Genomic DNA, 72,089 nt, shown 5'->3' with positions numbered 1-72,089 from the left:
TAATTGTGAAGAAAGCTTTCAGGAGCTTAAGAGAAGGTTAACTAGTGCACCTATTTCAGTGTTACCTGACCCTAGTGAAACCTTTTTAGTGTATTGTGATGCATCTAAGATGGGTTTAGGAGGAGTGCTTATGTAGAAGGGGAAGGTAGTAGCCTATGCATCTTGACAATTGAAAATCCATGAACAGAACTAACCTACCCATGACCTAGAGTTAGTTATAGTAGTTCTTTTTTTGAAGTTATAGAGGCATTATCTATTTGGATCTAGATTTGAGGTGTTTAGCGACCATAAAAGCCTTAAGTACCTTTTTTTTACCAAAATGAACTCAACGTGAGACAAATGAGGTGGTTAGAATTTCTTAAGGACTATGAATTTGAACTTAGCTATCACCCTGGTAAGGCCAATGTAATGGTTGATGCCCTGAGTAGGAAATCCTTTTAGGTGTCTGCTTTAATGGTTAGAGAGCTCAGTTTGTTAGAAGAGATTAGAGATCTTAGTTTGAATTTTGAGTTAACCTCTAAAAGTATTAAACTAGGAACCTTGAGAGTGACAAATGGCTTGATAGATGAGAATAGAGAGGAAGGTAGATCCTTTTTTGTTAAGTCAAGTAGAGAAGTTGAACCAAGGGGAAGAAAGTGAGTTTAGAGTGGGTGTGGATGGAGTGTTGAGGCTTAGGGACAAGCTGTGTTTTCCTTGTATACCTGAGCTTAAGAAGACGATCCTTGAGGAAGGTCATAGGAGTAGCCTTAGTATATCCACCCATGAGCCACTAAAATGTGCCAAGATCTTAAGAAGATGTTTTGGTGGGCTAAGATGAAGAATGAGATAGAAGAGTTTGTCTATGCTTGCTTAGTTTGTCAAAAGTCTAAGGTAGAACACCAGAAACCTTAACGAAAATTAAGTCTAAGGTAGAACACCAGAAACTTTCACGAAAATTACAACCTTTAGACATAGCTATGTGGAAGTGGGATAGTATCTCCATGGACTTTGTGGTTAAGTTACCTAGAACCACAAAGAATCTAGAATCTATTTGAGTTATAATGTATAGACTAACAAAGTCTGTCCATTTTATCCCTATCAACATTAGATACCCTTTGGAGAGGTTAACCAAGTTGTACATAGGTGATATTGTGAGTTTGCTTGGAGTTCATACTAGCTAGTATAGTTTCTGATAGAGACACGAGGTTTACTTCGAGATTTTGGGAGAGCTTGCATAAGGCTTTAGGCACCAAGCTTAGGTTGAGTTTAATATATCACCCTCAAACAGATGGCCATACTGAGAGAACCATACAATCTTTAGAAGACTTGTTAAGGGCATGTGTCTTAAAATATGCATGTAATTAGGATAGTTACCTACCTTTGATAGAGTTTACCTACAATAATAGTTACCATTCTAGTATTGGGATGGTATCCTATGAAGCACTCTATGGTAGGAGATGTAGAACACCCTTATGTTGGGTAGAACCAAAGGAGAATTCCATGTTAAGATCTAAGGTAATTCAGCAAACTACTAAGAATGTGAGACTAATCCAGGATAAAATGAGAGCATCCCAGAGTAGGTAAAAGAGCTACCATGATAAGAGAAGGAAAAATCTTGAGTTTAAAGAGGGAGACCATATATTCCTTAAAGTAACTCCTAGGACTAGAGTCAGTAGAGCACTTAAATCTCGCAAGCATACTCCACGATTCAATATGGGCCCTACCAAATCCTTAAGAGGATTGGAGATATAGCTTATCAAATTGTTTTGCATCCATCTTTTTCAAATCTTCATAGTGTCTTTCATGTTTCCCAACTTAGAAAATACATTCATGACTCATCTCATATTGTTGAATATGACAACATTCAATTGAAGGATAACCTCACTTGTGAAACTATTCCTTTGAAGATCGAGGATAAGTGGGTGAAGCAACTAAGAGGTAAGGAAATTCCTTTATTAGTCAAGGTTGTTTGGGAAGGAAATGTTGAAGAAAGTGCTACATAGAAATTAGAAAGTCAGATGCAGGAAGCGTATTTATTTCTATTTGCTTCAGATAATTTCAGGGACGAAATTCTTAAAAAGAGAGAATTGTAACACTCAATTTTTCATAAAGTATAATATAAAGATTTTATTAATATTTTAGGTATTTTTATTTATTAAGAAGAGCTGATTAATAATTATTTTATTAATTATTAGCTATATTTTGTGATAATTAAATATGTTGATTTTAGTAATTATTTATAATTATTTTTATATGAATATATTATGAAGTTTTATAATTAAAGGTTATATTATTTAATTAATTATTAATTGATGGAAGAGATATTTGGATAACTATGCTAACATTTATTAACTAAAGGGTTAAAGAGATATTAAGTTTTTAAAAGAAAAAGAATTGATTAGATTTTCTTTTTTTACATTTTTATGCTTCTTTTCACGCGAGATAAGGGGAGTGAGAAACCTCGTTTTGAGTGTAAAAATGTATGTTGGATAGTGTTGTTGATCTCCAATTCTATTTCTATTTTAAGCCTATGTGTGAGAAATTTTCTCTAAATGTATATGTTTTTATCTATGTGTCTCTTTAAATGTTCTAATTTGTGTTATAACAACAACTAAGAAAATCCCAATCGAAGAACAACAACTAAGACTGAACAACAACTAAGACGAGAAATCGAAGAAAATGGTCCTTGCAATCAATACACAAAGCTCAGAAAATCCCAATCCAATTTAAACATCGCTTCCATACTTTTGAAAAATATCTGTACTAAAAAATTGAGGCACGCATGTTGGACAATCAGAATTTTCCGAAGGGTGGATGATCCCTCTCCTTGCCTTGTGAAGGAATTCGGTTGAGAGATACCTCCAAAGAAAATGCATTCCGAAGGCCCTTATTTATGCTACAATTGTATGCATGGTATTTAGCTTTTAAATATAAAACTTATTTGGTAGCAAAGTCGCACCCAAACTGGCATATATCAGAACTAAGAGGTAGATTTCTGTATAAAAAGGAAATATATTAATTGCTCACTCAAACTGGTGCATATATTTTTGAAGAACAAGGGGCACAAGCTTTTTATAAACGCTTTCAGTTGGGTGAAAACCGTCCCAAAACACATAATCCAAAACGTTGGCACACGTGGCATCCAAATGGTTGCATGTCAATGCAACCTCTATTTTGCCCGTGCCACAACACCCTTTGTCCCCGACTTCATAACCTGCAGATGGACAAAGAAATACTTAGAAAAAGTTGAGATCGTTTATTTATTCATTGAGAATCGTAAGAATTAATGTTATAGAATTAGACTCGGTCTTCTTGAATAAATTTTTAAATTTGAATAATGTAAATAAAGAAAAATGTAGTTGAAAAAAAAATTAATAATAGTATGATTACCAAACTATGGTAAGCAACAAAAAGAATTGGAAAGATTTTGACATACATGAAACAAAAGGGAAGTTTTGGTAAATTAAGGTAATTTTGTCTTGCAACTTGTTTCATACACGATTTCTTAAACAAAAGCTCTATCAAGTATTAGAAATTTCTATCAGAGGGAAAGTGAAATCTGCAATTACCATATTTTTGGTGGTTTACAATGATGTCAAGTAAAGGGTTGTAAACATCGAAGTAAACAATCCTGCTGTTTGGAAGGTTCTGATTAAGGGAATCTATCTCCTTGGACAGTTTGTCGTTAAATAGCACCATTGCATTGTTGTACTTTTCTACACATTTTCTTGTAATTCCACCAGCCAATGTTCTGTGATACGGCACACACCCAATTGGCGGTGCACTGAATATTGCAATCCTCCGTGCTCCTAGATCATATATTTCCTTTCAATTGCATTGAAAGAGAAGAAAAATATACCATGTCAGATCATTAAATAACAAAGAGCACTATGGAAAATTATGTCAATTTATTTAAATATTTTGCTTTCTATATGTTAAAATTATGGATTTGTGCTTATAGTTAGTGTTTGATGTAAGAATTATTTTTTATTTATATATATTATTTTGTTCAATTCTTAATTTGACTTGTAATATCCAACTTTTTATATTAAAAAAGATTTAATTCCACTTTTTGTCACCCAAGTTTCATGATTTTGCAATTTTGTATTCTAATTTTGAATTTGTACATTATGCTAATTAACTTTCAAACTTTTTGTACATTTTATTATCTTATTATCTAATTGTTTGTCTTAACCAGTTGTTTATTGATATGATATATTGATGATTGACGACATTCATAAATCATATCATTGATTTATGTCAATAGTCAACACATCATGTGAGAATTAATATATCACGTTAAGAGATAATATGTCATGTCAATAATTAATTAATGACATCAAAGATTTATTAAAATAAAACAAAATGCACAAAATTTTAAAAAATTTATCACAAACTTTGCAAAATAATGAAATATGAATGACAAAAAATGCAATTAAACCAAAATATAATAAAAAAATAATATGAAAGTTATGCATACCTTGAAGAAATTAGAAGCTGAGTTAACCACAAGTTCAGAGTAAGCAGGAACATCATATTGCAATTCTCTGATATGGGACAAAAAGTATGTGTTGGAAAAGTCATTGCTGCCTAAAACCACAAGGAAAAGACTGTTGCCGAGAATGAAGTTTGTTCTGTTGTCTCCAACGAGTCCTTTAAGCTTCACTATGTATTCTTTGAACATGTCTAGTTGACCCGATAGTGGTATAGCTGTCTGGTTATAAATGAGTAATTAACAGAGTTAGAAGAGGAGGAATGGTGAAAAGTGAAAATCTTTGGGAGAGGAAAATGTGTACCGCAAGTTTTGATGTCAAAGGATCGTATCCAGCACCACCGGATGCAAAACACACACCCGTGGGTAATTCACTAAGTTGGAGATTTGGATCCAAATATGCTGGTAGAAACTCTTTTATGCCCAATTCCCCCGCTGATACCATAAAGAAAACAACAAAACATAATTCAGAATATGGCCTTTAGCCAAGAAATGACTTTTAATTTATGCAAAACTTTAAAATAAAATAAAAAAATAACTAAAATCACGCAATTATGCATCCAAAATGAAAGTTCAACTAAAACATACTTCAAAGGACGCTAATTGTCTTGTAAAAATTAAAAGTACCTTAACTGTACCTATATATAAATAAGATAATTAATAATCTATGCACAGCCAATAAAAAGAAATGTATACTATCATTTAAGTATAAATCATCATGTGTTTTTATAGTGATTGGAGAATCTAGAATTCTTAGTTGGTGATAGCAATTTATTTAAAAATTTATTATATATATATAAAGAAAATTAGAGATTCATTTACTCTAAAAAAGACATATACGAGGCAAATTTTTTTATGCTTAGAAATCTTGGTTATTGAAAATTATAAATATTGAGATTTATGATTTCTAAGAATTGTAAAAATTTGTTTAATTGGTTATAAATATTTATAAAAATGTTTTTAAATGTTACATAAAAACTAAATATTTTTTCTATATTAAATATGTAAATAAAGATAACATTTTTATTGTATTAAATTTTTATTTTTACATTAGAAAAATTAGTTCTCACCTTTCCTATGAAAATAATTTTTGGAAAATCTATCCAAAAATTATTCTCTAGAAACAATGTTTCCTAGTAATGTTATTTTTTTAAAATAAGAAACTAAATGTGAGAAACAAACATCTAATGTTAGATTTTCAGAAAAATGAAAACTTTCTGTATATCAATTGTCCCCTTAGGGAATAAAAATCTTGATAAATTTATTGCACTTAATAATTTATGTTTTACTTTAACGATAAAATGGTTAAATTAAAAATTCTTAACGTATAGATCAAGTTTACAATTTTTTTAAAAAAATTTAAAAATTATATTATGCATTTAAAACTTTTAATTTAACAAATAATTATTAAAGCATTTTATACATCAATTTGAATTAATAAAATAGAATATTAAATGATTTTTAATTTTTTTAAAATATACAAATTTAATATATGCATAAAAAATTTAATTTAACAATTGAATTATTAAAATTTAATCAAATTCAAACAAATTATTAAATAAGGTAAACTACAAATATCTATTCTTGAAACAAGTAAAACACCCTTCATATACATATACATATATAGAGAGAAATAAAGAAAAAGTTATGCATTAACTTATAAGATATTTTTACATTTTCAATCATAAATTATTGTGTACATGGTAAGTTTGCTAATGTTAATTACGATGGATAACTAAAAAAATCATTAATAATAACTTTTTATTCATCAATGATGTAAAAATATTATATCTATTAGTGTATAGTCATTCGACATTTAAGAGATTAATCTTTCACTTTTATCTGTCAATAACCGGTTCCCCAAAAAAAAGTAAAGAAGCAAGAAATTGGGAGGCATAGAGCAATATCAAACCTATAATGTCTGATGGAACCTTTCCATTGGAAAATCGGCCAGTAGGGATGTTTCCGGGAAAGTCTTTGCCATAAGGTTGGAAATTGCAGCGAGCTGATGTTAGGGAGTTGTTGTTGTTGTTTCCAGTATCCATTATCGAATCTCCAAACACCAACACTGCTGGAATCACAACATTTGCTGCTACTTTCACAGCACCCTCTATTTTGCTAGAAACAACTATTAATAATAGTAATGTCAAAAGGATCAGAAGAGAGTTAGAAATTGAAGCCAGATGAGAAGAAAGGAGCTTCATAGAAAGATGTATGTATTTTTGGCTATTGCTTTCTTCTGCTTTCTCTGAGAGTAATGAGCAAAGTAATGACAAACCTATTTGTGCTTCCACAAAATCATCCATCTAACTATACCAAACTATCTTTTCTCATTTACTGTAACAGTAAGAATTAATTGCAAGTAACGTCCTCCCTTAAAGACATCAATTGTGACAATCTTTTAATATATTTATATTTTTGTTGTTTTTTGATTCAGTAATCATGTAATTAATATGAAATATTATGAAATTTTTAATAATTAATTTTTATTAAGAACTTAACTCCTTTTTAATGGAGTTTTCCTAATTGTATATATTCTTTTTATTCATGATAATCGAATCTAAAATTTTATTTAACTAAAAGGATTAATTGAATCCAATTTTGATAAACAGCTTCTTAGTAAATGTATATTTTAATTTTATCATGCAATTTTGATACATCCAATTGCCAAACAAATTATCTAATGGAATTTTTTTAGGCCTTTGATATGAATTTTTATATGTAAAGACGTAAGATCAACTTCTAGATTAAAATTTAAAAGCGAAGATAAATAAATTTCTTTATTAAATAGCGATTTAAAAGTTAAACTCCTAGCAAAATAATGGGGAAAGGTCAAGTTACATACTTCGAGAGTAATTTTTAATAGTAATATTTTAAAAACAGTCATGTTATCAATTAGTCAAGATATTAGATTAATGAGTGGAAGATCGAATCAAAAAGTCACTAATTAAATTACATAACTCACATTCTATTAATTTTTAAGAAAAATATTTATATTATATATATTTCATGACTATAAATTTAATAAAATTCATATCATGTTTTAAAGTAGTCTCTAAAAATATGTAATTAATTGATATAATACTAACAGAGATACCAAATTATATACTAATTAAACTGCATAAATTAATATATAATTTTAAATTAAGAACATATTATATAAATTATTTTATTCAATTGTATAATTGATGACGAATCTAGAAATTTTAGGTAGTGGGAACAATACTTATGCATAAATTTATAATAATAAACATATAATTTTACATTTTTTTGGAATATAAATGTACATTACAATTTCTCCCTACAAGATCTCATAAATTCTAAAAATATTGAATTATTTTCTCATTTTTCAACACCTTCCAAATTATTTTTCTTTATATAAATAACTAAATAATTATTTAATCATTTATTTCTTACATTAAAAATTTATTTTTATAAAAAAGTATAATATTGACTTGGATAAGTCATCACATCTTGACCAAGTTTATTTAACTTAATTATAATTAACATGATATTATATATATATATATATATATACATATATATATATATATATATATATATATATATGAGGAAAGATCTGTTTATTCTAAGAGTAAATTTACATAGATTTACTCTGTTTAATAATCATAATCTACATCAAATTTCAACGATCCAACTGTTGAAATTAAATTTCTTAATGCATATATCAAGTCTGCAAATTTTTAAAAAATTTAAAAATTATTTGATACTTCATTTTATTAATTTAAAATTGATGGATAATCATAAAATTATTTTATACATTGATTTGAATTCATGAAATGAACTATCAAATGATTTTCAATTTTTTTTAAAAATTTACATATTTGATATATGTATTAAAAACTTTAAATTCAACGGTTAGATCGTTGAAATTTGATATAGAACATTAGTTATTGAATAGAGTAAACCTAGGTAAACTTATTCCTAAAGTAAACGGATCTTTTCTATATATATATATATATAAGTTTGCTAATTTGCACCTACTTGCTTTTTTTAGAAGAAGTAAGTTAACAAGATATTGGGTACATTTTAAAAAGAATTATAATTGTAACTTGCTAATAATCTCTTTCTAAAAATGAAGTGTGTATATGTTAGCAATCCACAATTATTTGATAACTTACATTCATTTATTTTTTTTTAGGAAGAGTAAGTTAACAAACTACACATAAGTACATTTTTTTAAAAAAATCTTAGAAGAATGGATTTGGGATTAATTAACCCTACAAAAGCAATTTGTAAGGTGAGGGTTGTCCCTCATTTATATACTCTTTAATTGTCTTATCTTTAGTTAATGGGTGACTTGAACTTTTTTCAATGCACTTCTTTATGTCTGATACTATTGGACTTGGTACGTAGATAAATGATGGGAGGTCTTTTTACACTACAAGAAAATTACATATTAGCGAGGGACTATTCCCTCGCTATTTCCTCTCTAATCTCTCGCTAATCAGTTTTGCGACGGAATAGTGATGAAATTGCGAGAGACCATTCCCTCGCTAAATACAGGTAGCTAATTAGCGAGGGATTTAATCCGTCGCCAATCCCTCGCAAAATCTGTCGCCAATCCCTCGCTAAGGTCCTCGCTAATTTTATTAAGGATGCTTACTATTTGCTCGCTAATTTGCGATCAAGCTTCCCCGCTAATCCCTCGCAAAATCTGTCGCCAATCCCTCGCTAAGGTCCTCGCTAATTATATTAAGGATGCTTACTATTTGCTCGCTAATTTGCGATCAAGCTTCCCCGCTAATCCCTCGCTAATGTTCCCTCACAAACCCCTCTCCATTCCATTGCTACATTTCTTAGCTAAGGCCTTGCAATTCCCTCGCTGAATATCCCTGGCAGACCCTTCTCTATTCCCTCGCAATATTTCCCTAGCAATTCTTTTGCTATTCCCTCGCAATATTTCCCTAGCAATTTTCTCGCTATTCCCTCGCAATATTTCCCTAGCAATTCTCTCGCTATTCCCTCGCAATATTTCCCTTGCAATTCTCTCACTATTCCCTCGCAATATCTAATATGATTAAAATTCTTCCATGCCTCTGCATCAGCAGGATGTGTCATAATTGATTCATCTTGACGCACTCCATCTATATGCCAACGCATATATTTTGATGTATTTTTAGACATAAAGAGGCGTTGTAGTCTTGGAATAATAGGGAAATATCTCAACATTGAGTAAGGCACATCCTTGTTTTTTGTAGATACCTTAGGTTTAAATCGTGGTTCTTTACACACCAGACAAACATTCTTATCACTATTTTCTTTGTAATACAACATGCAATGATTACGACATGCATGTATCTTCTCGTATCCTAATCCCATCTCATGAACCATTCTTTTTGACTTGTATAAATTTTCAGGCAACCTTTCTGATTCTGGAAGCATACTCTTGATTATGGAAATCATTCGATCATAACAACTCACACTCATGTTAAACTCTGACTTCAAGTTTAGAAGTTGTGTTACAGCTGACAATTTTGTATGCTTCTTGCAACCATTCCATAAAGGTTCATCCGCATCCCTTAACAAATTAAAAAACTTTGCAACTGAAGGATTTGGATCCTCTTCTACATCTTCTACTTCAGGATTTAATGTACCATTAGCAGCATCCATAACCATATCCACATAGGGATTTTTGTTCTGATTAACAAATGTTGATGCACAATCCCTCCATGTCTCCTCACCGTGAAGGGTCCAATTCATATAACCATCGACAAATCCATGGTGATACAAATGTTTTTCCACATTAAATGTAGTATCCCAATATCGATTCCTACATTTTGCGCATAGACAAGGAATGCGCCCTGATACATCGGCAATTTTCGAGTCTCTTGTAGCAACTCGAATGAAACCATGAACCCCTTGTCTGAATTCTTCATTTACAATGCCGAAGCAATCAACTCTTCGCAACATCCAACTTCGATCGGGTCTCATGATTACTTGTCACAACATCACCGTGTATCTCAAATCATAAAAATATAGCAATGTGAAGCCTAATTGTAGTCTCCTGATTACTTCTCCTCACGTCAAACCTTAGATAATTTTGGGAACGGTGGTGAACAGTACCTACCGAGCAGAAATAGATAGTCCCAAATGCAAAAAAAGAAAGGGTTCAGGTGAAGAGAGATACACATAGTCAATGAAACTCCGAGCAGAAATTTTCTCATTAAAAAAGATTGAAGCATAAATAAGCACAACAAATTACGAAAATTGGAGATGTGGATGGACATGTGCATTATGGAGTTGCAGATTCTTTTGAAATTATTCAAAAGCAAGGTGCGTGTATGGGTTGCTAAAATTCTCAAGGTTGGCCATGGTTTATTCAAGATCAAAGGAATGGCCACAAAAAGATTATATGAACATAGATACAATTGGTGCAATGTGTGCTAGACCTGAATATTGTAGTGAGGTGTCCTTCATTTCCTTCTTTCTCTCACTACTCTTCATTCAATTATTTTATTTTATAGTCTCTCCCTCTCTCTTTTCTCATGGTGAGGTCATTAAGCACTCACTATTTAGTGGTTTTGAATAATTCTGAAAAGGAAAAATGGACTTTGGATCTGCTAATTTTCACAATCTTCTTATATATCTTTTTTCTTTGTTTAGATGATGTTGTCTCCTTTTGGGTTCCTACATGTGTATCTCTACACAGAGTGAGAACAAGATGAATTTTCTTGCGATTAATCATGATGCCAAAAGAGAGGCTTAGAAGCAAAAAACTATTCGATCTGGATCCTTCTGGGTATTAATTTATATTAGAACAACATCATGATTTTGATAGATTAGTTTATAAGCTAATTAGTAAAGGCATGATTACTATATGATGCATTTAATCTTATTGGTATGTGTATGCAGCCAAAATATTAAAATAGAAAGAAAAAAAAAAGGCAAGTTAGAAAGAATGGGAGAGTTTTTGTTGCCTACCTTTATTTTTTATTTTTATAAAAAGATGTCAAATACATAAATACTTTTTCAAAGAGAATCTGAATTATTTGCCACGTTTTAGGAAAACTAGTTTGGCTTCTAACAGTTACATTAGTCCAAACTTTTACTGTATTTAAATGTTATTTGAATTAAACATGAAATATATATATATATATATATATATATATATATATATATATATATATATATATATATATATGCTTTATAGTGCAAACTAATTGAAACATATTCCTAGACTAGCTAGTAGGTATAATGCGTTTGAGAAGAAAAAAAAATCAAGTCTTAAATAAGAAGACTTAAAACGTACGCAAAATTAAACAATATTATATATGTAGTACACATGTTATGCAGAAAATATGGTTTTACATTTCTTTTATCATTGGATGGTTACTGTTACTAGTTACTACAGTACTAATCAATTATTTGATTAAATTAGTGTGGTTCTTAGAATATGTGAATTCTTATATATAAACTAAATAGAAAACATGTGATGTGATGACAATACAAATTAGTTTTATATATCCTGTTAACTAACTACAAACTTTATGTTAGATTTTTAAATAATAAATAAATTAATAATAATATCTAATTGGTTGAAAAAGTAAAACTTTATATTTTATAACACTATGACATGCTGATAATCATCATATACTCATACATCATATAGAAATTTTTTCAAGTATAATACGACTAAACATTTTGATAGAATCATGCTTGCGCAATAACTACTCTCATATTTTTTTAAAAAAAAATATAGGTAATCACTATTTTAAAGGTACCTGGCTATTTTATAAAAAACTCCATTTGTATTGTATCTATTCATTTTTTTTTCTTTTGAATTGTTACATATTACCTAACACAAACACAAACAACAAGTTGGAATATTTGACAAATTACATAAATGAGAATAGATTTATTTTTAAAAAAAATATAAATAGAATCAATAATTTATGTGTTTTGTAAAAAAATGACAAAAGGTTTTTCAGGTTGTGAAAAATATATTTGAGAACCTCCTTGAGTAATGATGACCGGTTGAAAAATTTGAGATAAAAAAGAGTAATAATGAGGGATTCATTCACATTGCTTAGCTTGAGGTGTGAGAAATAGTGTTACTTGCAGTAACACTGGTGGATGCAGAAGAACTAGAACTCTGAGTAGAACTCTGAGGTTGGCACTACATTGGCATTTTGTTTAGTGGATTGATTCAAATTTCAAACCAATTCAATGGATTTGTAATTTGTTTTTCTTAACCTGTTTGTGTTTGCTTCATGTGCTAGGAATTAAACACCTTTCTCAGGAAATGTAGATGCAGCCAAATATGGGTTGTCGAAATTGATCAACCTCAGATACATAGATATGTGAGGACAGGACAGAAAAAACTTAGTTCTGGAAGAGGCCTTTAATGATATTGGTGAATTATTCATAAACTCTTGGTAGCTGGCACCCTTATATATGCATTGATTTTCTTCCCAGAGTTGATAGGAAATCATAGAATAATACTTGAGATCCCCAAAGCTAATATGGCATCATATTCGGTAATGAAAAATAAAATAACAAAATTGTGGCAAGCAAAAATAATACTAACTTATTACAATTAAATTCCATGGGTTTTATCCTGTGGTCACGACTCACCACTTCAGTAACCAGTGGTTCAGTGGAAGACTAATCGTCATAAGACGTAAGTTTTGGAACAAGTTTTTAAAACAAGATTTAAATTAATAAAAATGTTAATAATTCACTTTTAAATATATTATTTATTATTAACAAAATTTTAGTATAATTTAAAAAATAATGTAAATCTTATTCTTTATATCATAATTTATTAAATATTAGATAATTTTTAATAATTTTTAAAATTAATATTAGATAATATTTAATAATTCTAAAAATATCTTTAAATATTCAATAATTAAAAAATATTAGATAATATTAATTAATTTGCAAGGCTTTTGTTCTCTAAATTTGCGAGGGATTAGAGACAATATTTTTCCCTCACTAATTTGCGAAGGATTTGCGAGGGATTTGCGAAGAATATACTTATAACTCATTAGCAAGGGATTTGCGAGGAGATAAAGGTTGGTCGCAAAATGTTCCTATTTAGCGAGGGATATAAATCCAAGCTATTTCGTCGTTAAATTCCCTCGCTAATCCGCAAAATTCTTGTAGTAATTTGCGAGGGATTAGCGAAAAAAAATTTCCCTCCCTAATTTGCGAAGGATTTGCGAGGAATTTGCGAGGGATAAACTTATAACTCATTAGCGAGGAATTTGCGACAAGAAAACTCCCTCGCAAGATGAAATTTTTTTTTTTATTTTGGCTCATAATTTGGAGAGGGATTTGCAAGGCATTTGTGAGGGACTAAGTTTCTCGCTAAAGAAGCACTAACTTTAGCGAAGGATTTGCGAGGAGACAAAGGTTGGTCGCAAAATAGCGAGGGAATTTAGCTAGAGATATAAATCCAAGCTATTTGCTCGCTAATTAGCGAGGGATTAGAGAGGAATTATATCCCTCGCTAAATTCTCTCGCTAATCTGCAAAATTCTTGTAGTGTTAATGATTTAGAATAGATGAGACTAGGGTTTTTCCCAATACACACTCACACCCAACACTAGTAGGCTTAGTGCGTATATCAAATGGTGGGTGACCTATTTATAGTGGATTTAGAAAGCTTTATACCATTTAAGAATAATAGGTTTACGTCTAACTTAATCCTAGCTACAAAATCAACTTATAAAATAAGAATTGTCCTCCATTTATATACTTTTTAATTGTCTTATTTCTAGTTGATGTAGAACTTGAATTTTTTCTAATAAAAATATAATTCAAGAGATAATATATTGATTTTAATTTTTTTTACAACGTAAAAACACAAAAAAAAATGAAAATACTTAATTTTTAACATGATAAGTGGTATATTTTATTATAATATGTATATATAAAAAAAAATAACATCAAAAACTTAGTAGAGCATTTGCCCCACAATCACTCATGTAGATCTATCATTATGTATAAAAACAAAATTTAGTTTAGTAGTCACTAACATGTCAAATAATCACATTTACCTAAATTTAAGTCTCATCTTATCCAAAATTATATATATATTTTTTATTTCAACTTAGTCAATATAGTAGGTCATTAGTTGAACAATATAAATTAATATGTTTTTACAAAATAGGAAATTTACATGTAATATAAGATATATAAATAACATTTACATATTATATATAATACCCTATAATGGTGTAGTGATATGTAGCCTCATTGTAAGGTAAAAGTTTTAAGTTTAAATCTCAACTTTTACCCAATATTAAATATTTTCACTATTTATTAGAGAAAACTAGAACTCTTCTTCTTCTTTTTTTTTTTTTTAAATTCTTCTTAATAATCCTCACCAATATAATTTATGTATAAATTTAAACAATTTAACTATTAAATTAATAAAATATATTTAATAAATTAACTTTATAATTTTTTTGTAAAATTTTATATTTTATTACAAGTAATTAAGTAAAATAATTCTAACATGAGTTTAATTACCATATATAAATTATATTTAACACGTAAATTTATTACATGCTTTATTAAACACGTGATTCATTATTTGGTCCTGAAAGCAAAGTGGAAAATTAACTATATCAACATTGCCTAAGCCCGGGGTTTTATTTCAAAAGTAGAAAAATCATTCTTAAAATTTTTGGCAGCAATTAAAAACATATATTTTAAGAATATAAAAATCTCTCCCGTTCATAAGAATTACAAAGATCAGTTATATAATTCATAAATCACTCACATGCATAAGAATTACCAAGATCAGTTATGTAAATCATAAACATTAGATACATTAAACCATCAAACTAGTTTTGATCATATCAGTTGAGAGTACAATAACGACAACAAAACTCAATTTTAAAACTTTGTATATACTACTTCAACTCTTATCACTAATTAGATTGATTCTAATAGTTCGATCATGAGACTTATCGTACTAAATTTTGTAATTCCAAGAAAAGCAGATAGTTTATTCTTGTAAATTACATGTTTAGTACTTTGTAGAATGAATTTGATGAGTACTGCTCACAAAAAATCATTCAAATATTTTTTAAGAATAGGTGCTATGAGCTTCTTATAAACGCTTTCAGTAGGGTGAAAACTGTCCCAAAACACATACTCCAAGTCGTTGGAACACAAGGGAGTTAAATGGTTGCATAATAACACAACCTCTATTGTACCCGTGCCACAGCACCCTCTGTCTCCGAATTTATAACCTGTACAACATGTTGCAGAAGTTTATATCATGTTGCAAAAGTTTATATCATTAATATATTAAGAAACTTTACGGTTAAAGTGATGAATGACAAAGTCTTAATTAAAAGATTTGTGGCGAGTTTGGAACAAGGGAAACTATCTATTACCTTATAATAAGATAAAGTGATTTTGGGTAAATGGTAATTATTAGGTTGAAAAATAGAGAACTAGGAGTTGGGCTTTTGGCCCTCCTTTTAAATCCGGCCCAAAAATAAAACTAGGAGTATTTCAACCCCTATCATACAAATATAGTAAGGTAACAACCTATCTTCCATATTTTGTGAATTTTTTCCATCAACTTTTAGTATTGTCTGTTTTGCCACCCAAATTTTAAACTTCTATACATTTTATTATTCCATGAATTGATCGTTTGATAATATTAATCAATCGTAATACTTATTACTAATATATCACATTATATTATGTTATTATTTATATATTCACATTAGTATCAATCGATCACTTACAAATAAATTAAAAATACATAATGTTTTTTTTCCTTTTTATAAGAAATAAGTTATAATATAAAATATACTGTGACTTATTTCTTATAAAAAGAATGTGAAGAGTTAATATTGACCTAATGAGCAGGCAAAAGTAAAATTTGAAAAAAAATTACCATATTTTTTGTAGTTTAGAATGATGTCGAGGAGAGGGCTGTAAACATCAATGTAGACGATCCTGCTAGTTGGAAGGTTGTGATTAAGAGAATGGAGTTGATCTGACAATTTGGCGTTGAAAAACTGTACTGCGTTGTTATAGTTTACTACAACTTTTCTCTCTTTTCCTCCTGCTGCAGTTCTCTGAAATGGCAAACACCCAATTGGCGGTACATTGAATACTGCAATCCTCCGTGCCCCTAGTTCATATATCTCCTGTAAAATACTTGCACATATAATCAACACACTCACTTCATATAATGTAAGCAGATCCTATCAAAAATATCCATAATTAATTTAAGAATGCTTTCTGTAATTTCTGTTAGCTAGTATTATAAAAAAAAAATGAATTTGTTTGCTTGCTATATTATTTACAAATTTAGTCTGTAAAATTACATAAGTAGATGCATGTATTGCTATTTAACTATTTTTAATTTATAATAACTGGTTAAAGGAATTAAATATATCTTATTTGATGCTTTTAATTATTCCTTACATCTGAAATTATTGGTCATTTCCAGTTTTGATTTGTGGTGTATATCATATTCGAGAGTTTTCATTTGTGGTGTATACGTACGATATCTGTCATTTGTACAGCATATATATGAAGATAGCATTAAAAGCATATGGATTGGTTGATGCCACCTAATTTTAATTGACATGTTTTGGAATTAATAGAACAACTGCGATTTATAAAGATATGAATAAGAGAAAAAAGGGATGCACAGTGTATTATACGTACGTCTAAAACAATTTTATACGATCATTTAATTCATAATGTATTTAGAAAAATAAAAGGTCATGCATTATTATTGACTTTTAAAATAATTATTTTAAAAGTTGTAATAATCATAATTTTTTATGTTTTAATGTATAAAAGTTTTTATGCTAAAAGTGTATATGATTATTAAACCTTATGAATAATTTTGATTTTTTCATAACATATTTTTATTAATCCTCTTGCTTATGAATTAATGATAAGTCTCACAATAAAAATTTATATTTAATTCAACATTACAATATCAAATTATAAGATAATATTCCAGTTATATATTTATGTCATATTTATAATCAATATCAAACTTGAGTTTTTTTAAAATAGAAAGTATAAGTATTATCTTTTACTTAAACTATTAGATACAATATTTATTTTTATTTAATAACTCTATAAAATATTACGAGGATCAATAAGAAACTATATATAGTATGATAGGAAAATATGACTAGTCTATAGTATATAGATGTAATTGACTTTAGGCTTGAACTAAATATATTTGCTGAGATGAAATTAATTAATCATACCTTCAAGAAATTGGAAGCTGAGCTGAGCATAAGATCAGTATATGCAGGAAGATCATATTGCAGTTGTCTAATACGAGACAAGAAGTATGTATTGGAAATGTCGTTGCTTCCAAATACCACAATAAATATACTGTTGGCCAAGATGAACTCCGTTCTGTCTTCTCCAACCACTCCTCTTAACTTTCCTATGTATTCTTTGAACAAGTCTACTTGACCCGATAACGATATACATGACTGATTATCACAATAACAAAAAAAAAAAAGTGAGAAGAAATGATTGATAAAATAAATGTTTAAAATATCTTTTTAGTGTTTATAATTTTACTTATTTTAGATTTTAATTCCTATAATTTAAAATATATTTTTGTTGTCTATATACATATCCTTTTAATCTTTTTAGTTTCTATTGTTTAAGGTAGATAATTTTAGTTTTTATACTTGCATCTTTTTAATCTTTTTAGTTCCTATCATTAATTTGAATGTAACTTTGTCTTTTTTGTGTTGACTTAACAAAGGTATTAATTCAATTTTGTATATTTGATGTCAAATTTATTTTGTTAGAATTACTCTAAATTAAGTCTCTCAAAATTTCATACCTTTTTTGTACTCTCATTTGTAATGTTCATTGTTGAGATATCTTTTTTATACACTTAAAAATTGAAGAATTTTATTATATCAACACAAAACAGACAACTTTGCAAGAAAAAAAAATAACTATAAGGACTACAAAGCTATAGTACAGAGATTAAAAATATCTATTTTAAAATATAAAGATTAAAAGTAATTGAAAAAGATAAATATAAAAGCTAAAAAAATTATTTTAAAATATAAAGTAAAGTGAAACTATAGAGATTAAAAAAAATTATAACCAAAATAAATCTTCTTTTTCATTTTCAAGAGGAAGGTTAACACCACTACTAATTATTAGTTAAAATTTATTAAAATAATAAATTTCAATAAGTCTCAATATTCATCTAATAATATTTAATAAATTATAGTCAAATATAAAATATGTGTTAAAAAGAGTATATTTTTCACATTTTATACTTTTTAATAACTTTTTAAGGAAATTCAAAGTTTATTTAGGTAAATTTATTCAAAATTATTTTTAGAAATTAAAAATAAAAATAAATTTTTCTATAAACTAAAACTAATTTATATATATATATATAAGTTAATTAAAAATAAAATTTTAAAAAATTTAATAAAAAAATTCTATAAATTAATTTATACATAAATTAATTTTAATTTATTAAAATTAATTTTATTTTAAATTTCCTCTCATAAAATATTTCTGGAAAAATTTATTAAATCGTACTATTAGTACCATAATATAGCAGATAAATATATGCGTACCGCTGTTTGCGATGTCAATGAATCGTAACCGGCGCCACCAGATGCAAAGCACACACCGGTGGCTAATTCCTCCGGTTGGAGATTTGGATCCAAGTATGCTGGTAGAAACTCTTTAATGCCCAATTCTTCAACTGATACAATAATGCAAAATTAAAACTAAGATTCACTGTTTAAAGACAACACTGACCACCATTTAATATGGCTTCATTTCAACTCTGACCAAACAAAAATATAAACTCTAAAGCCTACTCGTTAAAACACTAATAAAATTTGTTAAAAAGGAATTATGAAATAAAAACATAAAGTCATTTGATTTTTCTTAAATGATTCAAAAATATTTAGCTCCTTAATTAGCTCATCCAAACTTCAAATATAACATCAATTGTTTTCACTACTCTCAGCAAGTCATATCAAATTGAAAAGTTATTGTTGGGATATCAATTATTAATTAATATCTAGTTAAAAATAAAAAATATAAATATAATAAATAGTATAATGTACTAAAATGATAAAAATGAAAGAAAGCAAAATGTATGTTACCAGCTAACCACTCTATCAGATATATAAATACCCACATACAAATAAATTAAAATAATAAAATTTTAATAATCTGCATCAAAGTATTAGCATGAAGATTAACATCAATCGCACTTTACGTAAAACTGTCATCGATCATTTTTCCCAGTATTTTTTGTGAAGACTCCAAAGATAATTAACTTGGCTGAAGAATGGAAAAGGTGTATATATTTTCTTTTTTAAGTAATTATCACCATAAGTATTCTCTCGAGAATGTGTATACATTGAGAGGTGAAACAAGTCGTCCCTTTAACATTATTGATAACATTGATCACTTTATTCTCTTGTAGTAAAAACTGTTTTAAGCTCCCGAACCTATATATCTATAGCTAGTGAACATGGAAATTGAAGGAGAACACGAAGACTGATATGAAAGTGAGTTAGAACCTAATTAACTTTATAAAATCGATTTATAAAAAGAAAATTATTCACTTATATACACTATTATAACACTATAAGATGACTACATGAAAAAGAAGACAGTTAGGAGACCACACATAGATACCTATAAGATCAGATGGAACCTTTCCGTTACTAAATCTACCGGTTGGGACCCTTCCAGGAAAATCTATCCCATATGGTGGAAAATTGCAGCGAGCTGTTGTTACCAAGTTGTTGTTGTTGTTGCCTGTGTCCATGATCGAATCTCCAAACACCAACACTGCTGGAACTGATACATTTGGGGGAAGTTTCACAACTGAACTTGTTTTCCACACAAAAACAGATAGCAATAAGAAGAAATATTGGAGCAGTGAGGAAGGAAGCTTCATAAAAGCAACCATGGCTACTTGTTGCGTCTTGTCTTCTTCTTGGTCGAAATATGTACGTAACTAAGAAAGATAAGGATGCATGAATGACCGCTCATAAAATTTTCTCCAAATTTCATCACATCTTAAAATATAAAGTTCATGAGTACGTCTATCCTTTTCACTTTTACTACATTTATTGCGCCAAACCAAAATTATATCTAGTGACGTTTTTTTTATTTATTTATAAAAATTATGATGATGACACCGTGTTTAAATTTAGGACTCTTTACATTATCTGAATCTCTCATTAATTACTAGATTGACTTTAACGGTTTAAAATAATATTTAAATAATAATGTATTTAAATAAAATTATTAAATAATCCGGAATCATTTAATTTATAATTAATTTTTACATGACATGTAATAAAATATAATTATTATTTTCTCGTAAATTAAAAATTTTAAATATGTCATGTAGTACTTAATTAAAACTATAGACACTTATAATCTTAAAGTACCTAATAATTCTTCATATTTAAAGATTATAAGTTAGAGGAAAAATATTAGAATATATATATATATATATATATATATATATATTATATAAATAATCATATAATTATAATTAAGACATAAATATTGTTAAAAAAACTCATTAAAAATTAAAAGTGAACTAAAAAATTAAAATATATAAAATAAACTAGTTTTTGCGGAGTAAAAAAAAACTAGTTTATTTTTTATATTTAGCAAAAACTAGTTTATTTTTATATTTTAATTTTTTTAGTTCACTTTTCATTTTTAATGAGTTATTTTTTACGGTATTTATGTTTTGGTTATAAGTATATTATTATTTATATAACAAATTTATTTTGTAATTTTTAAATAAAATATGTATTTAATTTATGATCTTAAGTATGAAAAATTATTAGATAGTTTAAGACTAAGTGTTTATGATCTCAACTAATTATTGTATAATATGTATTTAAATTTTTTAATTTATAAAAAAATAAAATAAAAAATAAGATAAACTAGTTAATACAAGATAAAAAATTAACAATGAATAAAAATTTGAGACAATGAACTCAAAATATAAATTTAATTAAAATAAAATATATATACTTTAAACTCATGCATATAGAAGTTAGGAAGTAAAAATGTACCCATTAAGTATCTTGTCGTGCCAAGGCTTTATCATTGTTGTAGTATTTGTTGTTTGACGATTCTGTCAAGTCAATAATTACTTAATTAGTAATTACTAATGATTAAAGAATGACCTTTTAATAGTCAATTATGAATGGAATCGGGTAGTGTTTATTTTGGTTTAAAGAACGACATTTAAATAGTTAATATTTTTAATAATAATTTTATTAAAATTATTTTAATATAATTTAAAATATATTTAACATAAATACTTTTTTTAAAAAAAATTAATAAAAATTGGGTAATGTGGTTGATCAATTAATGACTCACCGATTCAACCTTTCACTCACTGACCTAGTACCCTAACTGGTTTGATGATCAGTCCGATTTTTAAAACTATGAGTAGGTCATTAGTGTTGAACAATGTAAATTAATATATTTTTACAAAATAGGAAATTTACATGTAATATAACATATATAAATAAAATTTGAACATACTATATAATACCCTATAATGATGTAGTGATATGTAGCCTAATAGTAAGGTAAAAGTTTTAAGTTCAAATCTCAACTTTTACCCAATATTAAATATTTTCACTATTTATTAGGCAAAACTAGAACTCTTCTTCTATTTTTTTTTTTATAAAAATCTTCTTATAATAAAGTTTCCTCACCAACATAATTTATATGTAAATTTCAATAATTTAACTATTAAATTAAAAAATATATTTAATAAATTAACTTTATAATTTTTTATAAAATTTAAAAATTATTTAATATTTTATTACGAGTAATTAAGTAAAATAATTCTAACATGAGTCTAATTACCATATATAAATTATATTTAATGTGACACCCTCTACCCCAACATTAATACACAATAAATGTAAACAAAATATTGTTTCTTTTTCCTTTAAAGTAAATAAAATCTTTCATAATTAACATCTTTCATGGATAAAACAATTGTTTCAAATATCATAAGGTAGAAGATTCACATTCGTAACTCATAAATCATAGAAAGTCGTCCTGTAAGTATAAAAATTCAAGAAATCATATAAAGAAAAATATAGATTAATTCCAGCAAAGGTGGCAGTGCCTCCTAGTTAGGAACTAATTTATAATTTTTAAATCATGTAATAAAAGAAATATGACAAAGATGTACATTTTGGTCTTTTCTCAAGAACGTTCAAAATTACACAAGAAGAGAAGATTACAACTTTTTAAAAAGTTAACATCCAAAATAAGCCTAGCTATGCCCGATGTCACATCCTATCAGAGCATGCCCAACTGAAGCCTTAAGCCTCATACCAACATCCTCATGATGCTGATCACCTGCAACATAATTTAAACATATACAAAAACAACAAGGGAGTGAGAAACATCTCACTCAGTTTCAGGTGCAGAAATAAAGGTTAGATAGCACCCACACACACACAACAAATATAAGTCACAGATAAACAATACACATACATCATCAATATCACATATATACTCATTTATCATGCAATGATGTAATGAACTCGACTCACAAATGCATGCATGTCGCGCCATAAGGAAGTTTCACATATCATCACTGGTGACCCAAAGGTACACCTGGTTACATCACTAGTGACCCTAAGGTACACCTTGTTAGCATGTTACATCGTTGGTGACCCTAAGGTACACCTTGTTAGCATCTTACATCGTGGGTGACCATAGGGTACACCTAATTAGCATGTTACATCGTGGATGACCATAAGGTACACCTAATTAGGATGTTACATCGTGGGTATGCGGCCTCAGCGGCACCTGGAATAATATATGCATATGATGCATGTCATACATTCATAATCTCATTGACTCAATATTTAACTTATTACAGAATTTCATTTAGTACATCATGTCCTCATTTGTCATAATCTCATAATCATAGTTTGTCTCAATAGTCCATTCTTAGGTCTCATGTCATTTGTCCATATTTCACATGGTCATGTCATCAATACTCCTCATAAGGTCCGCATAGGAATTCACAAAGGGCATTCTTATTCATATTAAAACTTATTCATTTTTAACGTTAATTACATAATCATTTATTATTTCCAACAAGAAATAAAGTAGAGCAAATAGAAAATAAGACAGAACAACGGCAAGGGATTGGGGGCCAATCCGACAAACAAACTATCTAACAATTATCCCCACACCCCTGAGCGAGGTTTCTCACTCCCCCCCGTACCTGGATAAGCGGAGTTGAAACTTGAGTAGGGCCTCCTCCTCTGGATTCCCTCTCTCCTTCCCTCTCTTTCTTTCTTTCTTTCTCTCTCTCTCTCTCTCTCCTCTTTCTCTCTCTAAGATTTCACCTTCTCACTCAGTATAAAATTTTCACCCCCTTCCCCTATTTATAGGCATCCTGGGGTCCCCGGAACGGCCCGTATTGGGTTCGGAACGACCCGTTCCGGATCCTTCGAACATAGGCAAATTTAGCAACTGGAACGACCCGTTCCAAAATCGGAACGACCCGTTTCAAAAAGCAGAACGACTCGTTTCAAAAAGCAGAACGGCCCGTTCTAAAGTTCACGTTAACACTGATTGACCATAGTTGGAACGGCCCGTTTCCAACTAAGGTCTTTAGGCAATTTCATAACCTTGGAACGGCCCGTTTCCCTTTGGGAACGGCCCGTTTCCCTTTGGGAACGGCTCGTTCTGGGAAAACAAAAATGGGCCTTTTTACTAAATTGGAACGGCCCGTTCCACTTTTGGAACGGCCCGTTCTACTACCTCAAAACCAGTATATTTTCTTTGTTTGGAACGGCCCATTCCACTTTTGGAACAGCCCGTTCCGGCGTAAAAAAAAACAGATTTTTATAAAACTTTCACAAATAATTTTAAATTATTAAAAACCTTTACAAATATTTTATAAAAACCCCTTTTAATTAACCAAAATAACTTATAAAAATAATCTTCATAAATATATAAAAATAGACAATAATTGATATTGCTATAGTAGAAATTCTGGGGTGTTACAATTCTCCCCTCCTTTTTGAAATTTCGTCCCCGAAATTTACCCGAAAATAGAAATAGATAAGCTTTTCTCATCTTGCTTTCTAATTCTCATGTAGCACTCACTACCTTATTGATGTACAATTCTATCAATCTCCCCAAGAAATGTCTAATGTTCATGAGCAAACTCGGTAAGCATATCCATAAGATCAAATTTCTTAAGAATATCATACATAACTACAACTAAGTTCATAAATACAGAATCTTATTTCCAAATTAGGACGTCTAAAGGTTGCAATAAATCTGAAAGTTTTTTGTGTTCTACCTTAGCTTTCTGACATACTAAGCAAGCATACATAAATTCCTCCACTTCCTTTTTCATCTTAGGCCACCAAAACATCTTTTTAAGGTCTTGGTACATCTTAGTGGGTCCTGGATGGATACTAAGGTTACTTCTATAACCTTCTTCTAGGATTACTCTCTTAAGCTTTGGCACACTAGGAATGTACAACCTATTCTTAGATCTCAACACTCCATCCACTTCAAGTCTAAACTCACTCTCCACACCTTGATTCAACTTCTTTACTTGACTCAATAAGAGAGGATCTACTTTCTGACCTTCTTTAATCACATCTATCAAGCTATTAGTCATTCTCAAAGCTCCCAACTTAATACTCTTAGAGGTCAACTTACACCCTAAGTTCATATCCTTATACTCCTCAATTATATGCAATTCCCTAATCATCAAAGAAAACACTCTCAAAGATTTTCTACTTAAAGGGTTAGCTACAACATTAGCCTTACCGAGGTGATAATTCAATTGGAAGTCAAAATCTTTAAAAAACTCTAACCATCTCCTCTACTTCTCTTTTCAATAACTATCAAAGAAAAACAACACATTGAGAGTTCTACTCATCCACGTGATCTCAACCTATCACCAAAGAAAGCTAAGTGAATAAGCTACAACTCTTAAGGAGACATGAGATTTTAAAAAGATCATTTTCTTAGCTAAAAATTCAAAAATCACCACAGATATATTCAACGCTTACAACTAGACCTTTGATCACCAAAGTAGCTATAACTGGAGTGCAAACATCCCCTACACAACAACGCATCAACATCTAGGCCACAAAATACCTCAATCCTTCCAAACTTACTCCTTTCCATCTCAAATTCATATCAAAGTTTCCCACTACAAACCAAACAACTCACATCTTTAATATAAAAGACTTAGAAAATAAAATTCACATGCAACCATCAAACTGTAGAAATCATCAACACTTCAATCTCTCCTTAAGAATACCAAAACTCCAATTTTCAACATACATCATCCTTTGATTTAATCGCTACAACTATATAGCTTTCAAAAATTTCACCAATCGTAAACTCTTAATACACTAAAAAAAAATCAATGTCTTACCCAAATCTAAGGCCTCAATAGTTCCTACAATATTAGCACAATATCTCTTCTACTACTCGCACATATGCTTGCAACACAAGCGATATTACTCAACCACTACCTCTTATGTAAGCAAGAAGTATCAAACAAATAAGCAATCATAAGAATGAAGAAGAGCGGTCATAATGGTATTAGCTAACACTATCATGACTATCATTCCTCTAATTACAAAATAACTTAACAATATCAAACTCTTTCAATATCAACACAAGGAGAACATCATCATCATCATCATCATCAAAGCAAAGCATCATCAAAGTATACAACAAACAAAACACTGTCAGAGTACACAACATAATCACGATAAGTCACGACCGATTAGATCGACTTGCTCTGATACCACTAAATGTGACACCCTCTACCCCAACATTAATACACAATAAATGTAAACAAAATATTGTTTCTTTTTCCTTTAAAGTAAATAAAATCTTTCATAATTAACATCTTTCATGGATAAAACAATTGTTTCAAATATCATAAGGTAGAAGATTCACATTTGTAACTCATAAATCATAGAAAGTCGTCCTGTAAGTATAAAAATACAAGAAATCATATAAAGAAAAATATAGATTAATTCCAGCAAAGGTGGCAGTGCCTCCTAGTTAGGAACTAATTTATAATTTTCAAATCATGTAATAAAAGAAATATGACAAAGATGTACATTTTGGTCTTTTCTCAAGAACGTTCACAATTACACAAGAAGAGAAGAATACAACTTTTTAAAACAATAACATCCAAAATAAGCCTAGTTATGCCCGATGTCACATCCTATCAGAGCATGCCCAATTGAAGCCTTAAGCCTCATACCAACATCCTCATGATGCTGATCACCTGCAACATAATTTAAACATATACAAAAACAAAAAGGGAGTGAGAAACATCTCACTCAGTTTCAGGTGCAGAAATAAAGGTTAGATAGCACCCACACACACACACAACAAATATAAGTCACAGATAAACAATACACATACATCATCAATATCACATATATATTCATTTATCATGCAATGATGTCATGAACTCGACTCATAAATGCATGCATGCCGCGCCATAAGGAAGTTTCACATATCATTACTGGTGACCCAAAGGTACACCTGGTTACATCACTGGTGACCCTAAGGTACACCTTGTTAGCATGTTACATCGTTGGTGACCCTAAGGTACACCTTGTTAGCATCTTACATCGTGGGTGACCATAAGGTACACCTAATTAGCATGTTACATCGTGGATGACCATAAGGTACACCTAATTAGCATGTTACATCGTGGGTATGCGGCCTCAGAGGCACACCTGGAATAATATATGCATATGATGCATGTCATACATTCATAATCTCATTGACTCAACATTTAACTTATTACAGAATTTCATTTAGTACATCATGTCCTCATTTGTCATAATCTCATAATCATAGTTTGTCTCAATAGTTCATTCTTAGGTCTCATGTCATTTGTCCATATTTCACATGGTCATGTCATCAATACTCCTCATAAGTTCCGCATAGGAATTCACAAAGGGCATTCTTATTCATATTAAAACTTATTCATTTTTAACGTTAATGACATAATCATTTATTATTTCCATCAAGGAATAAAGTAGAGCAAATAGAAAATCAGACAGAACAACGGCACCTTCAACAAAGAACAAAGTAGAGTAAATAGAAAATAAGACAGAACAACGGCACCTTCAACAAAGAATAAAGTAGAGTAAATAAAAAATCAAACCGAACAACGGCAAGGGATTGGGATTACATAATCATTTATTATTTCCAACAAGAAATAAAGTAGAGCAAATAGAAAATAAGACAGAACAACGGCAAGGGATTGGGGGCCAATCCGACAAACAAACTATCCAACAATTATCCCCACACCCCTGAGCGAGGTTTCTCACTCCCCCCTTACCTGGATAAGCGGAGTTGAAACTTGAGTAGGGCCTCCTCCTCTGGGTTCCCTCTCTCCTTCCCTCTCTTTCTTTCTTTCTTTCTCTCTCGCTCTCTCTCTCTCCTCTTTCTCTCTCTAAGATTTCACCTTCTCACTCAGTATAAAATTTTCACCCCCCTTCCCCTATTTATAGGCATCCTGGGGTCCCCGGAACGGCCCGTATTAGATTCGGAACGGCCCGTTCCGGATCCTTCGAACATAGGCAAATTTAGCAACTGGAACTGCCCGTTCCAAAATCGGAACGGCCCATTTCAAAAAGCAGAACGGCCCGTTCTAAAGTTCACGTGAACACTGATTGATCATAGTTGGAACGGCCCGTTTCCAACTAAGGTCTTTAGGCAATTTCATAACCTTGGAACGGCTCGTTCTGGGAAAACAAAAATGGGCCTTTTTACTAAATTGGAACGGCCCGTTCCACTTTTGGAACGGCCCGTTCTGCTACCTCAAAACCAGTATATTTTCTTTGTTTGGAACGGACCGTTCCACTTTTGGAACAGCTCGTTCTGGCGTAAAAAAAAACAGATTTTTTATAAAACTTTCACAAATAATTTTAAATTATTAAAAACCTTTACAAATATTTTATAAAAACCCCTTTTAATTAACCAAAATAACTTATAAAAATAATCTTCATAAATATATAAAAATAGACAATAATTGATATTACTATAGTAGAAATTCCGGGGTGTTACATTTAACACGTAAATTTATTACATGCTTGACTAAACAAGTGATTCATTATTGGTCCTGAAAGCAAAGTGGCAAATTAACTATATCAACATTGCCTAAGCCGGGGGTTTTATTTCAAAAGTAGAAAAATCATTCTTAAAATTTTTGGCAGCAATTAAAAACATATATTTTAAGAATTATAAAAATCTCTCTCGTTCATAAGAATTACAAAGATCAGTTATGTAATTCATAAATCTCTCACGTTCCTAAGAATTACCAAGATCAGTCATGTAAATCATAAACATTAGAGATACATTAAACCATCAAACTAGTTTTGATCATATCAGTTCAGAGTACAACAACAACAACAAAACTCAACTATAAAACTTTGTATATACTACTTCAACTCTTATCACTAATTAGATTGATTCTAATAGTTCGATCATGTGGCTTATCGTACTAAATTTTGTAATTCCAAGAAAAAAAGATAAAACTATATATTCTTGTAAATTACATGTTTAGTACTTTGTAGAATGAATTTGATGAGTACTGCTCACAAAAGTTCAGTCAAATATTTTCTAAGAATAGGTGCCATGAGCTTCTTATAAACGCTTTCAGTAGGGTGAAAACTGTCCCAAAACACATACTCCAAGTCGTTGGAACACAAGGGAGTTAAATGGTTGCATAATAACAGAACCTCTATTGTACCCGTGCCACAGCACCCTCTGTCTCCGAATTTATAACCTGTACAACATGTTGCAGAAGTTTATATCATGTTGCAGAAGTTTATATCATTAATATATTAAGAAACTTTACGGTTAAAGTGATGAATGACAAAGTCTTAATTAAAAGATTTGTGGCGAGTTTGGAACAAGGGAAACTATTTATTACCTTATAATAACTTTGAGATAAAGTGATTTTGGGTAAATAGTAATTATTAGGTTGAAAAATAGAGTACTAGGAGTTGGGCTTTTGGCCCTCCTTTTAAATCCGGCCCAAAAATAAAACTAGGAGTATTTCAACCCTTATCTTACAATTATATTAGACTTAAATATGTTTTTAGTCTCTTAAATTTAGCATAAATCTATTTTTGGTTCCTCAAATTTAAAATTGTTGTTTTTAATCCTGTAATTTCAAAAAATCTTATTTTAGTCCTTATATTCAAATTTTTGTTAAGAAATTTATAAAAAATTATTGCATAAAATCTACCTATTGGTGTCCCTATTAGTGAAAATATCACATTAAATCTGTTTTATATTGGATAACATTCTTAATTAGTTACTTTCAAATATGTTATTGGTGATCTAAGAGACTAAAACAAGATTTTTGAAAATTACAGGAACTAAAAACAAGAGTTTTAAATTTGAGGGATCAAAAAGAAATTTATCTTAAATTTGAGGGACTAATTAAAAACATATTTAAGATAACAACCTATCTTCCATATTTTGTGAATTTTGTCCATCAACTTTTAGTATTGTCTGTTTTCTCACACAAATTTTAAGCTTTTATACATTCTATTATTCCTTGAATTAATTGTTTAATAATATTAATACGTTGATTATTGATATGTTACAAATGTTACATAATATTATGTCATTATTTATATATCATATCAATAATTCATATAAGTAATCAACTAATTACTTACAAATTAATAAATTAAAAATACATGTTTCTAGTGTTTTTATAAGAAATAAATTATAATATAAAATATACCGTAACTTATTTCTCATAAAAAAAGAATGTGAAGAGTTAATATTGACCTAATGAGCAGGCAAAAGTAAAATTTGAAAAAAAATTACCATATTTTTTGTAGTTTAGAATGATGTCGAGGAGAGGGCTGTAAACATCAATGTAGACAATCCTGCTATTTGGAAGGTTGTGATTAAGAGAATGGAGTTGATCTGACAATTTGGCGTTGAAAAACTGTACTGCGTTGTTATAGTTTACTACAACTTTTCTTTCTTTTCCTCCTGCTGCAGTTCTCTGAAATGGCAAACACCCAATCGGCGGTACATTGAATACTCCAATCCTCCGTGCCCCTAGTTCATATATCTCCTGTAAAATACTTGCACATATAATCAACACACTCACTTCATATAATGTAAGCAGATCCTATCAAAAAATCAAAATTATTGATAATCAAGAATGCTTTCTGTAATTTCTGTTAGCTAGTATTATAAAAAAAATGAATTTGGTTGCTTGTTATATTATTTACAAATTTAGTCTGTAAAATTACATAAGTAGATGCATGTATTGCTATTTAACTATTTTTAATTTATAATAACTGGTTAAAGGAATTAAATATATCTTATTTGATGCTTTTAATTATTCCTTACATCTGAAATTATTGGTCATTTCCAGTTTTGATTTGTGGTGTATATCATATTCGAGAGTTTTCATTTGTGGTGTATACGTACGATATCTGTCATTTGTACAGCATATATATGAAGATAGCATTAAAAGCATATGGATTGGTTGATGCCACCTAATTTTATTTGACATGTTTTGGAATTAATAGAACAACTGCGATTTAAAAGATGTGAATAAGAGAAAAAAAGGGATGCACAGTGTATTATACGTACGTCTAAAACAATTTTATACGATCATTTAATTCATAATGTATTTAGAAAAATAAAAGGTCATGCATTATTATTGACTTTTAAAATAATTATTTTAAAAGTTGCAATAATCATAATTTTTTATTTGTTAATATATAAAAGTTTTTATGCTAAAAGTGTATGATTATTAAACCTTATGAATAATTTTGACTTTTTCATAACATATTTTTATTAATCCTCTTGCTTATGAATTAATGATAAGTCTCACAATATAAATTTATATGTAATTCAACATTACAATATCAAATTATAAGATGAGGTTCCAGTTATATATTTTATTTATGCCATATTTATAATCAATATCAAACTTGAGTTTTTTTAAAATAGAAAGTATAAGTATTATCTTTTACTTAAACTATTAGATACAATATTTATTTTTATTAATATCTCTATAAAATATTACGAGGATCAATAAGAAACTATATATAGTATGATAGGAAAATATGACTAGTCTATAGTATATAGATGTAATTGACTTTAGGCTTGAACTAAATATATTTGCTGAGATGAAACTAATTAATCATACCTTCAAGAAATTGGAAGCTGAGCTGAGCATAAGATCAGTATATGCAGGAAGATCATATTGCAGTTGTCTAATACGAGACAAGAAGTATGTATTGGAAATGTCGTTGCTTCCAAATACCACAATAAATATACTGTTGGCCAAGATGAACTCCGTTCTGTCTTCTCCAACCACTCCTCTTAACTTTCCTATGTATTCTTTGAACAAGTTTACTTGACCCGATAACGATATACATGACTGATTATCACAATAACCAAAAAAAAATAATAATAATAAGTGAGAAGAAACGAATACTAAAATAAATGTTTAAAATATTTTTTAGTGCTTATAATTTTGCTTATTTTACATTTTAATTTCTATAATTTAAAATAAATCTTTGTAGTCCATATACTTATCTTTTTAGCTTCTATTGTTTAAGATAGGTATTTTTAGTTTTTATATACTTATATTTTTTTAATCCTTTTAGTTTCTGTCATTAATTTGTTTGTAATTTGTGTTGAGTTAACAGAGGTATTAATTCGATTTTATATATTTGATGTCGAATTTATTTTGTTAGAATTACTCTAAATTAAGTCTCTCTCAAAAATTTGAGAAAAATTTGATCTCGTGCATTCCATGGGAGGATTTTGAGAAAAATTTGTTGAACGTAGAGGTGGAATATATGCTTGAGGATCGTGGGGTGCGAAGGGGGAGGCCTCGAAAGGTGGGAAAGAAAGGTAGAATTTGTGCAAAGTTAGAGGTTTTGCCACAATCTGGTAATAATGGGCTTCATAAGGTTTTTATTGTTCCTAATAAGGTCCTAGAGGCGAGCGAGGTAGCTATTCAAATGAAGGAAATAGGGGAAAGGTTGGGGATTGTTTATTCAGATAGTGATGATTATTTACGTAAACTGGAAGGATTAGAGGTTAGAGACAGGAACAGTAATCAATCGAGGAGGGGTGGGAATAAAACAGGTGCCTTATGAAGTTTCTTACTCTTAATTTCCGAGGTTTAGGGGGGAGGCTAAAGAAGTGGGAGGTAAGGAAGTTGATAAAGGTTCACAAACCGTGGTTGTTTTGTATTCAAGAGACAAAAATGGAGGTTGTGTCTAGGAGTCTGTGTGAGTCGTTATGGAGTCACGAAGATATGGGGTGGTTTTCGAAGCCGGCGGTGGGACATTCTGGAGGTCTCTTAATTTTGTGGGATAAGTCTAAATTTGTGCTCTTTGAATTCTTCATGGGAACTCATTATATTAGTGTGGTCGGTTGTTTGGTAGGTGAAAGTCATAAGGTGTCAGTGGTGAATGTGTATGCTCCGTGTGATGTAGAAGGCAAGAAAGGATGCTGGCGTGAGTTAATTCAAGAGATTGAGGCTAGAGGGGGGGATCGGTGGTGTGTGGTGGGAAATTTTAATGCCATAAGATGTGAGGAGGAGAGGAAAGGGGTTCGGGGTTTCGATAGAAGGGAGGAGATGCGTTTATTCTCATATTTTGTCAATTCATCAGGATTGCTAAATCCACAAATGTTTGGTAGACAATTTACTTGGTTTAGAAATGATGGCGAAACTATGAGTAGATTGGACCTGTATCTTGTTTTTGTGGATTTTGCATCGTCACGGGAAGGGTTGGAACAATGGGGGCTTCCTAGAGGTATGTCAAATCACTGTCCTGTGTTACTTAAGACAAGTGTATCGGAGTGGGGACCTAAGCCGTTTAGAGTCCTAAACTGTTGGTTCGACAACATTCGATTTAAGCCTTTTGTGGAAGATGCCTGGGGAAGAATGGAGATTAGGGGGAAGAAGTGTTTTGTGTTGAGGGAAAAATTGAAAGAGTTAAAAAAGCGTTTAAAAATATGGAATAAGGTGGAGTTTGGAGATATTAACAAGAATATTGAATTGCTACATGAGGAAATTCACAATCTTGAGTCAAAGGAAGAAGAGGCAGGTTTAGAGGAGGAAGAATTGTCCCACCTAAATCAAAAAAGGGGGGAATTACGAAAATGGGTAGGCCATCAATGCTCTATTTTACACCAAAAATCGAGGGTGCAGTGGCTTCGGGAAGGGGATGTTAATTCAAAATATTTTCATCGATCTATTGCACGACGTAGGCAAAGCAATGAAATTCGATGTCTAGATTTTGATGGGGAACTAGTGGAAGAAAAAACTCATATGCATCGAAAGGTGAAGGATTTTTTTGAAAGTCATTTTCGGGAGTCAGATAAAGTGAGGCCGAGGTTGGGGGAGTGGCGATTTTCTTCATTATCGGAAGGGGAGAGGTTTTTTTTTAGAAACACCTTTTTCAGAGACAGAGATTAAGGAAGCAGTATGGAGTTGTGATGGTAACAAATGCCCAGGTTCGGACGGTTATAATTTACGTTTTGTCAAGGAATTCTGGGATACTCTAAAAGAGGATTTTGTGGGGTTTTTTGATGAATTTTTCGTTAATGGTAAGCTGGTTAAAGGAGTCAACAACTCTTTCATTACTTTGATTCCAAAAAAAAACAATCCCTAGGATTTAGGTGATTACCGCCCAATATCCTTGATTGGTAGTGTTTATAAGGTTCTTACCAAGGTTTTGGCCAATAGGATGAGCAGAGTGATGCCAACTATAATTTCTAGATCCCAGTCAGCTTTTGTGAAAGGTAGGCAGATTTTGGATGGGGTTTTAATAGCAAACGAGGTAGTGGAAGAGGCTCGGCAGTTGAGAAGAGCCTTGGTGTATTTTAAGGTGGACTTCGAGAAGGCATACGACTCGGTAAATTGGGAGTATCTTTGGGATGTAATGGGGAAGATGGGTTTTGGACCTAGATGGGTGAGTTGGATGCGAGAATGTGTGTGTTTGACAAAATCGTCTGTTTTGATCAATGTTAGCCCAACTGAGGAATTCAATGTAGGAAGAGGATTAAGACAAGGGGACCCACTTTCTCCTTTTTTATTCTTGATTGCTGTAGAAGGGCTTAATCAAATGGTCCAGTTGGCGGTCTCTTTGGATTTGTGGAAGGGTTTCATAGTAGGCAAGGACAAGATTCAAATTTCCCATCTTCAATTTGCAGATGATACGTTGTTGCTGACTCAAGGGGATTGGAGGTCTTTAGAAACTATTAAGGCAATATTACAAAATTTTGAATTGGTATCAGGCCCTAAGGTGAATTTCAACAAGAGTAATTTGATAGGTATGAATATGTCAGATCATTGGTTAGAGCAAGTGGCGAACTTGTTGAATTGTGGGAGAACAAGTACATTTCCCTAGCTGGCAAAGTGATACTTCTAAAATCAGTTTTGTTAGCCTTGCCTACTGTTGAAATACAAACAAGTCTCACATCGATAAAATAAGATAAGAAATAACAACTTATATAGCACAAACATACTTCAATGATTGAGAGGCCTTTTGGGTAATGACCAAAAGCAAAATCGTGAGGGCTAAGGCCCAAAGCGAACAATATCTCATCATTGTGGAGTATGTTTGTGAAATAATCTTATAAAAATAACTTTCATAAAATATCCCCTCAAACAAGTATAATAAAAATAACCCTCATCAGTGGTATCAGAGCCGCAGTTTGGATTCAGTGACAACCAATAACCCCATAACCCCTCATAACTCATAACATATAATGTGATATACAAAGATAGATTTCGCTGCATGAAAGGTTAGGTCCCTTGTTTGAGAGGAGGATTTTTGGAATACAAACAAGTCCCACATCGATAAAATAAGATAAGAAATAACAACTTATATAGCACAAACATACTTCAATGATTGAGAGGCCTTTTGGGTAATGACCAAAAGCAAAACGGTGAGGGCTAAGGCCCAAAGCGAACAATATCTCATCATTGTGGAGTATGTTTGTGAAATAATCTTATAAAAATAACTTTCATAAAATATCCCCTCAGACAAGTATAATAAAAATAACCCTCATCAGTGGTATCAGAGCCGCAGGTTGGATTCGGTGACAACCAATAACCCCATAACCCCTCATAACTCATAACATATAATGTGATATACAAAGACAGATTCCGCTACATGAAAGGTTAGGTCCCTTGTTTGAGAGGAGGATTTTTGGAATACAAACAAGTCCAACATCGATAAAATAAGATAAGAAATAACAACTTATATAGCACAAACATACTTCAATGATTGAGAGGCCTTTTGGGTAATGACCAAAAGCAAAACGGTGAGGGCTAAGGCCCAAAGCGAACAATATCTCATCATTGTGGAGTATGTTTGTGAAATAATCTTATAAAAATAACTTTCATAAAATATCCCCTCAGACAAGTATAATAAAAATAACCCTCATCAGTGGTATCAGAGCCGCAGGTTGGATTCGGTGACAACCAATAACCCCATAACCCCTCATAACTCATAACATATAATGTGATATACAAAGACAGATTCTGCTACATGAAAGGTTAGGTCCCTTGTTTGAGAGGAGGATTTTTGGAATACAAACAAGTCCCACATCGATAAAACAAGATAAGAAATAACAACTTATATAGCACAAACATACTTCAATGATTGAGAGGCCTTTTGGGTAATGACCAAAAGCAAAACCGTGAGGGCTAAGGCCCAAAGCGGACAATATCTCATCATTGTGGAGTATGTTTGTGAAATAACCTTATAAAAATAACTTTCATAAAATATCCCCTCAGACAAATATAATAAAAATAACCCCCATCACCTACCTATTTCTTATCCTTTTACAAAGCGCCGACGGGTATTCTCTCCAGAATAGAGTCGATCTTTAAAAGTTTCCTATGGGGGGAAGAAAGACCATAGGAAAATTCACTGGTTGTCTTGGGATAGGGTGTGTATAAGTAAGGAGGAAGGGGGTCTTAGACTGTGTGATTTACGTAAATTTAATATGGCCTTGCTAGGAAAGTGGAATTGGAGGATGCTAACGGAACCTGATAGTCAATGGGTGAGAGTGCTCAATTCTAAATATGCAAAGGAAGACGGTTCATGGGTAGTGGAAGGTCAAACTTGCTCCAAATGGTGGGTGGATGTGCAGTCAATTGTGGATGCGGTTCACGGACACTCCAGATGGTGGAATCAACATGTCCGCCATGTCCTGGGAAATGGAAAGCAGACTCGGTTTTGGCATGACAGGTGGATTGGTGAAACTCATTTTTGTGATGAGTTTAGTCTCCTTTATGGAATCTCGTTAAATAAAAATGACTCGGTAAAAGAAATGTATGGGGGTGGTTCAAAGTGGCGGTGGAGTTGGAGGCGCCCACTTCCGAAAGGTCAGGGAAATATTCGGTGGCATCTGCTTATAAGATTTTAGCAAAGTCAAACCATGTTCAAGTGGACACTTTTTATGATACGATATGGTCCAAGGGTATCCCTCCTAAGGTACAAGTTTTATTGTGGCAATTGGAAGCGGACAGGTTACCTACCCGGGATAACCTCCTTTTGAGAGGGGTTAATCTGGAAGGACAAAATGGTTGTGTTTTTTTGCGAATAGGGCTTGGAGTCCAGCAAGCATTTGTTCCTCTTGTGTCCAAAAGCTTATGCTGTTTGGGTCAGATTATACGTTTGGTGGGGAGTGTCAGGGGTGTTTATCAACGAACTTAGGAGTTTTTGTCATCAATATATGGGATTGGTGAGTGGCAGTAAGGGTATTAAGCGAGTTTGGTCCTTTGTTTAGTTTGTAAGTATATGACAGTTATGGAAGGCTCGAAATGAGAACATTTTCAAAGGCAAACTCTTTAAGGCGGAAGAGATCGTGTTCATGACTCAGTTGAGATCGTGGGAGTGATGTACGGCTGCTAGAATGGTGTCTTCTTCTTTTCCAGAATGGTTGATGAACCCCTTGTCCTGTGCAAGTGTCCCTTAAGTTTGTTTTTTCTTATTTTTGGGTCATCTTGTTTTTAATTATAACTTGCACTTCTTGTACACAATTTTCTTGGGATTAATAAATTCTTGGCTTATAAAAAAAAAAGTCTCTCAAAATTTTGTATCTTTTTTGTTCTCTCATTTGCAATATTCATTCTTGAGATATCTTTTTTATACCCTCAAAAAATTGAAGACTTTTATTATGTCAATACAAAATAGGCAACGTTGCAAAAAAAATTAACAATAAGGACTACAAAGCTATAATATAGATATTAAAAATATCTATTTTAAAATATAAGGACTAAAAATAATTGAAAAAGATAAGTATAAAGACTAAAAAAAATATATTTTTTAAAATATAAAGTGAAATTATAGAGATTAAAAAAAATTATAACCAAAATAAATTTTTCTTTTCATGGTTAACACCACTACTAATTATTAGTTAAAATTTATTAAAAATAATAAATTTCAATAGGTCTTAATATTCATCTCATGAATCTCTCTTAATTTTATAATTCAATAAATTTTAGTCAAATATAAAATATGTGTTAGAAAGAGTATATTTTTCGCATTTTATACTTTTTGGAAATTCAAAGTTTATTTAGGTAAATTTATTCAAAAGTACTTTTAGAAAATAAAAATCAAAATAAGTTTTTCTATAAACTAAAACTAATTTATATATATATATATAAGTTAATTAAAAATAAAATTTTAAAAAATTTAATAAAAAAATTCTATAAATTAATTTATACATAAATTAATTTTAATTTATTAAAATTAATTTTATTTTAAATTTCCTCTCATAAAATATTTCTGGAAAAATTTATTAAATCGTACTATTAGTACCATAATATAGCAGATAAATATATGCGTACCGCTGTTTGCGATGTCAATGAATCGTAACCGGCGCCACCAGATGCAAAGCACACACCGGTGGCTAATTCCTCCGGTTGGAGATTTGGATCCAAGTATGCTGGTAGAAACTCTTTAATGCCCAATTCTTCAACTGATACAATAATGCAAAATTAAAACTAAGATTCACTGTTTAAAGACAACACTGACCACCATTTAATATGGCTTCATTTCAACTCTGACCAAACAAAAATATAAACTCTAAAGCCTACTCGTTAAAACACTAATAAAATTTGTTAAAAAGGAATTATGAAATAAAAACATAAAGTCATTTGATTTTTCTTAAATGATTCAAAAATATTTAGCTCCTTAATTAGCTCATCCAAACTTCAAATATAACATCAATTGTTTTCACTACTCTCAGCAAGTCATATCAAATTGAAAAGTTATTGTTGGGATATCAATTATTAATTAATGTCTAGTTAAAAATAAAAAATATAAATATAATAAATAGTATAATGTACTAAAATGATAAAAATGAAAGAAAGCAAAATGTATGTTACCAGCTAACCACTCTATCAGATATATAAATACCCACATACAAATAAATTAAAATAATAAAATTTTAATAATCTGCATCAAAGTATTAGCATGAAGATTAACATGAGTCGCACTTTACGTAAAACTGTCATCGATAATTTTTCCCAGTATTTTTTGTGAAGACTCCAAAGATAATTAACTTGGCTGAAGAATGGAAAAGGTGTATATATTTTCTTTTTTAAGTAATTATCACCATAAGTATTCTCTCGAGAATGTGTATACATTGAGAGGTGAAACAAGTCGTCCCTTTAACATTATTGATAACATTGATCACTTTATTCTCTTGTAGTAAAAACTGTTTTAAGCTCCCGAACCTATATATCTATAGCTAGTGAACATGGAAATTGAAGGAGAACGCGAAGACTCATATGAAAGTGAGTTAGAACCTAATTAATTTTATAAAATCAACTTGTAAAAATAAAATTATTCACTTATGTACATTATTATAACCGTATAAGTTGAATACATGAAAAAGAAGACAATTAGGGGACCACACATAGATACCTATAAGATCAGATGGAACCTTTCCGTTACTAAATCTACCGGTTGGGACCCTTCCAGGAAAATCTATGCCATTTGGTGGAAAATTGCAGCGAGCTGTTGTTACCAAGTTGTTGTTGTTGCCTGTGTCCATGATTGAATCTCCAAACACCAACACTGCTGGAACTGATACATTTGGGGGGAGTTTCACAATTGAACTTGTTTTCCACACAAAAACAGATAGCAATAAGAAGAAATATTGGAGCAGTGAGGAAGGAAGCTTCATAAAAGCAACCATGGCTACTTGTTGCGTCTTGTCTTCTTCTTGATCGAAATATGTACGTAATTAAGAAAGATAAGGATGCATGAATGACCGCTCATAAAATTTTCTCCAAATTTCACCACATCTTAAAATATAAAGTGCATGAGTACGTCTATCCTTTTCACCTTTACCACATTTATTGCGCCAAATCAAAATTATATCTAGTGACGTTTTCTTATTTATTTATTTATAAAAATTATGATGGTGACACCATGCTTAAATTTAGGACTCTTTAATTATCTGAATCTCTCATTAATTACTAGATTGACTTTTACGATTTAAAATAATATTTAAATAATTACGTATTTAAAAAAAATTAGATAATCCTGAATTATATAATTTATAATTAATTTTTACATGACATGTAATAAAATACATTTATTGTTTCCTCGTAAATTAAAAATCTTAAATACATGTCATATAGTACTTAATTGGAATTATAGGTACTTGATGATCTTGAACTACCTAATAATTCTTCATATTTAAAGATTACAGGTTGGAGGAGAAAATATTAAAAAATAAAAATATATATTTAGATAAGAGATCTTTTTATTTTAGGAGTAAGTCTACTTAGACTTACTCCGTTTAATAACTCATGTTCTACATCAAATTTTAACAATCAACCGTTCAATTTAAGTTCTTAATACGTAGATCAAATTTGTAAATTTTTAGAAAATTTGAAAACCATTTTGTAACGTAGCAAGTTGTTTCAGAAAGCCCAAAAGCCCAATATGGATGATTTAGTAGCCCAGAACGGGTCATTCCCAAACTGGAACGGGTCGTTTTAAACTACTAAATTGACTTGTAAAACGTAGTTGAGAACGGGCCATTTTGGAGGGAGAACGAGCCGTTCCAAATCCCAAAACGGGCCGTTTCGAAGGGAGTACGGGCTGTTCTGGATGGAGAACTGGCTGTTCTGGATGAGTCCCAGAACGGGCCGTTCTGATTTCAGAACGGGCCGTTCTGCATGTGATTTTTGTACATGATGAGAGGGTGCAGAAAGGGCCATTCCGGATTCAGAACAGGCCGTTCTGGCCACTCTTGAACTTCTATAAATTAATAGGGGTTGGGTGGTTGAGGAGAAAATGAGATTTTTAGAGAGAAGTTTTAGAGAGAAGGACTCTGAGTTTGTGAGCTCCTTTCTCTCCCAAATTTCTCTCTATGATTCATTTTCTCCTCTAGATCACTAAAATGCCTCCTGTCTTTTCTTGAAATTCAGATTAGGAAGCTTGCTTTGGGAGGATTGAAGTTTCGGGTTGAGCTTCGGAAGGGAATTCTACTTCTTCTCAGTTATTGGCTATTTTGAGCCAATTTTCAGGTAAGGGAAGCTAGAATGTTTGTTTTTTAGGTTGCATGTGAGTTTAGAAATTCAATTGATGCATGAATGTTGAGAATCCATAGATGGATTGAAGAAAATCTCATTTTTTTGGGGTTTTGAGAAAAAGGAGGATTTTGATGATTTTGATGCATAGGTTGGATGCATGTGAGATTTAAGTTTATTTTGAGTTGTATGGAGCCTATGCATTGTATTTTGTGTTTGCATGTGGCTAGATTTGTTGGTTTGGATGAGAGTTTTGAAACTCTCTGACTGGGTTTAGGCTAGGCGTAGGTTGAGCGCACCAAGCGTGGAAGAGCTTAGGGCTCTCGGGTTGGACGTTGGGCCAGGCGTGATTTGGTTGCGTCAGGCGTGGAGACTCTTAGGAGTTTTTGTCTCAAGGACACCGAGCGTGAGTTGAACGCGCTGGGTGTGGATGAGTTTTAGGACTCTCGGGTTGGAATTAGGCTAGGCGAGCTCAGGCTGCACTGGGCGTGAACATATTTATGAATGAAATGATGCTAATGCATGTTAAGTTGAAGTTTTGGATCATGTATGTATGATATATGATGGATGGTGAGGTGTGATTCATATGTATGCATAGTGATGATATATATGAATGTTTAAATATGATATGGCATGAGTATATGTTCATATGTGTATGATTATTGATCATAATGGTGGGTAGACCATGTATGATGTATGATGCATTACTGCATGTTATGTCTTATGACATATGTATGATTGTTGATCATGATGGTGGGCAGACCATGTATGATGTATGATGCATAATTGCATGTGATGCCTTATGGCATGAGTCTAGCCTAGGACTTGAGGAGAGGAAAAATATTCTCGAACTGGAAGAGCTCACATAGAGTCTCTTGAGAGTGGTGCTTGGATAGACCACTGATATATGAGAGTGGTGCTCAGGTACGCCACTGGATTTGGGAGTGGTGCTCAGGTAGGCCACTGGGGTTGGGTGAGTCTCCTCTAAGTCCTTAGCTAGTGTTGGAGCGGGGTATGAGGTCGAGGGTTATTCCTTTAACCAAGTACTCAGGAAGGTGCGTGGATCCTTGCGGATAGTCGGTGTGCGAACTCCACAATTGACTTGGTTATGCATGTCAAGGTCGTGGTAAGCCCGTACCCAGCTATGTTATACCTGACGGTGGATCTAGACTTCTAAATGTGTAAATGACATCATCCGAGTAAACCCGAGTGAGGATTATATCCTGTTTAGCTGTGATCGAGCGGGCGCATTGGGCGTGAAAACGGTTGGGGTGGTTTCGGTAGGATGGAATGTCACTTATATAGCTCTGTTGTTAGGCAGATCTCCTAGGTGTATGCATGACGATGCATTAGATGATTGATATGCATTGATATCTATCATGAGATGCATTTATTGCATGATTATTAATATAATGAAGTGTGGTGTTTGACTTCATGATTGGTGGATTGTATTTTATGCATGAGTAGTGTTGGATAGAGTGTATGGTGTGACTCTATGAACATGATTGATAGATGGATGATATGTAGTATAGATTTTATTCTGTACTTGTATGATTGATTTTGAACTCTAGCTTACCTTTTTGTTTCCATGTGGTGGGACTGCGATGATCATACTTGGTATGGGAGCAGGTTAGGGCTAGCTTGGAGTTGAGGTGAACGCTGCGAGACGGGGAGTTTGATCCTCGTGTTAGAGTTACCATTTTGGTAACGGTTTTGTCTGTGTTTGACCGGCACTAGGGTCATATTATTTTTGGGATAATTGTACATATATGGTGTTTTATTTTAAGAAACTTAATTATTTTTATATACACTTGTATGTATGAGTTATCCAACTTAATATTTCTCGTAGTTCACTAGTAGTAGTGCGATTTCACTAAGTGTAGAGACCATGGCGGGTCGTTACACTTTTATGGTATCAGAGCTGGTCGAGTTTTTTGGGATACTCTGTGGGGAGTGATCCTTCTAGGTTTTTGTTGTGTCATATCTCTGATATGTGTTAATTTTGGTGAGTTGTAGTGGTGAAGTGTTAGTAAAAGAATGTTTTAATTCTTTTAGTATGGTGAGGCCTCGGTTTGATTAGATCGCTAGGGCTATGGGGATGATGGCCATGGTGATGCAGCAGCGGAGTGCTCACTTTGCTTATGGAGGCGGGTAGAGCTGCGGTTGGGGAAACTAGACCGGTGGTCTCTCAGGATGAGAGAGATTTAGCAGAGTTCAGGAGATGTTAGCCTCCTTAGTTCAAAGGGGGGATTCAGATCTTGATGTGACAGATTAGTGGTTGTATGAGATGGAGAAGATCTTCAGTGTTTTGGGATCTTCTGAGGAGAGGAAGTTGGCCTATGTAGTATGTATACTGGCGGGCGAGGCTGAGTACTGGTGGAGAGGCACCAGGCAGATGATGGGGAACAGAGGTGTGGTTGTAGATTGGGATTGCTTCAAGGGAGTTTTCTTGGAGAAGTATTTCCCGGACAACGTTAGATACGCTAAGGAGGCGGTGTTTATGAGATTGCAGCAGGGGAGCCTGTCTGTATCAGAGTATGCGATGAGGTTTGAGCATTTGGTTCGTTTCTACTCTCAGGCCATATTTGAGGCTTGGAGATGTAGAAAGTTTGCAGAAGGGGTTGAGGCATGTGCTGAAGGGGGTAATAGTTCCTATGTCCATGGTAGAGTTTCCTGTCTTGGTTGAGAAGGCAAAGACTGTTGAGAGATTGGAGGGTGGTGGTTGTAGCGGTAAGGCTGCTAGAGTTCAGGAAGGATCATCCGGATCTAGGAGGGGAGGTCAGCAGAGAGGACCCTATGACAAGCCTGTTCAGTCTAAGAGGGGTGCTGTTAGTAGGAGACCTCATCCTGCTACTCCATGAGAGTTAGTGGTTGATTCCTTCTCTTCTCCAAGGTTGATATGATGTGAAGGATGATCTCTTCAAGGGTATGGAAGTGGAGGATTTGGTGTTTGGGAAGGTGAAGGGTGACGCACAAAATGAAGGAGAGAAATGGATGGTGTTTGGTGGTGTAGCTCCTTTAGGCTAGCTCACTTCACTTAGGATGATGAAGGCCAACCAAGGAAGACCCAAGCTCACTCTAGGTAGAGAGGAGAGGATAGGGGGCCATAGAGTTCCTAGGGGACTAAGGAAGGAATGAAGAGGCACAAAGGCTCACTCAAATTCATTAATTTCCAAAGTGGCTACAAGGTGGGTTACCTAGAGTACTTATAGGGAAAGAAAGGCATCTAGGGTTTCTTGGGAGCATTTGGCCGAACTTTTGGTGTCCAAATGCACCCTAAATGAACCCTAAATGCATCCCAAATGAAATAGGTCTCATCCCTCCTAAAAGACTAAAGTACCCTTAGGTCAAAAAAAAGAAAGAAATGGACTTTTGACCTTAAAAATAAGGCTTAAGTCCTAAAATAAATCCTAAGACTAATTTTGCCCCATAATACAAAGGCTAAATAAAAATACAAAACAAAATCCTAATATCTAATGTACCCCAAAATACAAGGGTAAAATGGGAAAAGGAAGCAACAAATTAAGGAGATGGCTAAAAATCCACACACATGATGATCATGGCCTTTGGTGTGGTGTGTTCTTCATCTTCCTCTACTCTCCTAGCCATGGACCTTGTGATAGGCCCTATATGATGCTTCAAGGATGGTCCTCCATCATCCCCTCCTTCTTGAGAAGGATTTGACCTCAAATCGTCATCCTCATCCATGTCATTAGTCCATGGTATCTCTCCATTCTCCTAGCCATGAACCATGTGATGGGCCTCACATGAAGTATCAAGGATGGTCCTCCATCAGCCCCTCCTTCTTGAGAAGGATTTGACTTCAAATCTTTAAGCTCTTCCATTCCATTGATCCTTCAAAAAGATGTGAAACCACAATTAGGGAAGTAAAATACTAAAACTTAGCTATGCAATCCTTAAGTACACAATTTGTTGAATGAAAGTGCTAGGGAAAGGAGAGAGCCAAAGAGGCGTCACCATTTAAAAAATTATTGACTTCATGCAATTCATTCACCAAATCATCTATTTTAGGGATTGGGTGCCTTTTATTCAATGATGGCTTTTAAAAAAAGGTGTTCATCCTCCATTGTCATCTTTCTTTAGCACCAAAAAAATGAGGATGGCACAAGGGTTAAGGTTCTCTTGAACCTAGCCCTTCTTTCTCTTCAAAGGGAAATTTTTTTTTTTCTTTTCTTTTCTTTTTGTTTTTGTTTTTGCTTTTCTCCTCCTCATCTTTCTTAGCTTTTAATTTGAGTTGGTCCTCATTCACTTGAGAAGGTGATAGAGGACACCACACAAATTTCTTTCCCAAGTGTTGGAAACTTATTTTATTGGTAAGGCCATCGTGGATTGTTTGCTTGTCAAATTGCCATGGCCTCCCAAGCAAGACATGACTAACCTCTAATGGCACTATGTCACACAAAACTTCTTCTTTATAATTGCCAATGGAGATTGGTATGCTTGCTTGTTGGTTAACTACAATACCTCTCTCCTCATTGATCCATTGCATTCTATAAGGTTTAGGATGAGGTTTTGTAGTCAAAGCTAACTTATCAACCAATCTAGTACTACAACAATTTGAAGTTGACCCACTATCTACAATGAGAGAACAAGTATTTTCTAAAATCTTGCATTTTGTTTGAAACAAGTTCTCTCTTTGAGATTGGTCAATGTCACTAGAGTGATTGTTAAGAAGCCTTCTTACCAAAAGTAAGTCTCCTTCACAAGGTAAAATCTCTTCCTCGGATTCTATGGCTTCTTCTTCACTACTATAGGAAGATGAAGTAGCTTCATCAAGGCTACTATAGTGATCTTGGGCCTTTAAAACCATGGTTTTCTTTGTAGGACATTGAGAAGCAATATGTCCTCTTCCAAGACACTTAAAGCACTTGATTTCACTTGACTTAGACTCTTTGGAAGGTGCTTTAAAAGATGAATTTTCTTTTTCTTCTTCTTTTTTTTCTTTTTCGTCTTTGGGATAAGATAGGGAAGAGTGGCCCTCCTTCTTGAAACTCTTGGAATAAGATGGAGTGGAGTCTTTTCGAAAAGTTTTTCTTTTAAGTTGATGCTCCACCCTTGAACAAAGTTGAACAAGTTCATTTAAATCTCTATAAGGTAAAAGTTCAACTTTGTCTCTTATTTCAAGGTTTAAACCACTTTGAAATCTTGAGATTGTGGTCCTCTCTTCCTCCCTTATTCCAGCCCTCATCATGAATAACTCCATTTGTTGCCTATATTCCTCCACACTAGATGACCCTTGTTTCAACCTTTGAAGCTTCTCCATAAGCTCACGATCATAGTATGGGGGAATGTGCCTCCTTCTTAAGGCACTACGGAGTTCATTCTAATATTGTATTGGGGGCTCATGATGCAATCTTCTTTCTTTTTCTAAGGAGGTCCACCAATACATAACATGCCCTTGGAAGCTAAGGGTTGCCAAAGAAACCTTTCTCTCTTCACTTATTCCATGGCAAGAAAAAAGTTGTTCAACTTTCATTTCCCAATCTAAATATGTTTCAACATTGTCTTTGCCATGAAATGAGGGAAGAGTAATATTGGGTTCCTTATTGGAAGACTCCCTTGGTCTTGGTCTTTGTGTTCTTGGTGGCCTTTGATAGTAATCATCATTGTGATGACTACTATAATGGCTATCACTTAGGGGGTTTGTAGGGTGTTGACTACCCTCACTTTCACTTCTAGGGATGCTTACCCTTGGGTTGGATCCCCTAACTCCCCCTCCCATGACTAGTTTTGCTAACATCTCTTTTATTTCCTTATTGTTTTTCTCATTTTCTCTCTCTTTTCTCTTATATTCTTCCTCTCTTTTTGCATTTTCTTCTTCTTTTCTTTTTATGTACTCCCTAAGTTCTCTAAGCTCATCCCTAAGACTATGTCTACTACTATGAGTATTTTGACCCCTTACACTTGAATGATCACTCATCTTTGATCAAGAAAGGTTTTCACAAAGAGGTTCTTGAAAATATTTTCACAAAGAGTGAGTGATAAAAGGTTTTCACAAAAGCTTTTGAGTGCAAGAGTAGTAATAGGAGGCCTAAGTGCACAAAGTGAACTATCAAGGGAGGTGGACTACAAAGAGTCTCTTAAAAACCAAGCCTTTTCAAGTAGAAATCACTAAGCCCCTTTTCACTTTTCTCACAAAAACAATTTTAGCACAAGAGTGAGTGTGATGGCATCCTCACTTGCATGGACATGAGATGATGGACAAGGAAGATGATGCCTCACTCCAAGGATCAAGTTCTTCAAAGGTGGCACAAGGTTTTAGGGTGGATGATGATAGAATGGATGAAAATGGAGGTTGGGTAGAAGGTGTTTGAGGAAATGCTTGAGAAGGGTACTCTAGGGTTGGCTCACTTCATGATGATGAAGGCCACTTCTAGGGTTGTTTCTCTCAAGGTGGAGATGGGAGGGAGGTGGCCGAATTAGCCAAGGGTGACTAAGGAAAGATATAAAGGCACAAAAGGCTCTCTTTATATTCAATATCCAAAGTATTTACAAGGTGTGGTGCATTGGGTATTTATAGGAGTGGAGGCATCTAGGGTTGCATTTGGAGTAGGCAAATGCATTCCAAATGAAATGCAAATGAACCCTAGATGCAACTTGGTGGCCAAGGATGGAATCTTTGGGTTTAGATTGGCTATATCTAGGTGCATGATAAGACCATGCAACCTTTGCCCTCCACTTGGGCCTAAGCCTTTCTAACACCAAAAATAGACCCAATAGGCACCAAAAATATGTGTCACCCTCTAATTAACACCCTAGCCCAAAATTAAAAACCCTAATCATCTAGAGCACCCCATAAAACAAGGGTAAAATGGGAAATACAAGGGAAAATAAATTCTAAGTCCTAAACACCCCAAAATACAAGGGTAAAATTAGAAATACAAGTAAAATAAATTCTATGACTAAAATACCCCAAAGTACAAGGGTAATTTTGGAATCAAAGATAAGGGAAAAAATAGGAATAAAAATAAATGCTATGCTAATAAGAACTTAGGAGCTAAGGTCCAAAAGTGGCCTCACTCCTCCTATGGTTTTTTTTCAACACTAACCCATTCCTTTTGTTTCCTTCAATACATCACCTCTTGGACTTCTTGGCCTTAGTGTTATTCCATCATTCCCTCCCTCTTGAAAAGGATTTGACCTCAAATCAAGAGGTTCCTCATGGTTGGCATCATGACCAACAAAAACATAAAAATAAGCATTAGAGGTAATAGTATATGATAGAAATGGAAAGTGTATCCTAAGAGGAGTTCTACTAAAAATGCTAAAAAGATTGTCTAAATTAAAAGGACTAGACTCTCTAATGTTAAGGATAGGATCCTCCCCATGGTGAAGTCTAGGTGTATAACTAAAACCTAAAAATTTAAAAAGACTAAAACTATAGCACATTAAAGCACTAGTCCTAAGAACTAAAATATCTTGTTGAAGGTACCCAATGTAGTGACCTAGGTATGTATTGGAAAATAAAGAAAAATTAACTAAAAAATTACCTAAACAACTTTGTATTGCATTATTTGTTAGATACATATGAGAAAAAGGTGTTAAGAGGAGTCTAGGAAACTCATATAATCTAAGTTTGTCTTGTAAGGAAGTATCCAAGTTAAGTTCAAATAAGTTTGAACTTCCTTCAAGATCAAAAATAGAAGATACAACACCATGAGATGTATCCAACAAACCATACAAGCCAAAAGTTGGGTGCTTTATGAAGAAAACTAAAGTAGAAAGAGTCTTAAAGAAAGAAGGCTCATCTACCTTGGGCACCACCAAGGAAGTAGTACAAGAGGTGGTACTAAGTGAAGTCCACTTCTTCTTCACTAAATCTTGAAGTTGAGATTCTTTTTCTTTAAAAAGGACTTGTTTTTGAATCTCCACTTCATGACTAGTGGCAACGTGAGAGAAAAAGTTAAGGTCTTGATGAATAAAGAAAGTCTTTTTTAAATCATTTTCAATAGTAAAATGACTTTCTTTAAGCATAAGCCCTTTGGAAGAAATATTATCCTCCTTACTCTTCTCTAAGAGTGTTGGTTGTTTTTCTTTTTCTAACCACTCTTTAACTTTCTCTATACTTTTCTTAATTTTTTCTTTCTTTTCTATGTTCTTTTCTTTTTCTTTCCTTCTAAGTTCCTCCTCTCTTGTTGTATTTTCTTACTCATGCATACTCCTAGGAACTCTAACTTCTTTGCCTTTTTGAGATCTAGTTGGAACAATCCTAGGTTGGGATCCACTAGTTTCTCTCCTCTCAACTAATTTTGCAAGTAGTTGTTTTATTTCCTCATTATTTCTTTCAAACTCTTTTTCTTTTCTTCTCAATTCTTCCTCTCTTTTTATATTTTCCTCTTCTTTTTTTCTTAGGTACTCTTTGAGTTGCCTAAGCTCATCCCTAACACTAGACCTAGTATACAAGAGTTATGACCATGCACACTAGAATGATCACTCATCTTTGATCAAAAAGGTTTTCACAAAGTTGTTTTCAAAAAGGTTTGAAAAAGGTTTTCACAAAGAATGAGTGATAAAAGGGTTTTCACAAAAGGTTTTCAAGATGCAAGATTGGTATGAAAAGGCCTAAGTATACAAATTGAACTATCAAGGGAGGTGGACTACTAAGAATCACTTAAAAACCAAGCCTTTTCAAGTAAAAATTACTAAGCTTTTTCACACTTTTCTCACAAGACAATTTTTTTTTTTTGCACAAAAGTTAAGTGTGTGTGTTGTGCACGCCCCCCTAGTACGCAAATGAAGCCTTCTAAACGAAACAAATAAACAAAATAAAGTCCTAGGCAAATATACTACCAAAGCTTTAAAGCATGCAAAGGAAAGACTTAAAGCATATGCTAGTCGGTTTCCTAGGTGAAGGTTTTCAAATCACCTTCAAACTACACGAAATTACTACCAAAAAAAATGAAGAGGTTTAAAATGGCCAATTACAACCCAAAATGGAAGAAAGCAAAGGCCAAATACAAGAAGGCCAAAAATAAAACAAGAACGAAACAAGTAAGAAAAAGAAATTGTTGAATCTCCAAGTCTTCAAATCTCCACCCCTTCACAATGAACACCCAAGGTTAGCCTTTCAAAGGTGTTTGCACTCTTTGATTTGGTGTGATCCTCCAAAGTTCCTTGAACTTAAATCGGACAGCCCCTCCACTCAATCCACCAAGAAAGTGTGTGGTTTTTAAAAGCTTTCCTCACCTAGGTCAAGAAGAAAACACAACCCAAGAGTACAAGAGGCCAAGGAAGAAAACTAAAAAGGCACAATTAAAAAGGCTAAACTCAAGTGGATTTGTTGAGACAAACTTAAGAGTAGAAAGAAAGACTCAAAAACTAAAATTAAGGCACATTAACAAAAGGCAAGCACACAAAAGAGTAAGTCCTAGAATGGCACTAGAATAGAATTTATCAAATAGGCTTAAAAGAAAGTAATGCACTTAATGTGTTTGATTAAATGTCTCATAAAGTCAATAAGCATTGTCCAAAAGTCCAAGAATAACTCCAAGTGCCAAGGTATGAAAATTTGGTCCAAAACTCCACAAGTCTAGCAAAGGTTCCCTTTTTCTTTTGTCTTTGATTCTTTTGATTTTGTTTCTTTTGTTTCTTTTGACACTTGACTAGGTCACGGTTTTGAGGTCCAAAAGTCCAGCCAATACTCTTTTTTTTTTAATTTTATAGTTCTCCTTTGCTTGGGTTTTACACTTGTGTTTGTTAGTTTGATGAGTAAGTCCTTGGAGTATCCTTTTAGCAACTTACAATGGCTTAAAGAGACAAGTTTTGAGTGTCTTCTTAAGGTTTTTAATGTGCAATGTCCAGCAACAAGAACTTGCACATAAAAGGAATTTTCATACTCAAAACATCAAACAATACATAGGCATGTTAAGTGCACCAAGGAATACACAAAGTGGCCGAAAATTTTAAAGCAAGTATGTGCAAAGAAATTAATCACACATGATATTTTAGGAATGTAGAACATGCTAGAACTAATTAGCATGCATGATTGACTCTTTAAAGCACATCAAGGACTCACGGCCATTTTATCAAACAAGTGGCATGCATGTCATTTTTTGTTCATTTCAAAGGCTAAACATAAAAACTTGGAATTTCTTTCAAGGTAGTTCAAAGGAAACAAGCTTATGACAAAACCATATGGATTATAAAATGAAAAACATCATTATATCATGCAGCCCAAAAATTTCCAGCAACTCAATTTTAAAGAAAAAATGGTAGGAACCCTAGCAAGGAAGCCTAAAGCACCAAGATGATTCACAAGAATGATGAGGCATGAATCAATACATGAAAAGGAGGAATAAGAATCATGACATATGACAAGATGATGACTCAATCATGCACAACAATTTAGACATTCAAGGAGACACAAATGACATGACCGAAAATACCAAAGATGGAAAAGTTACCCTTGAAGAACCAAGGCTCTAGATACCACATGATGGCATCCTCACTTGCATGGACATGAGATGATGGACAAGGAAGATGATGCCTCACTCCAAGGATCAAGTTCTTCAAAGGTGGCACAAGGTTTTAGGGTGGATGATGATAGAATGGATGAAAATGGAGGTTCGGTAGAAGGTGTTTGAGAAAATGCTTGAGGTGGCCGAATTAGCCAAGGGTGACTAAGGAAAGATATAAAGGCACAAAAGGCTCTCTTTATATTCAATATCCAAAGTACTTACAAGGTGTGGTGCATTGGGTATTTATAGGAGGGGAGGCATCTAGGGTTGCATTTGGAGTAGGCAAATGCATTCCAAATGAAATGCAAATGAACCCTAGATGCAACTTGGTGGCCAAGGATGGAATCTTTGGGTTTAGATTCGCTATATCTAGGTGCATGATAAGACCATGCAACATTTGCCCTCCACTTAGGCCTAAGCCTTTCTAACACCAAAAATAGACCCAATAGGCACCAAAAATATGTGTCACCCTCTAATTAACACCCTAGCCCAAAATTAAAAACCCTAATCATCTAGAGCACCCCATAATACAAGGGTAAAATGGGAAATACAAGGGAAAATAAATTCTAAGTCCTAAACACCCCAAAATACAAGGGTAAAATTGGAAATACAAGTAAAATAAATTCTATGACTAAAATACCCCAAAGTACAAGGGTAATTTTGGAATCAAAGATAAGGAAAAAAATAGGAATAAAAATAAATGTTATGCTAATAAGAACTTAGGAGCTAAGGTCCAAAAGTGACCTCACTCCTCCTATGGTTTTTTTTCAACACTAACCCATTCCTTTTGCTTCCTTCAATATATCACCTCTTGGACTTCTTGGCCTTAGTGTTATTCCATTAGAGTGTGTGTTCGGACCCTTAGTAGGCAACTTTGGAAGCCTCTAAACGAACATACAACAATCTAAGGAATTATGCTAACAACTAAGAGAATTAAAGGAAAGCAATAAAGCATATACTAGTCGGAAGTCCTAGGGTGGAAGCTTGAAGTGACCTTGGGGGTTTTCAAGACACTTCCACAAGTACTAAATGAAACTACTCCTAAAAACTAATTAATTTAAGAGGCCAATTTACAACCCAATTGAATGAATAAGGACCAAGACACAAGTGGCCTAATCAAAACAACACAAAATTGGCACAAAAGAAAGAGTAAATAAACAAAACAAGAAAATTCTTCAAGCTCCAATTTGGTGTTCCCTTCACAATGAGAAAACTTGGTTAGTTTCCTCCCGATGTGTTTGGCACTCTATGTTTGTGATGGTTCCCTCCCAAAGCTCTTTGGATCTCATGGCCAACTCCTCCAACTCAATCTTCCCCAAAATTGCATGGAAGTGTGGAAGTAGGCTTCATCTACACCAAGTGAAACAAACCAACCAAGAGCAAGAAAGGAGGCCAAGAAATAAAAACTAAAAATGCTCAATTAGGAAGGCTAAACTCAAGAGGAATATTCATGAGACAAAATGCAAGGAATTCCAAGAAAGACAAGCAAAAAATTAAGGCACATTTAAGAAGGCAAGCACTCAAAGGAAAATCCTAGAAGGGTTCTAGAATAGAATTAAGTGTTTAATGTTCCTTGTCCTTAAATGAAATCAATTAGTGTAAGGTCCTTTCCTTAATGTCCAGCCACGGTTTTTGTCATAAAATGGGTCCAAATATGGGTACAAAAAATGGTCCAAGTCCACTCCAATTATGCAAGGGTAAAATGGTAATTGTCCACAAGTCTAGCAACAATTTCCTTTTGAATTTTTTTTTCTCTTGTATTTTTCCAGCCAGCTTTTGGTGCAGCCCCTTGGGCAGTTTTTTTGAATTTTAACCTTGTTATGTTGCTTGGTTTTTACATTTGTGGGTGAATTAAAAGTAGCACAAAAAAGTAGGAGACAAAAAGGATAAGTGGCATGCAAAAAGCAACTTTTGTAAGGTGGAATGTGTCTTGTACTATGTACTAATTTGGTGCAGTTTTTTTCAGCAAACAAACACACATTCTTGGCATATTTTTCAGCAACAAAACACTACTTGGTTGTCATACAAAGGACAAGGGACAATCATGTGATGATGAGCATGTAGGGGTGGCTAACCATACATGTATAGGAGACAAATTCACATGGAATTCAACAAACTTTTAGAACATGTCATGAACTAAATAACATGCATGAATGACCTCTAAGAACATGCAAAATGTTTGGCCAGCCACTTAGGAGAGGAAACATGCATCATTCATTTCCATATTACATGCATCAAGTGAAGGTATCATGCATATACTTGGTATTTGGGTGAAAAAGTGAGAGAAACACAAACTTGAGACAAAACTTGGACAAATAAAGATTAAAATGGGGTTCATAAAGTGTTCATCATGTTCTTGACAAAATTTTCCAGCAAAGGTGAAAATGGAGAAAAGCACACAAGAACCTATTTTAAAGGAAACCTAGAGCACAACAAAGGAAGGCTCATGAACCAACAATGAACCACTCAACAAGAAGACAACATTTTAAGCAATATTTTAGAGGATAACATCAAGACATATGAGAAGACATAGACATGACAAGAAACATTTAGAAGACACAAAAGAGAAGAGACAAGTTACCCTTGAAGACAACCATGGCTCTTGATACCACATGATGGAACCAACTTCTCCATGAGAGTTAGTGGTTGATTCCTTCTTTTCTCCAAGGTTGATATGATGTGAAGGATGATCTCTTCAAGGGTATGGAAGTGGAGGATTTGGTGTTTGGGAAGGTGAAGGGTGACGCACAAAATGAAGGAGAGAAATGGATGGTGTTTGGTGGTGTAGCTCCTTTAGGCTAGCTCAATTCACTTAGGATGATGAAGGCCAACCAAGGAAGACCCAAGCTCACTCTAGGTAGAGAGGAGAGGATAGGGGGCCATGGAGCTCCTAGGGGACTAAGGAAGGAATGAAGAGGCACAAAGGCTCACTCAAATTCATTAATTTCCAAAGTGGCTACAAGGTGGGTTACCTAGAGTACTTATAGGGAAAGAAAGGCATCTAGGGTTTCTTGGGAGCATTTGGCCGAAATTTTGGTGTCCAAATGCACCCTAAATGAACCCTAAATGCATCCCAAATGAAATAGGTCTCATCCCTCCTAAAAGACTAAAGTACCCTTAGGTCAAAAAAAGAAAGAAATGGACTTTTGACCTTAAAAATAAGGCTTAAGTCCTAAAATAAATCCTAAGACTAATTTTGCCCCATAATACAAAGGCTAAATAAAAATACAAAACAAAATCCTAATATCTAATGTACCCCAAAATACAAGGGTAAAATGGGAAAAGGAAGCAACAAATTAAGGAGATGGCTAAAATTCCACACACATGATGATCATGGCCTTTGGTGTGGTGTGTTCTTCATCTTCCTCTACTCTCCTAGCCATGGACCTTGTGATAGGCCCTATATGATGCTTCAAGGATGGTCCTCCATCAGATAGTTGTATGTCAAACTGTCCAAGTGTGAGTTTTGGTTGTCCGATGTGAGATTTTTTTGGGGCATGTGATATCGGCAGAGGGGATTGTAGTGGATCCAGCCAAGGTGGAGGCTGTGATTTAGTGGGAGCGTTCGAGGACTGCTTCAGAGATTAGGAGTTTTGTTGGGTTAACGGGTTACTATCAGAGATTCATAGAAGGTTTCTCTCGAATAGTAATGCCTTTGACTTAATTGACTCGGAAGGATCCATTTTTTTTGTTTGGATGGATGCTTGTGAGCAGAGTTTTCAGGAATTGAAGGGGTGATTGACTACTTCGCCGATTTTGGTGTTACCTGACACTGGTGAGTATTTTGAAGTGTTTTGTGAGGCTTTACACCAAGGGTTGGGCAGTGTGTTGATGCAGGAAGGGAGAGTAGTGGCATATGTTTCAAGGCAACTTAAGACTCTTGAGAGGAATTATCCTACTCATGATTTGAAGCTTGTAGCTGTGGTGTTTGCCTTAAAGTCGTGGAGGCACTATCTGTATGGTGCGAGACTCAGTGTATTCAGTGATCACAAGAGTTTAAAGTACCTGTTTGATCAGAAGGAGTTGAATTTGAGGCAAAGGAGGTGGATGGAATTCCTAAAAGACTTTGATTTCCAGTTGATGTATCGTCTTGGGAAGGAAAGTGTGGTAGCAGATGCATTGATTAGGAAATCCATTCATATGTCGGCTATGATGATTAGGGAGTTGGAGTTGATTGAGCAGTTCAGAGATTTGAGACTAGAGGTGGAGGTTGTTCAAGATCACATTAGTTGTAGTATGATCACCATAACTAATGAGTTCTTGAGATAGGTGGGAACTAAGCAATTACAAGATCCAGAGTTGTTGAGGATTTTGGGATTGCTTGGTACCGAGAGGGCAGCTGGTTTTGAGCTTAGTGCTGATGGAGATTCCCGAGTGAAAGTGTGATAGTGTCACTAAGGACTTTGTGGTTGGGTTACCTAGGACAGCTATGAACAGTGACTCTATTTGGGTGATTGTTGATAGGTTGACAAAGTGTGCACACTTTCTTCCTGTCAAGAGGTGGTCCTTAGAGAGGCTTGCACAGTTGTATATCAGAGAGATAGTACGGTTGCATGGAGTGCCTTCCAGTATTATTTCTGACAAAGATCCAAGGTTTACTTTCAGGTTGGCAGACTCTGCATCAGGCTTTGGGGACGAGGTTGAGGTTGAGCTCCGCTTATCATCCACAGACAGATGGTCAATCGGAGAGGACAATTCAATCACTGGAGGATCTCTTGAGAGCTTGTGTGTTGGATCATCTGGGTAGCTGGGAGGAGGTGTTACCATTGGTAGAGTTCACCTACAATAACAGTTATCACTCGAGTATTGGCATGGCGCCTTTTGAAGCTTTGTATGGCAGGAGGTGTAGGATTCCATTATGTTGGTATCAGGAGGGTGAGTTCTAGAGTTAATTCTTCAGACTACTAAGTTGGTGAGATAGATTCAGGAAAGGTTGAGGGCTACCCAAAGTCGATAAAAGTCCTATGCTGATAGGAGGATGAGACCTCTAGAATTTGAAAGGGAGAGCATGTGTTTCACGTTTCACAGTTGAGGAAGTACATCAGAGACCCGAGTCAAGTGGTAGAGATGGATGAGGTCCAAGTTAGAGAGAACTTGACCTATGAGAAGAGACTGGTAGCTGTGGTTGATCACAATTCTGAAGGAGCTTCGTGGCAAGTTCATCAACTTGGTGAAGATTCTTTGGGATACAGCTACTGGTGAGGCTACCTGGGAGGTGGAGAGTCAGTTCAAGGAACAGTATCCATTCCTCTTTTTAGGTAAGCCTGTTTTCAGGGACGAAAATTCCTGTTTGTTGGGGGGTATTGTAACGTAGCAAGTTGTTTCAGAAGGCCCAAAAGCCCAATATAGGTGATTTAGAAGCCCAGAACGGGTCATTCCTAAATTGGAACGAACTAATCCAAACTACTAAATTAACTTGTAAAACGTAGTCGAGAACGGGCCGTTCTGGAGGGAGAACGGGCCGTTCCAAATCCCAAAATGGGTCGTTCTGGAGGGAGTACAGGTCGTTCTGGATGGAGAACAGGCCATTTTGGATGAGTCCCAAAATGGGCCATTCCGATTTCAGAACGGGCCGTTCTGCATGTGATTTTTGTACATGATGAGAGGGTTTAAACGGGCAATTCTGGATTCAGAACAGGCCGTTCTGGCCACTCCTAAACCTCTATAAATAGGGGTTGGGTGGTTGAGGAGGAAATGAGGTTTTTAGAGAGAAGGACTCTGGGTCTGTGAGCTCCTTTATCTCCCAAATTTCTCTGTATGATTCCTTTTCTCCTCTAGATCACTAATGCCTCCTGTCTTTTCTTGATATTCAGATTAGGAAGCTTGCTTTGGGAGGATTGAAGTTCCGGGTTGAGCTTCGGAAGGGAATTCTACTTCTTCTCAGTTATTGGCTATTTTGAGCCAATTTTCAGGTGAGGGAAGCTAGAATGTTTGTTGTTTAGGTTGCATGTGAGTTTAGAAACTCAATTGATGCATGAATGTTGAGAATCCATAGATGCATTGAAGAAAATATCATTTTTTTGGGGTTTTGAGAAAAAGGAGGATTTTGATGATTTTGATGCATAGGTTGGATGCATGTGAGATTTAAGTTTATTTTGAGTTGTATGGAGCCTATGCATTGTATTTTGTGTTTGCATGTGGCTGGATTTGTTGGTTTGGATGAGAGTTTTAAAACTTTCTAACTAGGTTTAGGCTAGGCGCAGGTTGAGCGCGCCAGGCGTGGAAGAGCTTAGGGCTCTCGGGTTGGATGTTGGGTCAGCCGTGATTAGGTTGAGTCAGGCGTGGAGACTCTTAGGAGTCTCTGTCTCAAGGACACCGAGCGTGAGTTGAACCCGCCGGGTGTGGATGAGTTTTAGGACTCTCGGGCGAGCTCAGGCTGCGCCGGGCATGAACATATTTATGAATGAAATGATGTTAATGCATGTTAAGTTGAAGTTTTGGATCATGTATGTATGATATATGATGGATGGTGAGGTGTGATTCATATGTATGCATAGCGATGATATATATGAATGTTTAAATATGATATGGCATGAGTAGATGTTCATATATGTATGATTATTGATCATAATGGTGGGTAGACCATGTATGATCTATGATACATTATTGCATGTGATCTCTTATGACTTGTGTATGATTGTTGATCATGATGGTGGGCAGACCATGTATGATGTATGATGCATAATTGCATGTGATGCCTTATGGCATGAGTCTAGCCTAGGACTTGAGAGGAAAAATATTTTCGAACTGGAAGAGCTCACATAGAGTCTCTTGAGAGTGGTGCTTGGATAGACCATTGATATATGAGAGTGGTGCTCAGGTAGGCCACTAGATTCGGGAGTGGTGCTCAGGTAAGCCACTGGGGTTGGGTGAGTCTCCTCTAAGTCTTTAGCTAGTGTTGGAGCGGGGTATGAGGTCGAGGGTTATTCCCATAACCAAGTACTCGAGAAGGTGCGTGGATCCTTGCGCATAGTCGGTGGGCAAACTCCACAATTGACTTGGCTATGCATGCCAAGGTCGTGGTAAGCCCGTACCCAGCTGTGCTTGTCGCCACCGGCCCGAAACGGGCTTTCGGCATTCGCGATGGATGGTTGGACTCTTTTATTTGTTTAAAAATATGGATTGCTAGAATGACTTATTCTCAAACTGAGACCTTGTCAAACGAGCAATTTTATTAAAAGGCTCACCAATCCATGTTAATCCCAAGCGGGACCCTCCATGGATTAGCGGTTTTCATAAAAAGGAAGGGTTCATGGAGTCGCCACCAATGTTTTACTCAAAACATTGGAAAAAGAAGTTTAAGGCAATCGATTCAAAAATCGACTTCGGCCATGACAACCAGAGTCGGGTAAGGGAGTCGGTTACGCGTGGGGAAGGTGTTAGCACCCCACAGCGCCCCTTTCGGGTTCCCTATGACAGATTATTTCTAAAAATAATAGTGCGAAATTACTAAATTACCCTTTATTCATTTATTCTAAACAATTATAACTTAACTATCTACATGATGACAGTTAAATATACACACAGAAAGCAGTAAAAGGAAGGACTTAAGAAGAAACCTTTGAAGCGTGCTTTTATATTCAAGTAAAACTGGGAAGCTTTTTGGCGTTCCCTCGCTCTACAAGCCCGCTCGCTCCCTCCTAGAAAATTTTAACTATGGAAATCCGGAGGATTTCCCTTCGACTCAGTTCGAGACTCAAGCAAAAAGCTCAGAACTCGAGAACTTTGTCGGATCAACTCTCCGAGTGATTTCTAGGCAGAGCACTGCTCAAAAAAACCCAGAATACTCAAGAAGAGGGTTAAAACTCAGTGTAAAAGTGTCCAATGACGTCCAATTGACGTCATATTTATAGGGATGAGGCGCAGTACGGCCTCTGGGGGTCAATACGGCCCGTATTGAGTTTTTGAACTACAATACGGCCGTATTGAATTCAGTACGGCCGTATTGAAGTTCAAAAAACCTCAATACGGCCGTATTGAGTTCAGTGCGGCCGTAGTGAAGTTCAGAAACTTCAATACGGCCGTATTGAGTTCAGTGCGGCCGTATTGTAGTTTAAAATGTTCAATACGGCCGTACTGAACTTTTGGGAGGCCGTATTGGGCTTCATTCCCTCCACTTCCTTATTTTGAGCTATTACAAGACCTCTAGACCTACAGAGAATCCTCCTAGGGCCTTCCATGAGTCCTTCTGGCTGACTTTCCTTCAGTCCTCAAGAGTCTTCAGGCTTTATTTCCGACCCGGACAATTTTAGGGGTCTACAGCTGCCCCCCCTTTACTTAGTCGGACGGCCTTTTGGTGTACCGGCTGACAAGTAAAGGAGTTGACCCAATTGTCCGGGTGATGTGCCAACCTTCTGACTTGTAGCGTCTTCCGGTGGAAAATTGTTGAGTAGCCTCTCCAGGTTGTTGCATACCTCGGCGCTTCTGACAACCTCGGTAGCTAAGTTTACCCTCTCCAGGGTCAACTTCACTCGACGCCCGAGCCGGAAGTTGAACACCAACGTGCCTCTGACGACGCTGATGGTTGAGTACTGTCTCTCCAGACCTTGAGTACCGTCTCTCCAGACTTTGAGTACCGTCTCTCCAGACTTTGAGTACCGTCTCTCCAGACTTTGAGTACCGTCTCTCCAGACTTTGAGTACCGTCTCTCCAGACTTTGAGTACTGTCTCTCCAGACTTTGAGTACCGTCTCTCCAGACTTTGAGTACCGTCTCTCCAGACTTTGAGTATCGTCTCTCCAGACTCTGAGTACCGTCTCTCCAGACTTTGAGTACCGTCTCTCCAGACTTTGAGTACCGTCTCTCCAGACTCTGAGTACCGTCTCTCCAGACTTTGAGTACCGTCTCTCCAGACTTTGAGTACCGTCTCTCCAGACTTTGAGTATCGTCTCTCCAGACTCTGAGTACCGTCTCTCCAGACTTTGAGTACCGTCTCTCCAGACTTTGAGTACCGTCTCTCCAGACTTTGAGTACCGTCTCTCCAGACTTTGAGTACCGTCTCTCCAGACTTTGCTTCGGTTGTCTCTGACGACCTAGGCAACTGAGTTTGTCCTCTCCAGGGTCTGCGTCCGTGTCTTCTGATCACTTCGGCAATGCGAGTTTACCCTCTCCAGGGATCTGAGATGATTTTTTGTCTCCACAGTCCACTATGCTGCTTCGATGGTTTTTCTGATTTTGTGCCACTAAGGGCTGGATAACGCAGGGATCCGTCTAGGGGATGTGCAGTCATTCATAGGTTCTTGTGCCCCAACTTGCATTTGCATAGTTGGTACCCATGGGGAATTTCTGACTCCTTGGGGTGTAGACACAGATGCTCTTCTTGAATTGAGCGATGCCTTATGTTTGGCTGACGTCCTTTGACGTTGGTGGAGTATCCCGGTTATCCTTATTCAGGTATCTCTTTTGGATTTTCTGATTTTTGCTGCCTCTGTGTAGGCTGTTATCCGCTGGGGATTCTGGATGTTGATTTTGATTCTTGATTGACCTCTTCTGTTAGACAAATCATCTTGATGTGTAGTGGTTGGCTGTACGCCCAAATTCCGCTTGGGGAATACTTATCGATATTTTTTTATTTTTCTCCTTTTGTAGGCGACTGGGGATTTGGGGATCTTATGTATCCCAGAGTATTATTTAGGAAGCCTCTGCAGGCTTAGCCTCACTCAGCGCTCGAGTCAGAGAGCTATCTTCCACTGAGGAAGTTTCAAGTCCTTTGACTGAATATTTTGCTTTGGATGATCGCGCTTCCATTGGGGATTTTGACGATCTTGCTTTGATAGCTCTCGCTGGGGATTTGTTCCATGAGCTTAAGCTGAGGTTTCTCTGGGGAGTATTATTTCTGCGAGCCTCTCCAGGCTCATTTATTCTGTACAGTTGGGGAGTATTATTTCAGCAAGCCTCTCCAGGCTCAATTATTCTGAGAGAGTATTATTTCGGCAAGCCTCTCCAGGCTCAGTTATTCTGAGAGAGTATTATTTCGGCAAGCCTCTCCAGGCTCAGTTATTCTGAAGGAGTATTATTTCGGCAAGCCTCTCCAGGCTCAGTTATTCTGAAGGAGTATTATTTCGGCAAGCCTCTCCAGGCTCAGTTATTCTGAAGGAGTATTATTTCGGCAAGCCTCTCCAGGCTCAATTATTCTGAAGGAGTATTATTTCGGCAAGCCTCTCCAGGCTCAGTTATTCTGTATGAAGAAGGAGTATTATTTCGGCAAGCCTCTCCAGGCTCAGTTATTTCTGAGAGAGTATTATTTCAGCAAGCCTCTCCAGGCTCAATTATTCTGTACAATTTTGTGGATTTTCTATGTTTGCCTTTTATCGATTTTTGGGCTTTTTCCGTATTTTGCCTTTTTATTGATTTTGGCTTTTTCTGTATTTTGCCTTTTTTGTTGATTTTGGCTTTTGTTGTACAGAAATAAAAGTGCTAAAAGATTTAGACTCAAAGAGTGAAAAATTTCATTCATTAAATAAACATGAAATTTTGTACAAGGGAAATGATGGGACGCAGCCCATTCAAACAAATACATAAAAATAGGAAAAAGAAAGCCGGTCTTCATTCTTCTGCCGGCGGGTCCTGTGGAGGAGCGGGGAACTGGCGGTGCATCCAGACCGAGAGGTTGTCGAACCCCTGCACCAAAGTGTCCAGTCGAGTATCGGTGCTCTGCTGCCATGCGCCGATACTGTGCTGAAAAGCATCGAATCGAGTATCGATGCTTTGCTGTAAAGCGTCAAAGCGGGCATCAAAGTAGGCCCTATCCGACTGTGAGGTGCCGGCCTCTGGCTAAGGGCTGCCGTCGCCCTGAAGATCAACGTCATTGAAGAGCTTGGCGAAGGCATCGGGGCCATCCGCTCGTACATACCCCCCTCCTGACCTCGCTATGATCTTCATACTGATCAAGGTGGAGGCATTAATTGGCTTCGGTGCCAATGGCCCTGGCTCTGCGCCGTCTGGGCATCCCCAAGTCTCCGCAAGCCGTGAGAGGAGTGGGGCAACCAGGATGTATCCCTGCCTAGATCCTCCCTCTCGTGCCCCCAAGTTCTTGACGTGCTCGAGGAAGAAGTATCCGGGGTTGGCCCTCTGACTGGTAGCCATGCAGTATAATGCTAATAAATTCGGCCGTGTCACCGACTCGGGGCTCTTCCACCTGCCAGGGATGGTGCTGGTGAGGATCTTGTGACAGATCCGAAGAGCGGTCGGGAGCCGGGTGCCCTTCACCCCGGCATGATAGTCTTCGTGGCCTGTGATCGCTCTCCACATGCCGACCAGGGTCCACTGATCAGGCCACTCGCATATAGCATCTCGATATGCCAGCTGATCAGTCCTGCTGAAAAATCCTGCTTGGACGTTGAACTCGTCCAACGTCAGTGAGCGGTACCCCTGGTTCATCCAGAAGTCAACTGAGCAGACAGCCTACCCAAAACTGTTTGTCGACTCAGTAACGCCGACAGTGGCCAGAAACTCCTTCGTCGCCGTCAAGTACAGCTGAGAAGGGGGATCAAGGAGGAATCCCCATCCTATACTGTCGAAGTAGCCTCGGACTTCATCCTCCAAGCCCACTGTACGGAGAATGTCAAAGTCGAGTGCCCTCGACGGCTCGAAGGTGAATGACTCTATGAGCTGTAGCCGTTCCTGATGTCGATCTGTCATTACGAGTCGAGCTGGGGCTCTTTGCCTCTTTCTGGATGATTCAGCCATTTTGTATTTGGAGAAGATTTCTGGGTTTCACTCACAAGCAAGGTATGCAGAGGAATGAAGATTGGAATGCAAAAATAAGAAGGGAAAAACCTATTTATAGACAAAATTTCGCCAATACGGCCCGTATTGATTCAATACGGCCGTATTGACGTATCCGTTAGTGGGCAAAATTGGTAACCAATACCGGCTGTATTGAATGCAATACGGCCGTATTGGAGGCTAATACGGGCGTATTGGTTTTAATACGCCCGTGTTGAATCTGAAGAGTTGCTTCAACGGTAGTCTCAATACGGGCGTATTGAAACCAATACGGGCGTATTATATTTTTTTTTTTTTTTTTTAAGATAAACAGAGAATAAGTGATCTTCCAGTACACCTATCATCTGTATGCATGTATGCAAATATGATGCACCTAATTCTATTTGATTCATTTTTTTTTTCAAAAGAATTAATCGGTGCACTTTTTGTTTGGATCTTGCCATTCCTCCAGATGGGCTGTGCTCTGCTGATTTCCGTAACCGAGAAATGATGCGTATTTGATTTTGGTGTCATCAACCAAATGATTTTCCTTTCCTTTAGAAGATGTGTCAACCCTCCTATTGACTACTATATCTCCATGTTTCCACTAGATTATTCAAAAATCGTTTGGGACAAGAGAGAAAAGAAGGAAAGGATATTTTTTCGAAAGTTTGTGTTTTAGAGGGGATTATTTATTTTTTGAAAAATGGATTTTGTAAGAATGGCTTGGCCGATGGTAGGCTTAAGTGTTTAGGCTTGTTTGATTAAACACTTATGAAGTTAAGCACGTCTTGGTTATTAACGTTTGTGATTTGATAACTTGGATAGCTTTTCTTGAGCCCCTTTGTTGAATTCAGTTGGTGGTACCATCATGGATTTATTCTGTTTTTCGATTGCCCTAACTTTTGCCTAAAACACCCATTTGTGGAGTTTTAGCGGGCTTTTGTTTTTGTTCATTATTTTGTAACCCTAATTTTTGCCTAGGTCACCCTTTTGTGGGATTCCTAGCGGGTCTTTTGCTCTTATTTTTGCGCAGTCCCCTTTTTGGGTTTCCTGCCGAGCTTTTTGTTTTTTATTTGTCCTGAATGGATTTCTTTTTATCCATGACGGCACTTATTGAGGCCAAGGAAAGGTGCTCCAAGTTGTCACACACTTCCACATAAAAAAAGATGCGGGTTTATTTTTATTAAGACGATTTTAACCTCATTTATGTTTATTCAAACAGGGTTAAATAATGCGGTCTAGAATTTTATTGTAAGCAAGAAAAGAAGCAATAAGAAATAATGAAGAATGATTTTATTATAATCATAGTGGAAACATGTGCCCTATCGAGGCTCGGGGGTCGGGCTGTCCCCGAGGAGTAATCTCTAATAGTCATCAGGTTTACACATCCCTATCGGAAGGAGGAGAGCACTTGATGACGACGACCGGCCTTGATGCTTGTGAACCGGCCTTCCTAAAGGTCTGGCTTAAAGAACGTCGAGAAGGATCTTGATTCCTCTTCGTTCTTTGATCTTTAACAGGGTTGTATCCTAACCCTTGTTTCCCCGGATTATCCTTGATGATGGGTAGCTCCGGAATTCCTTGGGAGTCCTTGCCAAGTCCTTGTCCCGACAAGTATCCATTCTTGGTGAGCATATGGGCTACCTTCTTCATTTCTCGGGGAAATGTCTCAACATTGACGATCTCCAATGCTTGGAAGGCGGTTTCTAAAGCTTCCTCTGCTGTACCCACATAAGGTATGTTGGATGGCTTGCTGATGTGTATGTCATCTTCAGCTTGTACAGTCACCAGTTTGTCACCCACTATGAACTTGACTTTCTGGTGGAGCGTAGAGGGTACAGCTTTCGCATCATGAATCCAAGGTCGGCCAAGGAGACAGCTGTATGCCGGAGTAATGTCCATCACTTGAAATTCGACGTTGAAGATAGTGGGTCCAATTTGGATTGGAAGATTGATTTCTCCCACTACTTCTCTTTTAGATCTGTCGAAAGCTCGAACGATCATGTTGCTCGGGCGCATTTGGACTCCCTTGATTGCCACTTGATCGAGCGTTCTTTTTTGGCATCACGTTCAAGGAAGATCCATTATCTACCAAGACTTTAGCGATGTGATACTCCTTGCACTTTACAGAGATGTGCAAGGGCTTGTTGTGGTTCGGTCCCTCAGCGGGGATCTCTTCATCGGTGAAAGAGAGGTGATCATTAGCCGTAATGTGACTAACAATCCCCTCAAATTTGTCTTGGGAGATAGTATGCGACACATATGCCTCGTTCAAGACTTTCAACAGAGCTTGCCGATGCGGTTCAGAGCTTAGGATCAACGACAACAGTGTAATCTTTGCTGGCGTCCTATGAAGTTGATCCACGATGGAGTACTCGCTCTGTCGGATAAACTTTAACAGCTCGTCTATCTCCTCCTCGGATTCTTTTTCCTCGATTTTCTTTTCTTCTTTTCCTTTATTCTTGGGAGCTTTATCCTGAAGATCTTCGGGAGTGTAGATCCTGCCACTCCTAGTCATGCCCCCAAGTCCAGCGATGTTGGAGATATTGCTGTTGGCAGAAGAGTGGATGTCGTATATCCACGGCACAGCCTTATTTGATTCGTAAGGGAAAGGCCTTGGAGCGGTGATCCTTAATGGTGTTGGACCTTCCCCTTTGTTTGTCTTGATTACCAACAACGGAGTTGACGTGTGTTCGCTTGGCACGGTTGTTGGCTTACACTTGATAACGAACGGCGTGCGATCCATTCTTTGAACATACGCATCGATTAATTCTTTCTTTTTATTAATGTTTATTAATGATTTACTAGGAGGGATGTATGAAATGTAAACCTAGATCCCTCCATGATCTTTGATAAGAATGCATGATATGAGACGATGACGTTGAATATGCATGCATTGTGTTTATTCAACTAAGCATTATCATGTTTTTAGGATGTCCCTAAGATGATGCATGATATTGCTTGGTTTGGATAAATAATATTTTTCTTTATTTTTCTTTTGGGTATTTTTTGTATTTTTTGGGTGAAAAGGGAAACTACCTATATGAATGTGATGAAGGTAGATGTTAACACCGTATAATGGAAGATTCTTATTCCTATTTATTCTTATTTTTAAAAGAATAGGAATGTTGTATGTTTAAAGAAATGCAATGTATGCTCAAACAATTTCACATAATCAATGCACAAACAATTCACTCATCCACGAACAGTCACGAGCGAATCACGAGGTAGGGGTATCCTGCAGAAAAGTGCATATTCAAGGTGGTTCTAACTGTTCTCACCGGTCTGAGGCCCCCAAGGTGCCCCCATTATAGGGACCCAATTCCTCTCGTCGTAAGCCGATGGAAAGCTCCAACGCACTGTCGGACTCGAGTTCATGGTTATCACCTTGAGTGATGCTTTCCGACAACGGTCTACGGGCACCTATAGACCCATTCGACAACCGGCCGTACTAACATCCACTCCCTATGGCTTACCACTCATGCCCCCGGGTATAGAGGGAACTGTTGTGTGCAAAGGTTTGTGTGCAATTTATATTTCAAACAATTGCGGAAAATTAAACAAACAACAGTTATTAAAGCCAAATAAATAAAGCATGTTATCATACAAACAAGGGGTAATAAAGTAATTTTAACTATTATTTGTTAAAAATAATCTGTCACTAAATGGGACTGACTCTCGAGGCATCCCCAGCGGAGTCGCCATCTGTCGCCACCGGCCCGAAACGGGCTTTCGGCATTCGCGATGGATGGTTGGACTCTTTTATTTGTTTAAAAATATGGATTGCTAGAATGACTTATTCTCAAACTGAGACCTTGTCAAACGAGCAATTTTATTAAAAGGCTCACCAATCCATGTTAATCCCAAGCGGGACCCTCCATGGATTAGCGGTTTTCATAAAAAGGAAGGGTTCATGGAGTCGCCACCAATGTTTTACTCAAAACATTGGAAAAAGAAGTTTAAGGCAATCGATTCAAAAATCGACTTCGGCCATGACAACCAGAGTCGGGTAAGGGAGTCGGTTACGCGTGGGGAAGGTGTTAGCACCCCACAGCGCCCCTTTCGGGTTCCCTATGACAGATTATTTCTAAAAATAATAGTGCGAAATTACTAAATTACCCTTTATTCATTTATTCTAAACAATTATAACTTAACTATCTACATGATGACAGTTAAATATACACACAGAAAGTAGTAAAAGGAAGGACTTAAGAAGAAACCTTTGAAGCGTGCTTTTATATTCAAGTAAAACTGGGAAGCTTTTTGGCGTTCCCTCGCTCTACAAGCCCGCTCGCTCCCTCCTAGAAAATTTTAACTATGGAAATCCGGAGGATTTCCCTTCGACTCAGTTCGAGACTCAAGCAAAAAGCTCAGAACTCGAGAACTTTGTCGGATCAACTCTCCGAGTGATTTCTAGGCAGAGCACTGCTCAAAAAAACCCAGAATACTCAAGAAGAGGGTTAAAACTCAGTGTAAAAGTGTCCAATGACGTCCAATTGACGTCATATTTATAGGGATGAGGCGCAGTACGGCCTCTGGGGGTCAATACGGCCCGTATTGAGTTTTTGAACTACAATACGGCCGTATTGAATTCAGTACGGCCGTATTGAAGTTCAAAAAACCTCAATACGGCCGTATTGAGTTCAGTGCGGCCGTAGTGAAGTTCAGAAACTTCAATACGGCCGTATTGAGTTCAGTGCGGCCGTATTGTAGTTTAAAATGTTCAATACGGCCGTACTGAACTTTTGGGAGGCCGTATTGGGCTTCATTCCCTCCACTTCCTTATTTTGAGCTATTACAAGACCTCTAGACCTACAGAGAATCCTCCTAGGGCCTTCCATGAGTCCTTCTGGCTGACTTTCCTTCAGTCCTCAAGAGTCTTCAGGCTTTATTTCTGACCCGGACAATTTTAGGGGTCTACAGTGCTATACCTGACGGTGGATCTAGACTTCCAATTGTGTAAGTGACATCATCCGAGTAAACCTGAGTGAGGATTATATCCTATTTAGCTGTGACCGAGCGGGCGCATTGGGCGTGAAAACGGTTGGGGTGGTTTCGGTAGGATGGAATGTCACTTATACAGCTCTGTTGTTAGGGAGATCTCCTAGGTGTATGTGTGACGACGCATTAGATGATTGATATGCATTGATATCTGTCATGAGATGCATTTATTGCATGATTATTAATATAATGAGTGTGGTGTTTGACTTCATGATTGGTGGATTGTATTTTATGCATGAGTAGTGTTGGATAGAGTGTATGGTGTGACTCTATGAACATGATTGATAGATGGATGATATGTAGTATAGATTTTATTTTGTACTTGTATGATTGATTTTGAACTCTAGCTTACCTTTCTGTTTCCATGTGGTGGGACTGCGATGATCATACTTGGTATGGGAGCAGGTCAGGGCTAGCTTGGAGTTGGGGTGACCACTACGAGACGGGGAGTTTGATCCTCGTGTTAGAGTTATTATTTTGGTAACGGTTTTGTCTGTGCTTGACCGGCACTAGGGTCATATTATTTTTGGGATAACTGTACATATATGGTGTTTTATTTTAAGAAACTTAATTATTTTTATATATACTTGTATGTATGAGTTATCCAGCTTAATATTTCTCGTAGTTCACTAGTAGTAGTGCGATTTCACTAAGTGTAGAGACCATGACGGGTCGTTGCACATTTAATACTTCATTTCATTAATTCAAATTGACGGATAATCATAAAACCATTTTGTACATTGATTCGAATTAATGAAACGAAGTATCAAATGATTTTCAAATTTTCTAAAAATTTGCAGATTTGATCTATGCATTAAGAACTTTAAATTGAACAGTTAGATGGTTGAAATTTGATGTAGAACATGAGTTATTGAACAGAGCAAGTCTAGGTAGACTTACTCCTAGAATAAATGATCCCTCCTCATATATTTATTATATAAATAATCATATATTTATAATTAAGATATAAATATTGTTAAAAAAACTCATTAAAAATGAAAAGTGAACTAAAAAATTAAAATATATAAAATAAACTAGTTTTTGCTGAGTAAAAAAGAATAAGTTTATTTTTTATATTTAGCAAAAACTAGTTTATTTTTATATTTTAATTTTTTTAGTTCACCTTTTATTTTTAATGAGTTATTTTTTACAATATTTATGTTTTCGTTATAAGTATATTGTTATTTATATAATAAATTTATTTTTTAATTTTTAAATAAAATATTTATTTAATTTATGATCTTAAATATGAAAAATTATTAGATAGTTTAAGACAGTGTTTATGATCTCAACTAACTATTGTGTGATATGTATTTAAAAAAATTAACTTATAAAAGACTAATAAATAAAAAATAAAATAAAATAATTAATATAAGATAAAAATTAACAATGAATAAAAATTTGAGACAATGAACTCAAAATATAAATTTAATTAAAAGAATATCTATATATATATATATAGATATATACTTTAAACACATATATATAAAAGTTAGGAAGTAAAATGCACCCATTAAGTATCTTGTCGCGCCAGGACTTTATCATTGCTGTAGTATTTGTAGTTTGACGATTCTGTCAAGTCATTAATTAGTGATGACTAATGACTAAAGAATAACCTTTTAACAGTGTTATCAATAGTCAATTTTATGAATGGAATCGGGCAAGGTTTATTTTGGTTTAAAGAAAGACCTTTAAATAGTTAATATTTTTAATAATAATTTTATTAAAATTATTTTAATTTAATTTAAAATTATATTTCAAGAAATTTGAGATAGAAATATATTTTTAATTTATAATAGATTAATTCATGTTAATATATTTAAGATATTATTTAATTTTATAAGGTTTTATTGATTTTAATTTAAAAATAATTAGATCAAGTAATGAATTTTATATGTAAATTAATATTTTTCTTTAAATAATAAATGCATTTATAAATTAATAAAAATTATCATATATTAGAGTATGTTACTTGAATTTTTTTATTTATATAATCTTATTTAGTTTAAATTAATCTATAAATATTTATCATTATATTAAATTTTTAATCTGATCTCCACAATTTAAATTTACACTTAAGTATATTTAATTTTGAAATTTCATGACCAAATCATAAAAAAAAATTAAAACCGTTAAAATTTTATTAAATATTACCACTGTCATGTTATTTTTTTATATTTTATACATTTCATTTCATATAATGTGTTGACTTATAAACCTTTTTATCATTCTTTTAATTCTTATTGTTTCACCAAGTGTAATAATACCTTTTCTATATTTTGAGTTTAGAATTATTCCTTAAACATGCATGTAAATATAAGTTACATTTAAATGATGAGTTGATAACGTTATAAAACAATTCTTTAAAATAAAATTAGGCATGCAACCATCGCTATAGAATATAAATATTTTAACAACATTTATATTCTATTGCACACCAGAATATATTAATAGAGAAAAGAAAAATAAATAATTGAGACTAGACTAAAATTCGAGAAAAAACTAACAAAATTTAAAAGAAGGTAGATCACAAGAGTTATAGAAAAACTTTGACCAAATAAAAGATAGTAAAGTGTTCCGTCAAACAAAGTCATTTCTATGTTCGAAGTCATGGGCCACAAGCCTATCAACATACTGATTACCCTCTCTGGATATATGAAAAGTCTAAAACTACATCTTAAAGTACAAAGACAAACAATGCTTCCATCAACTACGAATAAAACAATGCACCAAGTTAAGATTGTGAAAGGCTTGTAAAACTATCACAGAATCACATTCTAACCACAACCTATGTCATCCTATTGAAAACGCATATTCAATCACCAACATAACAACAGTCAACTCTACCTTTAAAGCATCAGTAATACTAATGTATAAGACAAACTCTCTTAAGAAAGTCCTACTACTATCTCTAAACAAATCACCACTAGCAGCATGTTCCAAAGAACCCTATGCACCATCATTTGTGTTACGTTTGATGAATCCACAAGTAGGAGGGTGTCGGTCCACTTAAGTCACTCGAACAAACCTAGGAGGATGAATAAGAACCAAAAAATTCTTCAGAATACGAAACTCCACCATAGAGTGAGATGCATGCCCTTTGGAAAGAGAACCAAATAATGAGATTGTTAAAATAACTATAGAAATTACCAAGAGGGTAAGGCTACTAACATTTTTAAAACATAAACTATTTCTAGACAACCATATCACCCATATAACATGTGACAAGGCATAGAGAAAAATATTCTTCACCTGAGTACTCCATCTCCTATCAAGCAGAGATTCCACAAACAAAAGATCCAATTGAATATCCAACACATGCTGCAACCAAGCCTAAAGAGAGTGAGCATAACCACATCGCATAAAAAGATGCTCAAAGGATTCATCTGATAAACCACAAAGATCATAAACCAAGACCAGAAATATACCTATAACTCACAGGTGGTCATTAGTTGGAAGTCTATCCTACAAAAGCCTATAAACTATACAAGAGTGTGAAGGAGGAATAGCATTGGATCATAGGCGTTTAGCCCATGCAACATGTGAAGAAGAGGGCCTAACATATATAAAAAGCCTCTTTTAGTGAAAGAATGGAAAAATTAGTTGGATGCCACACAGTTGATTAATCCCTTGACCATACGGGATAGGCACATATTTAAGTAAGAAAGGGAGTTTCTATAAAATTATTGGAGGGATGGTCCAAGCATAATCACAAAAGAAACAATTCACTGAAGCTTTCAAAGATGATCAAAGACTCACAAGAATTTGTAAAGCTTCAGTAATTGAAATATCCATGCACTAAATATCACT

At 34.5% G+C, this 72,089-nt stretch overlaps 3 protein-coding genes across 3 annotated transcripts; all 3 read right to left on the bottom strand.

Annotated features, from left to right (window-relative positions):
* Positions 1–2,649: 2,649 nt before the first annotated feature.
* Positions 2,650–6,792, bottom strand: LOC109790175 (GDSL esterase/lipase EXL3). Its single transcript, XM_020349292.3, has 5 exons — positions 6,384–6,792; positions 4,776–4,906; positions 4,460–4,693; positions 3,549–3,804; positions 2,650–3,193 (listed from the first exon to the last, which is right to left on the bottom strand). The coding sequence occupies exons 1-5, from the start codon at positions 6,775–6,777 to the stop codon at positions 3,003–3,005; spliced, it is 1,206 nt and encodes a 401-aa protein (XP_020204881.2). The 5' UTR covers positions 6,778–6,792; the 3' UTR covers positions 2,650–3,002.
* An 8,456-nt stretch (positions 6,793–15,248) lies between these two features.
* LOC109790177 (GDSL esterase/lipase EXL1) lies at positions 15,249–20,522 on the bottom strand. Its single transcript, XM_020349294.3, has 5 exons — positions 20,140–20,522; positions 19,059–19,189; positions 17,703–17,936; positions 16,361–16,616; positions 15,249–15,701 (listed from the first exon to the last, which is right to left on the bottom strand). Exons 1-5 carry the CDS (start codon positions 20,414–20,416, stop codon positions 15,511–15,513), a joined length of 1,089 nt encoding a protein of 362 aa, XP_020204883.1. The 5' UTR covers positions 20,417–20,522; the 3' UTR covers positions 15,249–15,510.
* An 8,003-nt stretch (positions 20,523–28,525) lies between these two features.
* On the bottom strand, positions 28,526–39,869 carry LOC109790178 (GDSL esterase/lipase EXL1). The gene is made up of 5 exons (XM_020349295.3): positions 39,474–39,869; positions 38,393–38,523; positions 31,715–31,948; positions 30,370–30,625; positions 28,526–29,311 (listed from the first exon to the last, which is right to left on the bottom strand). Exons 1-5 carry the CDS (start codon positions 39,745–39,747, stop codon positions 29,121–29,123), a joined length of 1,086 nt encoding a protein of 361 aa, XP_020204884.2. The 5' UTR covers positions 39,748–39,869; the 3' UTR covers positions 28,526–29,120.
* Positions 39,870–72,089: the final 32,220 nt, after the last annotated feature.

The sequence above is a fragment of the Cajanus cajan genome, chromosome 9 (assembly GCF_000230855.2).
Source record: "Cajanus cajan strain Asha chromosome 9, NIPB_CcT2T_4, whole genome shotgun sequence".
In the NCBI taxonomy this organism is placed as follows: Eukaryota; Viridiplantae; Streptophyta; class Magnoliopsida; order Fabales; family Fabaceae; genus Cajanus; species Cajanus cajan.
Note: the sequence above shows the minus strand (reverse complement) of the source record. Positions and strands in the feature narration are given on the sequence as shown.

Coding starts and splice junctions, on each gene's coding strand:
- LOC109790175 (XM_020349292.3), bottom strand. CDS start 6,777: ATGGATGATTTTGTGGAAGCACAAATAGGTTTGTCATTACTTTGCTCA. Junction 4,694..4,775: donor CTTTGACATCAAAACTTGCG/GTACACATTTTC, acceptor ATTTATAACCAG/ACAGCTATACCACTATCGGG. Junction 3,194..3,548: donor TGTAAACCACCAAAAATATG/GTAATTGCAGAT, acceptor GTCCATCTGCAG/GTTATGAAGTCGGGGACAAA.
- LOC109790177 (XM_020349294.3), bottom strand. CDS start 20,416: ATGGTTGCTTTTATGAAGCTTCCTTCCTCACTGCTCCAATATTTCTTC. Junction 19,190..20,139: donor GGTTCCATCTGATCTTATAG/GTATCTATGTGT, acceptor TTATTGTATCAG/TTGAAGAATTGGGCATTAAA. Junction 16,617..17,702: donor CAGCTTCCAATTTCTTGAAG/GTATGATTAATT, acceptor AGTATTTTACAG/GAGATATATGAACTAGGGGC.
- LOC109790178 (XM_020349295.3), bottom strand. CDS start 39,747: ATGGTTGCTTTTATGAAGCTTCCTTCCTCACTGCTCCAATATTTCTTC. Junction 38,524..39,473: donor GGTTCCATCTGATCTTATAG/GTATCTATGTGT, acceptor TTATTGTATCAG/TTGAAGAATTGGGCATTAAA. Junction 30,626..31,714: donor CAGCTTCCAATTTCTTGAAG/GTATGATTAATT, acceptor AGTATTTTACAG/GAGATATATGAACTAGGGGC.